Source organism: Accipiter gentilis, chromosome 13, assembly GCF_929443795.1.
Source record: "Accipiter gentilis chromosome 13, bAccGen1.1, whole genome shotgun sequence".
In the NCBI taxonomy this organism is placed as follows: Eukaryota; Metazoa; Chordata; class Aves; order Accipitriformes; family Accipitridae; genus Astur; species Astur gentilis.
This window is the reverse complement of record NC_064892.1, coordinates 27799519-27871607: the sequence shown is the minus strand read 5'-3', so window position 1 is coordinate 27871607 and position 72089 is coordinate 27799519. Positions and strand designations below refer to the sequence as shown.

The 72089-nt window shown below is 38.0% G+C and overlaps 1 long non-coding RNA gene across 1 annotated transcript; it reads right to left on the bottom strand.

Annotated features, from left to right (window-relative positions):
- Positions 1–26575: 26575 nt before the first annotated feature.
- Positions 26576–32923, bottom strand: LOC126045179 (uncharacterized). Its single transcript, XR_007507946.1, has 3 exons — positions 32806–32923; positions 29174–29375; positions 26576–26786 (listed from the first exon to the last, which is right to left on the bottom strand). It is a non-coding gene; the product is annotated as an uncharacterized LOC126045179 (long non-coding RNA).
- Between the last annotated feature and the right edge of the window lie 39166 nt (positions 32924–72089).

The following is a 72089-nucleotide window of genomic DNA, read 5'->3' as shown; positions in this document are numbered from 1 at the left end:
TTTAGAAAGATGATCTACAAACACAAAGAACAACTGCAGTCTAGTTGCATTTTCTGAGGACGAAAAAATGGAAGATGATAAATGAAGGCCATACAGACAGCTAAACTTAAAAGGGATTTAGATTTGATTTGTAAATAGGTTGTCACAGAGGGAATTAAATGTAATATTGACAAATACAAAGTAATAAAACGTTAGTGCTGTAAACCTCACTAAATTCTAGCGTAGAACTAATGGGATTAAACTCTAAGGGAATTTAAAAAAAGGAAACCTAACCAAGCAAACAAACAAACAAGCAAAACCCCCACAAACAGAATAAAACAAAATTTTTAAAAAACCAACACTTTTCTGGGCTGGATAAACAGAGGAGTATTTCATGTTTCCTAAGAGCTTATATTCAGTCTTTTTGTTGCACTAATAATAATACTAATACTTGAAATTTCTAAACAGCTTTCATCAAATGAAGTAACCTGCACAAATCCTCCAAGATTGGCCATTATAGGAATTCATATTTCAGAAGGCCACCTATTCCTTGAAAGAAAGAGGTGAAATATTAGGAGATGGTATGGGCACAACATTTTTGGTGGGGTTGGGGGTCATCATTTTGGCATTGCATGAATAAGTTCATATCTCTTTTGTAACTGATTCTCCTTTCTCCATTTCTGTTTGGCAATCACATTAGGTGTAAACGCCACCTCTTCACTGATCATTAACAGGATGAATAGCAGACAGTTTCATTGTACTCCTTCCTTTTTCCCTTCCTCACTAAACAATCTATTTTCCTTTCATTTAAAGGGGAAAAAGCTGAGCAAAGTATGAAAGCAGTTTTCTAAAAGAAGACCTTGCTGTTGGTAATGCCATGTTGCTCTTTGGCCTTCAAAAGCCCTTTCATTATGCTTCAAAACGTAACCTTCATACTAAGCAAAAAAGCAACTACATGAATATATACCCAATGAATTGTTTTTAAAGAGTTTGGTTTTGTTGTTTCTGTTTTTTAAAAAAAGCTTATGACCTCACATGGCACAAATTTACTCCTTTGGAAACAAGAAAACTTTCAAATTTATTCTTCAAATAAATGGTACCAACAGAGGGGAGAGGAGGTATTCACAATGTCTAACATTAAGCCTCTCCATTCAGAGCCTAAGCTCTTATTTAGTCCATACAGAGACATAGGCTCTTTTTAGGTGCTGTGAATTGCACTGTGAAAGAACTTGCATTCCTGATTCAGCAGTCTGTAATAGATGTTTCAAGTTAAACACTGTAAATGCACAGCACAGGGCATCTGACAGCTGAAGTTTCAATATTTTCATATGATCTGTGTTTTCTACAGGATTTCTAATGATTGCCAAATACTACAGCATTCCTGAGGGTTCAGGAACAAAAATCACCAGCTTATTCACAATACTGTTTGTATAAATTCTGAGCTCTTTTTAAATTTTTCCTTCCTGAAGGAAACAGCTTTGCTGGTTTAGGAAGCCTGACAGCAAAATGTGTCAGAAGCAGGAATATGGAGACACACTCTCCTAATCGGGATTGGAGTCACATACTCACTTTAAGACCCTGCTAGGCTTTGCAGTTAGGTGGGTATTAACTAGTAGTCACATGTTTATGCTCTTTAGTTTTTATAATATGCTTCCTTCTGTCATACTTAAGTTTTAAATAAAGATGTTTGTGCTTTGCAATGGCTGGCTGCTCCCTGAGAAACTGTTGTCTGCAGAGCCACAGACACCAAACCAAACTCAGGATTGCAAAGGAGTTTGCAGTAAATGTAAGGACTACGGTCTTGCAAGGACTACAGGCTAAAAACCTGATTTGCAGCAAAAGTAACACCATGACCTAGACCCTCCTAAAAGGTACCGTGAGGAGGTGTGGGACCTAAATAGGATGGTACTGAGGAATCCAAAAAAGTGTCAGCATGTTATTAGCTTGTGATCTGTGACAATGTTAATTGTCATTGATGGCTCATTCCCAAGGGAGAGAAGTTGTCCACAGGCAGAGATGATGGCAAGCTTGGCCCTAGGCCTTTTAACCTCTGTAGACCTGAACTATCTCTCCTACCTAACATAACGTCATGAAAAAACATCAACAACAACCCAGGAGTTGAAAGATTTGAAGGATTTTATGAACTATGTTTTGTTTTGTTTTGTTTTTTTCTTTTTTAACATCCCCCCTGCCAATGGAAGATTTAGAGAATAGGAACAGCAGGAACCTCTGAAGTTTAAGGCTGCCTCTTTGTAACTACCTTCGTATTTTACCCTTCATTCAACCCAGAGAAAAAGATCTTCTTCAGACTGGGTCTGGTTTGATCCCATGAACTGAAGAGCGTAGTAGGTGAGCATATCTCCAGGTTTAATTTTATCATTCATGTTCTGTAAGATGCTCAAATATGTGAACCAAACTTCATTGTGAACACAACATCAGTGCTTCACTTCAGAAATTAATCCATAATTCAAATGAAAATGTTAATGTTAATCTATGATTCTAAAAAAATACCACTCCTTACAGGACTTCGGAGCAGTGAAAAATGATACGTCTTTTCAGGTTCAAAATTTTCCCATCTCATTATGACCTTTGAAACGATAAGTGCCTTTTTGTTTTTTTTTTAATTCTGTCTTTCTCATCGAATAAGTAAAAGATAAAAAAAAAGATTTTAAACCCCTCAAAACCAGAATGTTTCAAGGTTCAGACACAACTTTTTATTTGTACTTTTGGGTTTTATTTTTACGTTTATAATTTTTTGACTTTTCATCTCTTTTTAGGGCAAGATATTTTTTGTTGTCACAATTTGTTGTTCCTTGTTTCAGTACCTCTCAGTGGCCAGAGAACTATTTCCTCTGCAGCTGTGATTAGGGGTTCACTTGTCATTATATTGTGGCACATTAGTATTACAATACTGTGCCGGTTAAGCTCCTTTCCCCAGGCTAGTATGTCATTTACATACAGAGGAGACATCAGCCTAAGATCCAGTTGCCTGAACACAGGTGTCTGTTTTAGTTGCCTGGATGCCAGCTGCTGCCTTCGAATGATGTTGGCCTCCCACATTTGGAAGGTCCCTTATCATCTTCAGCCATACCGATGTGTTGCATACTCTAGGGCACCTATATTGGCATGAGATCACAGATAGTGATGCCCATGTAGGCAGCTAAAAGCTGTCTCAGAACTAAAAAGAGGTATTGTATAAATGACAAACTCTTTAATATGTATCCACCGATTTTTCAGTGTTGCACAAGCTTCTTGGCGTGTTCTTGGCTGACAATGTGTTAATAGCTTCATCTAGAAACATAAGTGGTGGGAGTGGTAGGGGTAGGGAGAGAGAATCTGGGGCAATACAATAGACTTTTTGCCACGTACTCGATGTTAAGAGGCATGTTACTGTCTTCCCTTTTTGGAAATTAGCCAGGGAGATTTTGCTGTTATCTTTTACGGACACCCATTTGAAAAAAAAAAAAAAAAAGAAAAAAGAAATGAAAACAAGAAAAAGGAAAAAAAAAAAGAAAGAAGTTTCTTGGTTTTCTCTACATACAAAACTTTTCCTGCAGCTACAGGTTTAATTGCAGATTTCTCAATAGGCATTCAAGAGACAGAAAGAAGGAAATTAAATTAGAATTGATTCCTTACATATCGCTTTGACATACTTTCAGTTTTCAGAAAGTATCAAAGGTAAAGACAATGGATTGACTCTTGAAATATTTACCAATTAAGTTTTATTACCTCAAATGCAATAAATAATTTAGTTTCTGACTTTTTTTTCCAGAAAATTTTGAACATATCATTATTTTCTTCATTGAGGAAAAAAAAATCCAAACCAAAAAAAAACCATCAGCACAGGGTTTATCTATTAAGATAACCAATGTTTTTTTATGACTCCCCCACTCAGAAAAATACCTACTCTGAGAGGGGCGAAAACACAGCTAACAACAGTAACCACCATATTGGGATAGAGCATTTGTTTTATCCTTTTTCCTGATAGTCCAATGGGGGGGTCCTGTACGTGTCTGGGGTGTTTTGATGCATGGAGGAAGAAACAAGAACAAGTTCTAGACCACTTGCCACACAGATCATGATTTGGGCATGCCACTGGTAAAACAGACTCAACCTGGGGTATTTAATTTATTGACAATTAATGAAAAAAAAAACACCCAAAACCAAACTAACAGAAAGCAAACACTTCCCCCTTCCCTCCCCAAATCGGGTATTGTTATTGCACAGACTATGTTCAGTCCCTTTGGTGAGGTGATGGACAGTGCAGGAGTTTGGGGTCAGGGTGTAATGGTTTCTTTCTGCCATGCCTTGTCCTCATGCCTTTGTCTTTTCTTCCGCTGCTCCTTCCTTCTCACTTGGTTCCTCTACGCTGCTGTGGGTCCGTCCTGGGCTGCAGTCCTTCTGGGGAAGACCTGCTCTGGTGGGAGTCACCCATGGACCACAAGCTCTTTGGGGCTGTTGCCTGCTCTGCCACGGATCACCTCCTACTGCTCTGGCCTTTTTGTTCCTTTTTTTTTTTTTTTTTTTCCTCAGGGTTTTGCCCTTTCTTATCCATGCTTTCTGCCACCAGCTTTGCTGATGGACTCAGCTGTGGCCAGTGGTGGGTTTGTTGTGGAGTTGACTGGAACCTTCTGGAACTGGCTGGGTGCAGCACAGGGCAGCTGCTGGCCTTTTCTCACTGAGGCTACTCCTGCAGCCCCCTCCCGCTACCAAAACCTTGCCATTTATACCAAATACACGATACCACTAGTTTACAGTGAGTTTTGAGAGCAAACTCCCCACACCAAAATAGAAAACATTTCATTAGAAAGCTGCTCTAAGATCTGAAATACTGATGAAACAAGCTAATGAATTAACGTAGAACGAAGGCAACCTTAAACAGCGGATGCATTAAATGGAGGCACACATCAGTACAGGACTTAGAAAGAGGATATGAAACAGCATGTTAAAGCTAATGTTTCCAAAGCCTTTAAAGAACAGCAATGCCAGTTGAAAGGGACATGTCACCTGGAGTTCAGCCGGTGTCAATAGGGTTTGTTATAGCAGCGTGGTGTATCAAAGCTCTGAGTGCTCACACCAGCACACCGAACAAATCACGAGTGAACAGGCTGTTGTACAGGGAGACCGACAATGGAGGGATGAAAACGGTTAACCCTTCTGGTCACAAGGTCATGAACTACTACTTTTGCAAAGTTGCCAACAAAGAAGAGAGTTTGGATCAACTTTTAAGACAATTTTTTTTTTTTTTTCCTCCTGAAGTCACAGACAGCCTGCCTTGACGCTTCTCTGCAATTAAAAGGATTGTTTGTATTCTTTCCATGTTTCATGTCTTTGCAATCCAACCTCAGCCATTGTCAAGCCTTGGTTTCCTCTTACCAAAGATAATGAGGAAAAACTTACGAATTGCCACTGTATCGGGACCATTTAATTTACTTTCTGTCAGTTAGCATGCAACTTTCTGTCTTGAAATTTACATGTACCTTTTTTTCCAGGCATGCTATAAATCCGATATGCATGTCTACCTCAGTTTTAAGACACTCTATATTGTATCTAAAACTTGTCTTTCCCCCTGCAAAAGGAGTGCAGAAATCCAGACAAGCAACTTGTTTGGTTTGGTCTATCAATTGTGATTTGCAGTTTGATTTATACTGTATTTTCCTCTGTATTTCCCAGATAGGTTTCTCAGGGGTTATGTACACAAAAGGACAGCACTTGCACTGCTCAGATTTTAACTAGTCTTTAGATAAAATAATAGTGACTCAAAGAAAAATCTGTTCTGCAGTTGAACTTGGAACCCTTTGTGAGGATTCTCGTTTTCCCTTAGAATGTGGCAGGTAAAACTAAGCTTCAAAGAGTGCATTGCTTCTTGCTAGAAACAATCTAAAATTGGCAATATAAGCAAGAAAAGCCCAGGGTTAAACAATAAACCCTATTGACTGGAGAAACAACATTTAAGCCTTGCTCTTCTCCAAGTTCCCTGGAAAAACATACACACATTTGAAAAGTGGTTTAGAAGCTGCAACATTTACTTTGGGGCACAGAGACCCATCTGTATTTCTAGATTCAGCTCCAACAAATTAGCACCCTAATTTCATTCTTGGCTGAATGGGTGAGATTAATCTGATTGAAAGGGGGATTGGAATATAACTTTTTAACTCTCAATGTTTATACTGTAGTTGTCTATACACCAGTAACTTATGGTCAGTAAATTTTTAGTTAATGGAGGTAGTTAACAGTAGTAGTTAAAATTACTTAATAGGCACTTTTAGGGTGAAATTAATTTCATCCTAAATTAGACATCCCGAAATCAGTGAGATGACTCAGGGCTTAAAAAACTTCCCTTCCATTTGTGATAAAGGGGGGTTGCAAAGATATTTTCAGTATAGATTTCTATGTTTAGGTGGGATGAATGGTACCTGATGTGCATCTGAACAAATTAGAGGTTGGTAACTATTAACTCATAGATGAACAGCTTCAGTCAGTAAAGGAAAATAGAATTCTTATAGGATCATGGTTTATTTGACTGAATGCAGTAAAAAGGAAACCTTTCCTTCTCTCCCTGTGTTTTATTTGTATTATCCCTTCTTCTGTACCCTAGGAACTTGGGCCCTGAGAATCAGATAGTAAAAACACCCCAGTTTTGAATCCTGTCAGGATTTAGTCATTACTATAGTTGTCTCACTGGTCAGTCTTTACCTTTGTCAAAGTTGTAGTTAGTTTAAAAAAACAACCAAACAAACAAAAAAACCCCAACAACAACAACAAAAAGACTACCTAGAGATCACAGCAGCAGAAGAAAAAATATCAATGTAACTAATAAAAGGCAATCTATTTCCTAAAAGTTAAAAAAAAAAAAAATCCCAATTGTTTTATATCTTTTGGGCTGGCAAGACTTCTTGATGGATGTCTCTTAATCCATCTAAAATTACAGCAAATAGCACATCGCAAATGAGTGCTTTCACTGCATTCTCAGTGTGCACTGTACATAGGAAAATATATTTCTTTCCATACATCATTAATAAATGGATGCTGTAACTCAACAAAGCAAGTACCTTTTAAAAACTTAACGAGAGAAGAAATCATTGTACACATATGTATGCTTTGACATGTCTGGGGTAGAAACTGATGCCTGAAACTGTTAGAGGCTTTAGGACATGAAGCTTTTTCTTCTCCCTCAGGCAACGAAATTATTTATTAAAGTTTTAACAGCACATAAGGAAAAAAAAAGGAAGGTATATATTTGTTAGAATCACAGAGTCACAGGTTGGCTGAAGTTGGAAAACATTTTTCCTTAACCTGATCCTTCTCATCCAAGGGTAAATCTTTTGTACCACACTTTCCCAGCAGTTTTGTGGGCACGTTATGTCTAAAGGCCAGTCTTAATAATAAAGTCCAAGGCAAAAAAGGCACTGACTACTTTGGTCTTTTCTGTGTATTTTGTCATCAGGAGCCCTGCCTTATTCAGCAGCAGGCCCACAGTTCCCTTTGTCTTCCTTTAGTGGTTAACGTACCTGTAGAAGCCCTTCTTGTTGCCCTTCACATCCCTCAGCAGCTCCCAGGTGGGATTGACTGAAGAAAGGTGACAGTGTCAAAAGTTAAACTATACCTAATATGAACAGATATGTATATTTTTATGCTTTATATGAGATTTGTTTACTGTCTTATATGTTATGGGCTGTATTCTATTAAAACTAAGCTGTTATTTCTCGAGTCTCAGATATGCTTCTGGGGGTACTTATTCTCAGTTTTTGCAGTTTTACCACTTATAGTGCCTACTAAGTCAATTCTGGCAATATATCGCTAATGTATTACAGTTAATAAACTAGGCAACGTTGCCTAAATGGAAGTCATCCCATTAATTTCAAGTTTATAATAGTGTTTTATGTTAACCATAGATATCAAGCATTATATGAGCAACACCAAAATTGCTAGTCTTTTCATGTATTTTCCCTGGGCAGATCTCCTGCCATTAAAGTTATATGCGGATATGATGCTTGTCTATAAATTATATTCTTTATAGAATTGTTTACACCTTCCTTTATCCCTACTGTGCAATACATGGATGTTTTTAATGACTGACTGCACAAAGAGTAAGAATCTGCCATTAACACATTTGTAAGAAATATCAAAATAATAAGGAAAAAATTAAAGGAGTGTAATTTACGATACAGTTTTCATTTCCAAAAATGTACATAAAAAAAAAGAAGTGAGGCAAATCATATTAGAAATTAAGAAGAAAAAACACTCAACAAACAGGAAAGGAGGCAATGAAGGCATCTGAGTGACATCTGTGTAAAAAAAGATCTCAGAGTATGGAAAAAGAGATCTATACTTTTGGTTTCACCTCAAGTGTTTTCTTATTTTCCATACAAATGAAAGGCAGTTTTTAGACTTGGAAACTTGCCACTTCATATCCAAAAAAAAAAAAAAAAAGAAAAAAAAAGGCAAAAAGCTACTTTGCTGTGAAATAGAAAAATTTCACAATAAATCAAATTCACAAGTACTTGCTAAGCAAAAACTGGTAGTTTTTCACAGCAAAAGAGCTGAATTGATTTTGTGGTATCAAAACAAGCTATCTACACTTCCATACTTCAGCAAAGAAATAAAGTAAAATTACATTTCCACTGCTACAAGCTTGTAGTTTATATTTTTCATGCATGTTCTCTGGGTGAAGTTATAAGGGGGTAGTTGTTGAAGGAGGATTTGCGTATATAAGAAGTGGTCACAGAGGCAGAAATGACAAATAGCTAATTTACTCTTCATATATTTACTCATAGGGGTTTTACTTTTACAGGCTTTTCAGCTTTATTTAGTTTATCAACCAAAATTTACATTGATGGATGAAACAACCTTTATAATCCATGTAGCCACATATTTTACTGATATCGGTACTTTTTCTATGAATTGCCTGCACACCAGCAATCTCGTCGTGCACCACCGAAGTCGGCACCAAAACCAAAGCATAACAGGACACTGAAACTGCCTTCCTGTTGGTGAAGCATTTTCTCCCACAGCCTTTTTTCTGATATCTTCTCTATCTTAAATGTAAAGATATGTTTATATGACACAATACAGTGTCACGTAGAGGGAACCATATTGATGCAGAATAATTGAGGAACAGGTATATCAGCCAAAAAATGTGCCATCCCTCATATCAGTAGTGCTTCTAGCACCTCTGCTACGTTGCTGTGCTGCAATACATCAGGTAGACACATTCTCTGAGAGCTAATCCTCTCCACCCACCAAACCCTTTCCTAGTGTTCTCAATCGTATGGAATGGGCATGGTTTGTTTTATTAGTCCCAAAACATATTATCACACCGTTCTGTTAATTCTCAGCAGTCATCGCTGTTACTCGACTCCAACACTGCTGCATTAAGTACGTAGGTGATTTTCATGTGTGGCTTGCACACTTTTCCAGATATAATGAATTGAACTGATGAACAAGGCTACCAGTACTAATTTGTTCCTAGCAACAACTCCTGCAATATCAAGTTTGGAAACTACGCTCCCCCTTAGGGAAAAAAAGTAATAAAAATACACAATTGGTTTCTCAATTTTTTTTATTTGCTCAATGTTCTGTACCCAGGACAATTGTCCTACGTAAACCAGTGTGAAATAAGTTTTTAAGCTCATGAGGCTTAGTACCAAACTGAAATCCACCAAATATAACACCTTTTTTTCTGTTTGTTGGGTTGGGGTTTTTTTGGCAACACAAGGGCTCAGGACTAAATCCAGCAAGGCTTGGAGGTCCAAACTGACCCTTACCAGACATATTGGGGTATTGAAACATGACCACTCAAATGAAAGCTGGAAGAAACATGTAGCTGCAGCACTAACTTCTCTGACTAATTTTATTCTGCCTTCTGAAGACTGCTGCTCTCTGCGATAGTGAAAATCTAAGCTGCACATAAAGGATCTCCCAAACTCTCCCTGATTTAGAAACCTATAAACTATGTTTATGTGTCAACCTGTTCAGATCATGGTAAACTTTCTCTATACATGCTGGAGACAACTAGGTAGTGCTGGGAACTGTGGTTATTTCCTTCTAATCTAAACTTTTATCTGAGTTGCCTGAAGTTAGGCATGATGAAGCAAGATATAACTGCTTTCTTTTAATATGCAAAGCCAACAGAAATCTCATGCAGTTCATCGAAAGGAAATGGCAAATCCTGCACCTGGGGAGGATTAACCCCGAAGTACAGGTACACGCTGGTGGAAAGAAGATGGAGCCAGGCTCTTTGCATTGGAGCCCAGTGACGGGACCAGGGGCAATGGGCAGACACTGAAACACAGGAGTTTCCTCCTGGACATCAGGAAACACTTTTACTGTGAGGGTGACTGATCACAGGTTGCCCAGGGAGATTGTGGAGTTTCCATCTCTAGAGATATTCAGAAACTATCTGGACATGGTCCTGGGCAGCCTGCTGTAGGCAGCCCTGCTTGAAGCAGGGGGGCTGAACCAGATGACCTCCAGAGATCCCTTCCAACCTCAACCACTCTGTGATTCTGTGAATATTGAAATATCAGTTAGCTCCTCAACATTCCTACTAAGCTGGCTATCTAGCCCTGTAGACACCTAAAGCTCCTGCCTGTTGTCATTTGTACAACATCTTGAGTCTCAATAGTGTCCTACTTAGAGCCTTAACACTAGCAGGATTTTTAATCAAAATTCTTCTTTGAATTGGAATGGGCTGGAGCCAATGGAAGTGAGATAGATTATATGTACCCGGTAGTTCAGTTGTTATAGAATCATAGAATAATAGAATCATAGAATCATTTAGATTGGAAAACACCTTTAAGATTGAGTCCAACCATAAACCTAGCACTGCCAAGTCCACCACCAAACCATGACCCTAAGCACCACGTCTGCACGCCCTTTAAATACCTCCAGGGACGGTGACTCCACCACTTCCCTGGGCAGCCTGTGCCAATGTTTCATAACCCTTTCTGTGAAGAAATTTTTCCTAATATCACATCTAAACCTCCCCTGGTGCAACTTGAGGCCATTTCCTCAAGTCCTAACAATTCTTACTTGGGAGAAGAGACCAGCACCCACCTCCCTACCACCTCCTTTCGGGTACGTGTAGAGAGCGATCAGGTCTCCCCTCAGCCTCCTTTTCTCCAGGCTAAACAACCCCAGTTCCCTCAGCCGCTCTTCACAAGGCTTGTGCTCTAAGACTCTTCAGCTTCGTTGCCCTTCTCTGGACACGCTCCAGCACCTCCATGTCTTTCCGGTAGCGAGGGGCCCAAAACTGAACACAGGACTCGAGGTGCGGCCTCACCAGTGCCCAGTACAGGGGGACGATCACCTCCCTGCTCCTGCTGGCCACGCTATTTCTGATACAGGCCAGGATGCCGTTGGCCTTCTTGGCCACCTGGGCACACTGCCGGCTCATATCCAGCCGGCTGTTGAGCAACGCACCCAGGTCCTTTTCCACCGGGCAGCTTTCCAGCCCCTCTTCCCCAAGCCTGTAGCGCTGCATGGGGTTGCTGTGACCCAAGTGCAGGACCCAGCACTTGGCCTTGTTTAATATCATACAGTTTCCCTTGGGCAATCGATCCAGCCTGTCCAGACCCCTCTGTAGAGCCTTCCTACCCTCGAGCAGATCAACACTCCCACCCAACCTGGTGTCATCTGCAAACTTACTGAGGGCACACTTGATCCCCTCATCCAGATCATTGATAAAGATATTAAACAGAACATTCACCTGGGAGACAGCAGCACTACTTTCATATATACTTTTTTTTATGGTGTTTAAGCCCCATCTCAAGTCCCCAGGTTTCCTGAAATGGTATTTGGAAGCATTCTCTATGCATCTGTGAAACCCACTGGGAAACCACTGTCAGAAAGGTGTTCCGACATTCAGTATCTTTGGTGGATTTAGGCACTCATTTTTTTAAACACTAATTGACACAATTTTAAAGTTTTTGGCTCCATGATAACTTCATATTAGTTAAAGATTTTTGCATTTTTGCAGTTGAAGTCACAGGGTGATCCCACACACCCTGAAAACAGACCTGTCGTAGTGTACATTTATCCACTAGTCCCTGCATCATCATTCATCTATGTCCTGAACTACAAAATCATTGTATTTGTATAATAATTATTTGAATTATAGCAAAAGAGGGACAGGGATGAAATCATTCACAAAAAAAAAAAAAAAGCGTGCTTTCCTGATTAATATTTTCCTCATACCTCTTTGACCAGGTTCCTTCCTTTAATACTGCAGTTGATGTCTGTGAAACAAATTAATTGACACAGCAAAATTAAGTGCAGGATTAGGCACTCAGTTTCAGATAATAAGCATAGGTACCACACACCTGGCATTTTTTGTTCTTTTAGGTCTGCAGGGAGGTTGGGTAATTCAGTACCAATCTGGCTTTAATAATAATACTCCCCATAGTATACTTAAATAATGTTAAAGGCACAGTACAAACTGACAAAAGCAAAGCAATTCAAAGTTATGATGGATACTGCCTTTCACTTAGCCTATTGTGCACAGTTACAGGTATTGCAGAACAAATCATTCAGTGACCTGAGAGCCTCCCTGTAATGGCTAAGTATAATGGAACAAGTCAAGCCTGGAGTATTATCCTTCACACTGATTTTCCCCTTGCTTTTGTCAGTTTCTGTCATAATTTGGCTTTTAGCCTGTTAATTTCCTCCATTTACGAAATGTTCCCCATGGAAGTCCCTGTCTGCCATGGGGATATGCAATCTGAGACTTCTTAAAATATGTATTGTGTAATTACATATCGAGGTACCGCTAGAGCAGCAATTATTATTTTATATTTCAATGACTACTATATGCTACACCATTTTCCACTATGACTTGCTCTCCTGGATAATCACATTGTAAAGAAATCAGAAATGAGATTTTCCATATGTTTGAAGTTACCCAGTTAGTAATCATACAGTAACACTTGTCATAATCAATAATGTTTACCAGAATGTAAGTTAATTTTCTGAAATAAATGTCCAGTTACATTGATGAGATTGGCTGTTGACACTGATTGGCAGATAGAAGTGAGTCTTTCTGGCAGAATTGAAATGTAATAGTTATTGAAAAATGTGAGCAATAAAAAGCTACAGTTCTTTAAAATTTAATAAATACAAAGAAATCTATGTCTAAAACTGTGTTATCTTGTTTAGGTACCAAGGGGCTTTGAATGGAAACAAAATGGAAAAAGTGTATTGCTTATTTAGAAGGGAAAAAAAAAAAAAAAAAAAAAAAGGACAAAAAACCCCATGTTTTTTTTTTCCCCCCTGTAATATATACACTTTTCGTTCTATCCATCTGCTATGCCACCAGTTGCACTTAGTGCATATTGTATATGCAGTGCACATGAATATTAAGAAGGAACAGGTAAGAAAATGTATTAAGTGTTGTCAGTTAGTTATGGTAGGAGACAATCAGCTAACAGATTTGCAGAGACAGGCGGATCTTCTCAGGAGGATCAACGAGTTTAAGAGGAGCTGGGATGACACATGGTTGCTGTTAGCCTCAGCGGGAGTGACAGCGGAGGGGGAGGAGGGCTGGCTGTGCGCACAGCAGGTAGAGCTTGGGGCAACATGCCCGTTGTTTTTCTTCACGAGATGTTGATAGCCAGACTAAAGGAAAAAAAAAAAAAAAAAGGAAAAAAAAAGAGAGACCGCTGCACAAAATAGTTTTGTAGCCTAATTTTGTCCAAATCGCTGTGTAACACCATGAAAGTGTAAAATAAAAATCAGTAGGGGAAACGCTAAAAGCTATTTGCTTGCGATGATCTAAAAGAAAAGATCCTTTGCCAGACTTCGTAATTAACAGACCTTTTTCTCTGCGTAGGGCCCTTGCACCTCTTCTCTCCCTGGCTACGTGCCCTGACTGAGACCAGACCTACTTAATTTGTATGAGATAATTGAAATTACTTGTTTATTGGGTCCCTTTACAGCCTGCCCCACCTAATTCTTCCATTTCTTTTCCTGATCCACATAAAATAAAAGCACTTGCATGCCATGTTGACACTTGTCTGTAGTCCTTGCTTTGCAATAAAAATCCCATCAGTTAGCACATCTCCTTCATGATCACGCAGCCCTTCTTCACCCCTGAGGGAAAAAACCAGAAACAAAACCAAAATAATTCTGATCATTGCTTAGCAGCTCCAATAAAGCTTGAAAGATTTTAGCAACCATCTTACTCTGTCAGGAAACATACGGCTCTCCGGAACAAGGCTTTAAAAACACACTTTCTCTCATTTAGTTATCCGTGTCGCAGAGACTGGTGCTCCAGTTGTGATAATTTCTTTACTATATGGATGAAGAATTGCAACTTCATTCTCTGCCATGCTGCTACCTATTCAGATTCTATGTTGCTGGTCGCAATAACTCAGGTGTAGTTCAATCTTTTTCCTAAGGCTCCTAAGTTAGGGCAGTCAAACACCATTGCTAATGGAGAGGAACAGCAACTCTAGGAGATAATTCAAGTTTTAGATGCACTGAATTGTATTGCAGGGAAAAACTGCTCAGTTCAAATAGTTTAAACTAAATTAGGATCAAAGAAGTTTAGTGATTTATTACCGACATGTAATTAACCAACAATCAGTGAGGTATACATTCAGGATCAATATCAATAATACAACAGTTAAACCACAATGCTAGACACTTACAAAATGCTAATAAGCACCTACAAGTTTCTAAACACCCTTCCATAGCTGAACCTTAGAAAATTTTAATATTCCCCCCGAGTTCCCCTGCCCCCCAGCCAGAGCTCACCGGCACCCCTCGCCAGCAATGCAGGGTCCCCAGTTGCTCACACCCTACTGGAGATGTGAGCCCTCCAGTTCAGTGTGCGGAAGGAACCCCCCAAAGGTCCCCCGCACCCAGCAGTGGGGTGGCCCTGGGTGCTGGCCCCATCCTGACACCCCACTGCTGGGGGCAGGCTCTTCCCAGAGCCCCATCGTGAGGCTGCGCTGCCCTGTCGGGGCTGGGGTCACGTCCTTAACGGGACCATTTTTAGTGAAACACTCTCCAGACCGTTTTGTCTATGTTCAGTCTCCATACACACCACTTGTACTCACAATCTTATTTATATCTTATCCAGGTTATCTGGCAAGGGCGAGTGGGCAGGCACCCTCACAAAATGCCTGTGGAAGGGTCCCGTCTCTCTCGCTATTAATGTTTGAGAAAACACACAGCAACTGGACTCGGCCTGTTTTAGGCATCTGGGTGATATTTGCTGCAATCAGTGCTGACCAGTGTGCCTCATCATAGACCAGGGCTGTCACTCGCAGTAAGCTTGGCTGGAAAGGTGCCTACTTGTTTCAGGATCAAAACTGACTCATGAAGAGAAAACTGACATTTTGGTTCTGAAACTCTGAGCTACACAGCTGATGGTCCGCTATAATTCTAACGTCGCCATTTTATAAGAAAGCCAGTTTGAAACTGTTATGCAGTATTTTTTTTGTACCTGAAGAACCAAGTTTTTAGTGCTGGTTGGGTCCCTGATTCAAAGCTTCTAACTTTTGACTACATTGGGAAAGTCTGCTGAAAATGGAGTGTCTCCTCGACATGAAAACACACTGTTCCTGAATTGATGTCGCTGTCAGTCAAAGCAGTGCAAAGCCAGTGAGTGTTATGAAGCAATGTGCAACCTTTTCTCTTATACACATTCATATCAATATTGTGCAGGAATTTGTTGTTTCTCAGGAATATTGCAGAAAGTTTACTCTTTATCTGCAGAACTCCAAAAAAACTTTCTTATATAAACCATAACTGTAAAGCTGATTTACGTATCGCTTGGCAATATCTTCACAATCTCCCAGTCCAAACCTCAGTTTTCAAATCCTTTTTAATTTAGCAGATGAACATCAAATCCCTATGCAGGACACATCACAAGATCTTTGAACCCAACAAGAGTCATTAATAACTTTTAGAACAGGCTAAGGCCTTTCTTGGAGTGTAAACAGCTGATTCAGCATCTACTCTCAAAATGAAAAAAAAAACCCTGATGCCTTAAGATTCTTTTTTTTAATAAATTTCTTAATTGTTATACTGCTTGAAGTCTATGACAACACATTTTGATTAAAATTATGGGTAAAAAAGATTTTTTTTAAAATTTTTTTTAAGCAAACTAAGCATAAATTCACACCACAAGTATAAAAAATGGGTTTTGTCTTTCCTTTTCAAGAGGACGTTTGTTTAGAGTTGATATTCAGCAGAGCACCTTTATTTAACTATCTGATTAATTGAAATTTAACTTATTCCTTTAAGCTAAAGACTTTCTTTAGTATATAAAAATAAGAATATATTTAGGCATGTGTCAGTATTTATTAAATCACGATCATATGGACTAGCTCTTTAAATGTATTCTGCTAAACTGTTTTCATGATTAGGTCAGTGGTATAAAATGGTTTCTTAGTAGTGGTTGTCATTGTCATTGCTGGAAATGATCGCTCTTAAAAATTTTGAAAAGCCAATTTTAAACCTATCTTTATGCAAAAGCACACAATGTGAAGCTTAAAATCAGGATCGCACAGGACTAATGGTGCTTTACCATTGAAGTTGTCTGTTTATAATATATCAGAGACAATAATGTTTTTTTTGGAATTCAGATGTCCCTCTCAAAACCCAATAATATTAAATAACTCACACAATTTTTTGTCTTCTTAGCATCAGTTGTTTCAGTAACACTAGTATATGTCGTTCTGTCTATACCACATCTTTATAATCTTCCTTTTTCTTGCCCAAAAGCAGTCTTTGTAATGCAAATGGATTCCTGTATAAAATTAACCCCTGTACACGCACTGCTGCTTCATGTTCTCAAAGACATTTTGTCATTTCTCATATTGTCATTTACAGACAAGTTCAGCCATGTGAATATATCCTACCATATACTTTCTATTGCCAGTGTTTCTTAAAGAAAAACAAGTATGACGTTACCTACAGTAAGGAAGTCTTTTCTGTTGTAGCTGGCTGTCTTAGGAACAGCAGAACCCCTGATCTTTATTTTACAATTAATATTTTGCTTCACTAAAAAAAAAAAAAAAAAAAAAAAGAAAGAAATAATGCCAAGGACCACAATCCACAGAAAGTCCAATAGAGACTCCTATAGTTGTAATATTGACCTGAAACTATTCCCCAAAGAATGTTAAGAACTTTTTTAGTTCAGAAAAAAGAAATCTGGGGAAAGACTTAAGAAAAGAGTGTAGTACCATCTATTAAAACAGAAATAAAAATTTTATGAATGTTATATATATAGCATTTTTGTAATAACTGTTTCAGAAGCTCCCATTTTTGAGCTGGCAGAACAGACCCTACTGATTAATGATTTCATAACTAATTAAATGGATTAGGATAGAGTGCAGAAGTGACAGAGAGATCTTAAATGGGTAAGGTCTACTAGTTCATCCTCTTTCTGGTACAATATTATTTCAAAATATGTTATTCAGTCTTGTTTTAAATGATTTAAGCGATAAGAGCTGCCCTATTACACATTTGACACAACTTTATAACTGAGTACCTCTTGCACGGTTTTCAGAAAGTGCAGTTTTATTCTTTTTCCTTAATACTCTTTGCACCACTCTAAAAATGTCCCTTTTCTTATACTCTTTGAAGCAGTATTTTGCATACTGTTATCCTATCTTTAATGAAGAGTTTAATCTCACTCTTTCTTTCTAATTCTCCTGGTTCGGTTCAGTATTTACAGTTCCATGACTGTCAGTTCTCTGCCTTTCTATCTCCAAATGTCTCTGTTTACCTTTCCAATATACAAATACCAGTGATAACCTTTTTCTTCCTCACTATATCATACCACATTTTCTGTTAAATGAGTCCTCCCTTTCATCATTATCGTCAGTTTTAGGCCTACCTTGCTGCCTTTCATGTTTGTGATTTGAATCCTTACACTTAAAAGTCAAAAGGTCCTTCTACGCTGTACACTCTTCCTAGGGCCTTCTCACTATTTTTGCTGCTTGTTTGGGGGAAAAGAAAAGGAGCTCTTGGGCCTATCTTTGGGAATGTGAATAAACAAAGAATTAAAATAATCTGAGCCATCGTATGGCTGTTCTTTAATCACAGATTTGCAGTTATCGACAAGTTTTCCTAGGCCTTTGATACATATGCATACATAAGTGTATATGTGTGTGTGTGTGTGTCTGTGTATACATATATACACACACACATATTCAGGAACTCAGCTGGATTGGGGAAGTATTGGGAAATTGGATGGGCCTACGTGCTAAGTCTTATGCCTTTTGGATAATTAACCCCCCCTATTTTTATTAAGCAACTAAATCAAAACAAAATAAAACAAAAAAAAACAAACCCAAGAACTGAATTTAGAGACAAAGAATAAAAATCATTAGAGGACACATGAAAAAAAAACAAAAACAAAACAAAACAACAAAAACCCAACATACAAACAAAAACCAGAGACGGAAGGACCTCTTTTTTTACTCTCTAGCTCATTAATTCACTTATTCTCCTGGGAAGATAGAACTACAAACCTTCTTTTTACCTAATCTGAAACACAGACTGGACTGAAGTTTAACTTCTCTCTTAAATAAGGTGCTTTGATTTACATTACTGTATGTTCAGAAAAGTAGAACGCAGATGCTATATGCTTCTTCCCAGTCTGTGAAGGTGCTTAATCACCAGATGATTGAATCATTCTCTTTTTCACTCACTTGCATCTAAAATGCACGTGCCAGGTAAAATGACTTTAGCAAGAGCAAATTAACCAGTCCCAGAGGAGCGTAATTGCAGAATGATCTAGGTTTATTTGTGGCTCTCACCTGAAACGTTTGAATGTCTTGGTCTTGAACTATTTACATTTTTTAATATTTCAAGATTGCGTTCGTTTGTTTCTTTGTTTTCTATTTTCTTTTTCCACCTGAAGTGGTGCTAAGAATTAGCTAATAGTTCTGGCTTTTGTTGCATCTAAATTGCAAGCTAGGTAAGCTTCATTCTGCAGTAACTTTTGCATCCAGTTTAGCAGACAGACTAAGCCTCAAGGGTGGGCAAGGAGACCAATCAAGCACAGCCAAGAGAACTTCAGGCCAGATACGAAGATTTTGTTCCTTTTGACAATAACAAGACAAACCTTATAGAAGTAGCAATACAGTTCAAGATATCAGCATGATCAGCTCTTCATCCCTGATTCTAAAGAGAAGTGGTACTTTTGCAACTGAGTGAGGGTTGTTACAGTCTGACATGCCCAGTGCAGCAGTAACCTCACATATGCAAGTAGTTGTGGCTAATTTTAGTTACCTTCCACAAGGAGAAATCATGTGATCCCAATTGCAATGAATAACTTTCTGTTTTCTTTAATTTGAACATATCAATGGATATTTTCTTAAATAACCTGTTCATCACATAACCACCTACTCCCAGATAAGCTGGATATATTTTCTCAGATAACCTGTTATTCTTCAGATGCAGATTTACATTCTTTTAAGAAATTAGATCTTACTGATGTTTTTCCAAGTGTTGCTCAGGACAGTCTTAATGCATTCTTGGTCACACATGCATTCTTACTTTAGGTTAAGACTTTTCTGTGTCTCTGTCAAGTTGCATAACAATAATAAAGCACTATACATATTTATAACATCTTTCTAACTATTTGTTATTAACATCTTAATGCCTATGTAACTATAACAATGTTAAAGGTAGTTATCAATTTTGTTTCCTGAAAATTGTTTAATTCCTTTCAGCCTATAACACCCTTTCCATTCACCTACCCTTCACCCAAAAATCATCTTTCACTGATTCTGAATGTGTCTCACTTTGTTTTGGTCTCATACCCCTTTCTTTTATTTGCAAACCATACAGTTTGGTTTTCCTGTTTTGCTCTTTTCTTTCTCATTTTGTTATTACCTTTACTCCAGGTGACCTTTCAATAATGTCAGCACCAAAGCTTGGTATAATGTTTCTTGCAATCTTCTCGTCCTCTTCATGACATGTAAGAATAAGGTGCTTCCGTTATCCCATGGCCCTGCACAATACAACCTTTCTCCCTTTTCTCCTCTCTTTCTCCTTGTTTTCTTTGCTTGCTGATAATTACCTTGCACTTGGTCTGGCTGGGATGGAGTTAATTTTCCCTGTAGGACCCCTCACAGTGCTGTGCTCTGTATTGGTAGCTAGAAAGGTGTTGCTAACCCACCAGTGTTTTGGCCACTGCTGAGCAGTGCTGGCACAGCATCAAGGCTGTCTATCCCACATTCCCCCCTCACCAGCAGGATGGGGGTGGGCAAGATCTTGGGAGGGGACACAGCCAGGACAGCTGACCCAAACTGACCCAGGGGATATTCCAGACCATATCATGTCAGCTCAGCAATAAAAGCTGAGTAAAGGGAGGAGGAAGGGGGGGCATTCATTATTGATGTTTGTTTTCTGGAGCAATCATTACATGTACTGAAGCCCTGCTTCTCGGGAAGTGGCTGGACATCACCTGCTGATGGGAAGTAGCGAATAAATCTTTTGTTTTCCTTTGCTTTCACATGCGACCTTTGCTTTTGCTTTATTAAATTGTCCTTATGTTGACCCACGAGCCTTTTATTCTATTTTCTCTCCCCTGTCCAGCTGACGAAAGGAGCGATCGAGCGGCTTTGGTGGGCACCTGGCATCCAGCCAGGGTCAACCCATCACATAAGAAACCAAGATCAGAATGGTTTTCTTCGATTATCGTGATCGCACATCGAGTTTTATGGAGTTTTCTTTTAAATTTCACATTCAAACAAGTGATAAAAGCAGCCAATAAAAAAAGAACCTTGAATGTTAGAAGTGTGGCCTACATTATTTAGTACAGATTTCCCCCCCCCCCCCCTTATGTGTATTGTACTTTTGCTTGTATCACTTATTTAACAGTGCTTGTCAGCAGAATTGTAGGTATGATTCTTTTCTTGAACAGGATACATATTTTGCAGTTCTGGTGATAACTAAACATTCATTTTGTAGTAATGTATCTCCCTGAAAAACTGAAAATTATAGGCAGAAAAATAAGCATGTTTATGGTTAATCTTAGTTTAAAAATTTTAGGTAGAAATTTAGTATCTGATGAGTATTATGAGCAGAAGCAAAATGAATAGATGCAATGGTCTTTTGTATCTTGAATCACATAAACATGGCAAATAGAAAGGAGTACGTGTGGTCTCTGACAGATCTCTTAGTACAAAATAAACTCTTCTCAAAATGTACTTCAAGTGTGCATATAGTAGTGTATCAATAATAGTAAAAAAGGGTTGTAATTGTAAAAATGTAGAAAAGCAGATCAAAATTCTCTGTTTAGATGTTCAGGTACTTACACACTTCTCATCATAATTTCTGAAACCATTGTATGCAAACCAGATCTATGAGCGATGCCACAAATTATTTTTTATTACTTCAAAGATGACATGCAGATGTACTTCATAGATGGAGTAGCTTAACTAAAGACATGCATTACAGAATAAATAGAACCTGCACATGTGTCAATCCCAAATGAAGCCAAAAGCACTACTATGGGAGCCATGGATAAAACACAGAAATAGTAGTTCATGAATCCTAATCTTTGCGACAGAAAGATCACTGGCCAAAACAACTCAACACTTATGGTAAAAAGACAGGCAGTTAATTTGCAATGATGTGCCCTCCCAGTGGACAAGTGAGACTCCATGCACATTGTATAGGAGTTGTCAAATAGTCTCTGATTTGCACCATTTTTTAACTTTTTTGAGGAACCCTATAGAGTACCATGCAAAATAAGAAAAGTTTAATCTGAGTGATGAAAATAATCCAAACCACCCTTGTAATGTGGTGTTTCTCTGATCTGTGTCTAGCCAGAAGTTCAAGAAACAAATGTGTCTTGTTCTGGGAACCGATTCTGGGATGAGATGCTGAATTACTGATCATCAAGATGACACCAAACCATTACCCAATATGGTGCAATCCAGAGCCAAGAAAGATCGTATTCTGAAATTAGCATGGGTAATTAAGTAGTCTAGAGTGGCCAGCTGGCCAGATTTACTATGGGTGTTAGAGCTATGGCACATATGTAGCAGCTATTTGTCAAAGATGGCTGGTTTGGGTATCTCCTGGCCTCATGCAGGATGTAAGCACATAAACATTGAGCTCAGCCAAGGACACTATGTTAAAACTAGGAAGACTTCTTCACCTTAAGTAGTTACCCATACCAGTTCAGCGGCATATTTCCGGAAAAATTCTTCAGCTGAGTTTCCAAATTCCATAGGAAATGTATTGTAAGTGTTTAGCTACTTTGTCAAATGTCTGTCTCAGTGTTCTTAGCCATTAGCCAAAAGGGACCAGGCATACAAAGACAGCAAAGGCTGTATATAGAGAATTTTTAAGATTTTTAACACCAAGAAGACTGTTAGAATTAGTTAATCTGATTTATTTCATATAATACAGACCAGAGAAGCACACTTAGTGACTCTGTTGCTAACTTCTCTTTGAGGGTTTTTTTTAATAGTTTAATTTTGAAACTAAAAGCAATAGAGAAGTCACTGCTTTCCTAGGGAAGCTGTTCTGTTAAGATCTCTCTGAAATGACCTTTATATCTAGTCTAATTTACCTAACTTTGCCTTCAAACCACTGCATCTCATTATGCCTAATGCCACAAAGTTTCTCAATTAGGCATTTGTAGATTGTGATGCACTTATGTCCTTGAAGAAATTCAATACATGGAGCTTTTGCAGCTTCTCCGCATGAGGCATTTTCCCCAGCCTTCCTAATTCCAGTAATTATTTTCAAACACTTCTAAAATTGTCAACATCTTTTCTAAAGTCCAAACACCAGAACTTGTCATAGCAGTCAACTAATAGCTTCATTAATATCATATAGCAGTGCAGAAATCATCCTACTTTTCTCCTCGCATAGTGGGTGATGAAGTTTGATTTCTGAATTGCATCTGGGTAATCAAATTCTGTTGGTTATCTTTGGGAGCAGAACTGACTCAAGGTTTCTCACATGTGAAGTTAAAATGGAGGTTGTGGCACCTATGAGGATAAAAAAGGGAGGTACAAAGGGAGAAGCCAAACTGGAAATAAGGATTAGAGTGAAAACTTTAGGAGGATCATGTTAGCTGTAGCCGGTGACAACCGGGAAGGCAGGATTGTAGGTGGCAAATGCCATGGAAGTGTAAAGGTTACTTCTCAAATGTGGCATCGGTACCCCCTATTATATATTCTTCCTCCATTCTTCTTCTTGGAAGCAGCAGGGGAAGAAACCAACCTCACGTTCCAGTGCACAGGTAAAGGAGAAAGCAGACCTCTGCTGTTTTTCAGTCCGTGGAGATTGCAACTTGGATAAGCATCTAGCATCTAGTTGTTGGATCGGCTGAGACCCTACCAGTGTGATCTGATGTTTATTCCGACACAGTCTTTCACCCCTTCATGTTAAAAAGTAAAGCATTAAAATGTACCTCATTCTACTAAACAATACATCTTACCTTAATGTCTTTACCTAAATTACCTCTTTATTTATTTATTGCCCCTTTACCAATTCCGGTATTTTCAGTAATTTCATTTACTCTTCATTTATATTTTCTTCTAAACTACCAATATAGACCCTGAATAAACTTGGGCTGAGATAAATCCCTCTATGTAATCACAGGGAAATTCATCCATAGTGACTAATAATTTCTCATCTACAGTTTCTTATTGCAACCTGGTAGTAGAGACAATTACATGTACATTGAACATGGATATCTTCCTTTTATAATAGATCTTTTTTAAAACCAGAAAGTCACGTGATGTGAAGCCAAGTACCCTACAGAAATTTGAATATTTTATTCAGCAAACTGACCTCTATCAACTGAGCTTGTAATCCCCTAAAAACCACTACACACTTTGTATAACAAACTTATTTTCCATTAAACCTCACTGGCTGACAGTAGTTTTGAATGTTACTGACTCTTAATTATTTACTGATTGCATCCACGTCAGCTTTTTGATAACTGTGTGAGATTGATACCAACCTAGCTGTCCTTTAACTTCCTCTCATATAACCTATTAAAACATCAGTACAGCATTTCAGCTGTTTTCAAATCCTCTGTGAGTTTTCCATTGTTCCTGTTTGAAAACATCTATTTTAAACAGCTCACGGACGTTTCTGGATAATTCCTTGGATGTTCTTAGATTTGAGTGTTCTGGTTCTACATTGTAATAAATGCTTAACTTCATTACATTTTTAATACTGTTTGTAATAAAACTAATTATCAATATAAAATCTGATACCGATTCTTTTGTTTCATTCTGAGGGTTTTTTTTGTTGTTGTTATTGTTGTTCTTTTCCCCACTGATGCAGAACATAAACATTTATTAAATACTTCTGCCTCTTCTGCATCATGATACATAATTTTGGCATCTCTCTTTAGTATCAGTTGTAAAACTATCAGTAAATGTCACTAGATGTGGTTCTGATGTATATACATCAGAACAGAAGTACATATATTTCATACTTATTTCTTGTAGCCATATTTCTTCTCTGATACTTGTTTAGCTACCCTTGTCAACTGCCTGCATTCCTTAGCTATCATATTTTACACAATACTGCCTCATTTTTTAAAAATTTTATATATCTTTGTTCTTTAAAAATACAGCAACACAAAGATGCAACAAGCTGTCCTTTTAATTCAGATATTTTCAGTAAAACAAATATTTTGTGAGGAACAAACATGTGTTTGGGACACCTGACAAAGCATCTTAAACATGGTTCAATCATACATATATGTGTGTAGGTGTATTCGATGTAACTGCATATATGAATATACAAAAGAAAGAGAATTTGACTTGTTTTTCTTCATGCACAACTTCTCTTCCAGTTTTTGGATACTGCATTAAAAAAGTGCACCAGGGTTATACAGTACTTCTTAATATGTATTCTTTTTGCATAAGCACAAGAATTAGACATTATTCATTTAACCACCCTTCCTAAAAGTCCAAGCACTGTAGAAAATATGTTTCTGATCCAATAATCTAGAAGAAATAAATTATATGGAAAGAGTAAAAAATAAGTGTTTACAATAGGTGGAGACTGTTCATGTAAAGAAAAAAAAAACATGTACAAATATGGAAGAGGGAATAATACACAGCAAAACTGGTGAAATTCATTTGGGAATAGGCTATGGTTTGTTTGAACATTTTTTGATGTTCCAACATGAATTGCTTTTATTAAATATCAGCAGTCTCACTTAATAAAGAAGATAGGAACAAGTAAAAGAAACACTAGTGGCACAGGAATGTAGGGTCCCTGAACTCAATCCTATTTGCAGGTGAATTGTCTTGGTCTACCTGAATTGCCTAAATCACTGGGAGATAGTTTTAGGAATGAAACGAGAACTCAGCCTTTGCCGAGGTGATGATAAAACAGACTTGTAAATGTGCAATTTGGCTACTGCCTGTGTTATTCTTTGCTATTTTTTCCTGACTGAATGTGAAAGAGTCTTTCATATGGGTGAGAATGAAAATGGGAAGAGTAGGGAAAAAAAAAAAATAAAAAAATATCTGTTTTGCATTGTGTGTACAGTTCCCTGTTCAAAAGCTGCATTGATGCATTCACAGAATACAGAATTTTGTCTTATATTGTAACATGACACAAAATTAACAAATTTACATTAAAAATACTTACCTAATTTTCCTCTAATTCAGCATTAAAATTCAAATATTTATTTCCACGATTAATTCCTACAGTCCCTGTGGTGCTTACAATTCATCCTATCTCCTCAGAATAGTAAAGCAAAACAACTGAGGTGAAAATGATGCAGCACATTTAAAATCTCTATTTTTAATTTAAAAAATAACTCTAGGATATTAAAAACTGTAAATAAATGTGTTTTCACAACCATTCAAGTAGCTTAATGTAGGCAAAATTAAGGCTTGTTTGTAGTACAAAAATAGCCTTCTAGAACACAGTGCATCAGCAGCAGTTCACTCCAAATGTTGTAGATAATTAATCTAATTTTCCCTCTGCTTCATTTTGTGTTCTATTAGTTTTCTTATTCAAACTTTCAAGTCACAAATCTAATTTAAAGCCTCGTAACTGGTCTAATGTGGTAATGTGTTCCATCTGCGTGCAGTGTCTAGCAGTGAGTGATAGGGACAGAATACTAATTTGCCTCCCAGTGTGCACAATGCTCAATAAATAAATAATATGTTACCTGTGCTCACCATTACTTGACTACAGAAAGTGTCAAAAGCAACAGAAAAGATGGATGCAAGTTTAAGGCACGTAACGGAGAATGAACTGAAGCAAGGATGGGTAGAGGAGGCAGAAGAAAAGGGGGAGTCAGAGAGACAGACGAACAGTACAGTCTGCCACAGAATGGCAATTACTCTGTTAACATGGCTAACTTTTTATAGTTGCACAAGAAATGCATATTAGACTACATACTGATTAATGGTTAAATATTAAATATTTCTTTGTAACAGTTTTGCCTTCTGTGTGTTCTTTTATTTCTCTATAGAGAAATATAGAATTTCTTTGTGTTGTTTTACCTTCTGTTTGCTTAATTATCCACTTTCAGAAGCCTTCTTTTCTTTTTCTTTTTTTTTTTTTTTTTTTCCAACACGTTGATTTTCTTCCATTGGTTGGCCTTGCTTCCTAACTGTGTGTAGAGGGGGCTGCTTTATTTTAGGAGCTTTAGCTTTCATACAACAGAAAACTCCAGTTAAATAATTGTGTAAAGTTGCCGAGTTTCAGTCTGATCTGTACAGTCAGTCATCCAAGCTTGTGGAAACTCCACTGTGGTCAATGAAGTCACACTGGTGCAAAATTGGCATGTGGGAGATTAAATTCAGAGTGCTGGTATTATAGAGAAGTGTGCGGGTAAGTGTCTATGTAAAACAGAAAAAGAGAACGTGTGTTGGTTCTGTATAGTAAAAGAAAAGTCTGAGAATAAAGTAAAGGATGGCAAGATAATGTGGGGGGAAAAAGAAAAAAAAAATCCCATGAAACTGGCAGTGTGCTGGATTATTAAAATATTATTTTGTATAAAATGTCATTACAATTTTGTTTAAATTTAATGCAATTTACCAGACCATAAAGAACTCCTTAGAATAAATGGCTGGTTTCCAGGCACAGCTACTGTGCTGCTGATTACAATACATTCTGACATTTATGACAGTTTTATAATTCTTGTATTCTGTACCTAGCTGTGCTCTGAAGTGTCTCTACTTTGCTGAAGGCTTTCTCCTGGGAAATGGCACTAAAGTTTTGTGGACTGAAAGGACAATAAAACAGTTTGACAGAAAAACACTATTACTGTAGAATGCGAGCCTGTTGCTAATTTGTCTATAACTGTTAAAAATTAGGGTTCATTTTATAAATACAAATACCTATGTAAATTTATTGCCACAAAAAAAATGGCATCGACTTCACTAGATATTCTCACATGAGTAAACCTACCAATATGAGTAATGATTTGTCAGATCAACGCTTGGGCCCTTAAGAAAAATAGTACTATTGCAGGAGTAACCCCATTGATGGTTGACAAAGACTAAGATTCATAAGAAAGAGTAGGAAAAATGGCAGACCTAGATACAAGCAAAAGGACAGGTAAGAAGGAATAGGAAGGCAGGAAAGAAATCTTACTACACAGACTTTGACCTTTATGTAGGGCAGTACTCAAACCAGGATTTAATCATGTCTTCAAATGTTTCATGAAATTTTTATAACAAAAAAATTATTCACACAATTCAGAGGACGATTACTGTTTTCCCTTTAGAGAAAGCACAAGTTGAAGCACTTCTATATCTCTTTGGGTAGTACTGGTTTAATGCTGTCAATAAAAACATTAGAAGAAACTTTTAATTGAAAATGTTATGAAAATTGGCATAATAATAATCAAAAGCATTTTTTTCTTTTCCTTTAAAAGGACACTTATTATTGAAATAACACTTCAACTAAAAACTGTTGACCAGCTCTAAGAAAAATATTTTGTATATTTGTTTGCGTTTGCATATATGCACTTAGGGAGAGCTGCAAGCAGGCAGCTGAAGTTCTGGCTTAACCGTAAAACTTAAATCAAACATACTGTCCGTTGAGCAGCCAGAGAGCAGGAGGAAAACAGACTGAAAAACATTCAAGTGAGCTTAAAGGTGGTGCAGAGGGTTCTGCTTTGCAGGCAGCATGTTTATGCTTGCCAATATTTAGGGTAGAGAGCCAGAACTCCATTCATTCCCTGTAACGTTATAGCCTTGTCACCCTCTCCCTTCAACGTGAGGGAGGAAAGTCTTAACACCAATGACAAATTTACTCCATCTTCTGCTCTGCTGTGTTTACTGCAGAGGGTTATTAAAAAGGTACTCCTGGCAGCCCTTTGCCCCTGAACTGCCATGCTAATCAAACCATAGATTGTCCTGAAAAGGGTTTATTTCTAGAGTGCTGCTCCATTTCAGAGTGCTGGCTGAGAGAGATAAAGCAATCATCTTTAGTGCTGCAGAAAAACAGGTTTAAATTGTAATCACACAAGAACCCCTAAATTAAATGAGGTCAGTCTGGTCTGTACACAGATGGAAGGAAGACCTCCGTGGACCTCTAAAGTATTTAAGGAGATATTAGTAGTGAGTGATACAGTAGGTGACAGTTTTTCCCTGAATTAGTACTGCCCAGGTATCATGCTAGATGGAACCCTATTGCTAGAGATGTCATCTTTCAGATAAAACATAAAAACAAGGTCCCGAACAAAACTGGCCATTAAAAATTGTATGGTATTTCTCATAATGTTCTCTTGGCCAAATTTGAAGTAGGCAATTACATTCTGCTTGCCTTAATTAACCTGAAGTCTGTGAAATGCATGGTTTTCCTTCTCATCCTAACAGCTCTGTAATGCAGCTTTTCTCCATACTTAATGTTCATAGACTACTGTTTAAAAAAAAACAAAAACAAAAACAAAAAAACCCACCAGAAATAACTGCTGTATACAATTATTAAGAACATATAAAATAGCTAATAACTAAAAGGTATCAGCTTTATTACAGAGGAAAAAAAATTGTAAACAACAACAGAGCTTTCTATTTAAATATTTTTACTACTATTCAGCAAACAAGGTTTTGTTTTCAAATGCAGTATGAAAAAAATATTCCAGAAAATCTGAAACAGAGCTGTAATATTTCATATTTAAATATTTCAGGATAAAGCAATGGAGAAGTAAAGGCAATGGAAAATGGCAGTCAACTTCAGAGAGAAACAAATACTAAAATCTCCATGAATACCAACATACCTTGCTAGTAAGAGAAAGGTGAAGAGAAAGACATGTCTGCTTACAGTCCACAAGGAATTGGTTTGAAGAAGGTGAGATTAACAATTCAGATGTTGCTGGCCAACTCAAATTTATTCCAGACTGGAAATTTTTGTTTCCAAAGGGACACAGTCAAGCTCCTCGTGGCCCTTCTGAATCCTACAGTGTTAGTAGCTTGTTCAAACTGAAAAACAATTAGAAAATGAAGAGTTTTAGCTGATGGAGAAAAAAATAATGATCTTTTACATTACACTGGAATATTTAGCATCAAAAGTATTCTTGGTCAGTTTATAGCACATAATGTTAAAACCTGCTTATAACAGTACAAAAGGAAAGGATGGGATAGTACATCAAACTTTGATCTTACCAGGGGTTTTGTCCATTCTTAATTAAGTGGGCACATCCTTTTGCATTCAGTAGGAATTCTGTGTGTTTACCTATTAAGTGTCATTGTCTTGCTCAGTTGTAACCACGAGACACAGAGAACATAAGGAAAAATGTATTCCTTTATTCAATTATTGTACACACCCATGTGTAACTTTTATGGACAGTGTCCATTTTGAGTATGGTAGAATCTAATGGTAGCATCTAATTATAGGCATTAGCCACATTTAGGAACTTTAAGGAACTCACCCACAGATTCCTAATTAAACTCTTTATCAATGTTACTTGGATCATTCTTGGATCATTCAACTTTCTTCTCCTGTCCATGAACACTTCAATAAGCCTCAACTAAAAATCGAGCAGAATGGGCCCACTTCACCCTTTTGGGTCTGAAATGAAAACAGCTACGGGCTTCTGTTACAACAATCTTGGCCGATTCCCTTAGCAGTATTGCAAGACAGATTATGCACTTTAGGAAAACAAGAGGAAAGAAAAAAACCCAAATGAACAAAGAAGCAGAAAGGAATAGAGAAAACTTGCATTGAAACCCAATTGCTGAGGCAGCACTGAGGCACTCAGGGAAACGCTTCTGCTCAAAGGAAAATGTGCCGTGTAATTCCACCTCTCAGCTGCACTTAGTGAAGAATTTCCACACGAGCATCTGTGCTTGTCAGGCTTCTTTTTTGAACTGCTACCCACGGTTTCTGAGTTACCAGCTGATGAAGCACCTGTAAAATGTAGTGGTTGAATCATACATCCTTTTCTGTCTCCATTGTGGAATCCCACCACCACTTACCTCTTGCAACGCGGCACTGAAGATCCCACATAGCGTAATGGACACGAGTGAACAACCTGCTTGAGTCAGTTGTACAGCTGAAATGTCATCTGCTCTATTTATTGTTTAACCACACAACCTCTCCGCTGCCTTAATGATGCATAACCATCTATTAATGAAAACGCTTTTCAGAATTCATCCTAACAGTTTGTATTTTGGAAAGTTCATGGAGTTCTTATCACCTTATTTCTATTTCATGCTGGTGATACGGCACTTTCATCCTATTTGAGAAATTTTTGTGAAAGTAAAAATGTAAGAGGTTCCTGTTGCGGAGGAGTGTTTCACAACTTCAGTATGCTTGAATATATATTACACTTCCATAGGAAACCCCTGTGGGTGCAAAGCTCCCAGGGGCTTGAAGACAGAAAGAGCTGGAATTTCTCTGAAGTCTACTTAAGAAAATACTATTTTTCTAGGGAGAAGGAGAGGCATTTGTATTAAAGATCCAGGGGGTTGAAGCACTTGGGAATTAAATTACTATACCTACTGATTATAAAAAAAAAAAAGAAAAATTCACTTAGAAAAGAACTGAAGAACCACAAATGCATATCAGTTAGATTATTAGTAACACCAATCTGATCTTGTACTACTAGTTAAAAGGTAGCTTCAATGTTCATGTAGATTTAATTTCAGTGGTGTACCTGGGAGCACAAATAACCCTCAGCAAGAGATACAATCACTTCTTAATCCCAGTTCTCAGAAAATTACAGCTGAAAATATTTTTAAATAAACATCCAATGTTAAGATCAGTCCCATGCAAAATTAATGTGCTATCAAAGCCAGACTGTCTTTGTTTTCAGAGAACACAGAAAAGCCAGCTCGTGACAACTTTTGGTTGTTAAAAGCCCCATGATACTTTTATAAGAGGCAGAGTGTTAATTTTCAATTGTTTGTCCAAATCCAGCGTGGGTACTTATATTCCTTCTATTTAAAAATATCACAATTGTCCTTTTAATTGAGTACAGTATGATTTTCTTCTTGCCCTTAAAATCAAGATAGGCTATGTTTTTCAGCAGCTACCAGATTCTTAGGCATGTGATTCCATTTCACTTGCAGTCAGTTCATATCTTAAACTCAAATAATTCCATAACCTAAGGTGTTGGATGTAAACTTCAGTGCATATACATGAAGATACACTGTCTCCTCCATACATTTCCTCGGCTAACACCTAAGGAAAATATTAAACGGCATCCACAAAACAGTATTGAACTTTGTGAGCAAAATGATATCAGCAGGAATCTTTACATTGATTTCTGCTGACTTTGAATTAGGCCCTTTTGGAATAATAAGATAAAACATGATGACAAGAAACAAAGATAAAATTCTGACTCCACTGAAATTAGCAACAGTTTTGTGAGTGAATTCAATACAGCCTGCTTTTCATCCAAAGAGAGGATTTGTTTTACTTTGATTCACTTTAGGGAAGAAGGAGGAAAGGTAGTTAATAAGAAAAAGTGATGGTTTCTGCCATTATCAAGTACTGTTCATTTTGGCATTGGCAGAATGTGTGAAATCAAAGCAGGTACTATGTAAATATAGTTTTTAAAGCACAAAATAGTAAGTGACTATAATTTAAACTCTATTCTCTGGACAGTAGGAGAAAACAAAAAGTATTTTCAATCTACATCTCACAGGATTAACATTTAAATCAGGGGACAAGTTAAAGAGGAAATTGAAAATAACTACAATTCATCTCCACTAGAATAAATAAAAATTCCCTGAAAAGTTTATTTATGGCATTAAAGTTAATAAAAGGACATTTAATAAACAGACAGTGCAACAGATAACAACATAGTAATACAAAGAAATAACTTCTTAAATATCTTAAATGCTAACAGGGAAAAAACTAGATTAATGTAAAAGATTCCCCCTAAAGCATTTTATCAGTGTTTGCAATAGAAAAGTTTAATACAAGCAAAAACCTTAATGAAAATCTCATCTGACAACTGACCCCGGTCGAAAGAATGGTAACAACTGCAGGAGGGACTGAAGTATTAATTCATAGTTCATACAGTGTTATAAATCACAACAAAAGGACAGAGGAAACTATATGGATAAATGGAATGATAACATTTGATTCTATTTCCAAGTACCTTAAGGGCACTGAGAACAGATATGTTGTGCATTAGCTCATTTGTCTGCTTGTATATATGGTGTAGAAGGAAGCACACTGAACATACTGCATATATCTTAGTTAAAAAAAAATAGTATGGAAATATTCATTAAAAATAGCATTTACTGCATATATCTTAGTTAAAAAAAAATAGTATGGAAATATTCATTAAAAATAGCATTTATTAACAATGTAGCCCCGACATGAAAGAAAACAGACTGGAAAGAGCTCAGGGGGATTCTTGTTAAACAATGGAAAATTCTGTTGGACAAATGCCCTTACAGCCAATCTGTTACCCCGTTCCTTGGTGCGGGGCATGTCGGGGACACGGCAGGATCAAACACGAGAAGGAGGATGGACTAGAATCCGCAGAGCTCCATCGGTCGTTAGCAGCCAGAGGAATCCCTGTGGGAAACAGCCGAGGCAGCGCAGCCCTTGTGCTGTTTTGAGTCGTGCTCGGGGTCGGTTCAGCCCCAGCTGTACTGAGGACTGGGGGAGGATGGATGGGTACTCAGAGTTTGCCAGCAGCAGCTGGCACTTTAAAACACAGAAAGAAGTTCAAAATGGGAGTTAAAATACTGTCTGTCTTTCTCTGCCTCCCTCTATTGTAACATTATATAGATAATTTATATAATATATATGATAAAGTAACTTTTTTGCTATTAATCCCTTGCCCATGCACACATTTTCTTTCAAAAAGTTACTGAAAAAATTAGGATTTTCTGTAATGTCACAGGGTAGTTTATTACTCAGGTGAGGTAGTGTTACAAAGCAGTCACATAAAAATTGTTAATTTCATAGTGAACATGAACAAATGTCTAAATTTTCTATCTGAAATAGTGAGTAGGTTTAAAATGACAACTCTTTTACATTTAAATGTTGCATTCCTCCATGTAGTTAGTATGATTTACACTTACTTATTTATGTAGAGATGTGCTTATTATACTGATTGGATATTTACTGTTTTATTCTTCTTAGCACCGCACTCTAGTGCCTATAAAGCTGTGAGAATATGAACTAGGTTGCTCTTTTTTTTTTTTTTTTTTTTTTTTTTTTTTTTGTGCTCACAAATAATCAAGCCATTATTAACAATGCTCCACTTGTGGAATTTAAATAGTGTCAGAATTTGACTTGCAGATCTAAGGACGAATTTGCAAGGTTGACTGTCAGAATAGGTTTTTGTTTTTTTTTAAAAAACTTGTCAACAGAGTACACTTAAGACAGAGCTAATGAGAGACAACACACAGAGAATCCAATTATATATTTTTTACAGATTGCTTATTGGAGTATAAGTATGCTTTAATAGCATACACAAAGTCAAAGAGCCCACGTAAGAATAGTCAAGATAATTGAGGACAAATTTATTCAGAGGATGCAGAAATTAAGGCACAGATCCTTACCTTAGAAACTGCCACCTGGGAATTAATTTTAGACTAGCTAGGACACGGGGATTACAGATGGGTAAAGAGGAGTGGGTGACATCAGAACTTAAGAAAGGCCCTGGAAAGCAACGTGTCGGACTATGCAAAAATAAACCCAGGCTCTTAAAATACTTAATGAACTGAGGATTCTGGATTAAAAAAAAACCCTGTCAGAGCACATAGTCTTTCCCATGTACTTTGCATGTCTTCCTATGGCTGTCAAGACACAGGGCTCTTCTTTCAGTTTTATTACGGGTCATGTAAGACTGCAGAGACTGCAGAAAACAGCATTCGAGAGCTAGCTGTCCTTCTGGGAACTGGCATTTTTAACAGCTAACATTCCTCTCTTTAACAGGTGCGAAGGGTACTGTTACTCTCAATCTAATCACTTAATAGTTTAATACTTTTGTGAAGTTTGAGTCCCATCAGGCAAAGAAGTGTCTGGGTTCCAGTTGAGAGAAAATAATGCAAACTTTCCCCTCCAGTCTGGAATACTGCAGGACTCTCAAGCACAGATGTACCATTTTGTGCTCCCCATGTGGCTTTAGCTGTAAAATATCCATTTAAATCCTTTGTTCAGCCAGGATACCAGATATGCCCATATGTAGCAGCAAAGTTTCTGAGGTTTCGACAAGATTTCTAGGGAAAGCTACAATGTCTGTGGTCTCCCAGGCCCTAAACAGATTAAGCAGAGTAGAGATTTGTGGCTTTTCTTTTGTTTTACTTTGGATATATGGTAGGAGTTAGGTGATAGTTTGGATCTTGCCTGGAGAGTGTAGGACTCTGATGTGATAGGTATGTTACAAACACAGTATTGGTAAACCGTCCATCTCCCAAACCAAAGACACTGTAATTCAGAGATGTACTACAGAAGAGGAATACAAACAATGAGCTAGAGAAGTGAAAGAAAGGGGGATCTTTGGTCATCTTCATCAGCAGGCTTTTAAACAGAGGTCACAAAGATGATGAGCTTCAAAGGAACATAATGAAATAACCTTGAATACGTTTATATGAAGCTCTTCCTTGTGATGGGTTGACCTTGGCTGGATGTCAGGTGCCCACCAAAGCTGCTCTATCACTCCGCTCCTCAGCTGGACAGGGGAGAGAAAACAGAACGAAAGGTTCATGGGTCGAGATAACGTCAGGGAGAGATCATTCACTAATTATTGTCACGGGCAAAACAGACTCAACTTGGGGAAATCAGTTTAATTATTACTAATCAAATCAGAGTAGGATAATGAGAAATAAAAACAAATCTTAAAATACCTTCCCCCCCCCCCCCCCCTCCTTCCTTCCCGGCTTAACTCCTCTCCCAATTTTCTCTACCAGCAGCGCAGGGGGACGGGGAATGGGGGTTGGGGTCAGTTCCTCACACGTTGTCTCTGAGGCTTCTTCCTCCTCAGGGGGAGGAAGCCTCACTTGTCTCCTGATCCACCGTGGGGTCCCTCCCATGGGATACGGTTCTCCATGAACTTCTCTAATATGGGTCCTTCCCACGGGCTGCAGTCCTTCAGGCACAGCCTGCTCTAGTGTGGGTCCCCCGTGGGGTCACAAGAAAACCTGCTCCAGCGTGGGCTCCTCTCTCCACAGATCCACAGGTCCTGCCAGGAGCCTGCTCCAGCGCGGGCTCCCCATGGGTTCTCAGCCTCCTTCGGGCATCCCCCTGCTCCGGCGTGGGCTCCTCTCTCCCCGGGCTGCAGGTGGAGATCTGCTCCCCCGTGGACCTCCCTGGGCTGCAGGGACACAGCCTGCCTCACCGTGGTCTTCATCACCACGGGCTGAGGGGAATCTCTGCTCCGGCGCCTGGAGCACCTCCTGCCCTCCTGCTGCACCCACCTGGGGGTCTGAGGGGCTGGGGCTCTTACATGTTCTCACTCCTTCCTGCAGTTTTGCAACTGTTTTTTCCCCCTTTTTTAGACATGTTCTCCCAGGGGCACTACCACTGCCACTGATGGGCTCGGCCTTGGCCAGTGGTGGGTCCGTCTTGTGTCCGGCTGGCATTGGCTCTGTCGGACACAGGGGAAGCTTCCAGCAGCTTCTCACAGAAGCCACCCCTGAACCCCTCCCCCCCAAAAAACCCCTTGCCACGCAAACCCAATACACCCCCAAATATTCAGAAAGGCAGTATTTGAAAATTGAACTAATAGGGAAGGAAGGCTGACATAATGGATTGATGGCAGGAGGATGTGACTTTTTAAATGAGAAATGATGATCAAGTGAGGCTAAACAGAGCAGAACTTTGAAAGTAACAACAAATATTTCATGCTTGATGTAACAAGGAAAAGCAAGGAGTGGAAAAGGGATACAAAAAGAGGTGACGTTGCCAAAATAATATCACTGGGAAGGAGAATAATTCTGGATGGATATAAATAGGAATCAATTGTCAAGACAAATGAAAGTGAGGTATAAAAAGCTAGTTAAGTCGGAGCTGATAAAAATCTGGACAGGAATTTTAGCTGTTTGGTTGCATAGGAAAGTCAGATATTACTACAGAAAAATAGAGGCATAACCTGCAGAATCCAGAAAGCAGTGAAATCACATCCAGGTTGTGGGTTTGAGTGACAGGCTGGAGGCTGTGTTGTCCAAATTCAGGAAAGGAAGTAGAAGTTAGAGTTTTTGGAGGGGAAAGTAAGGGCTGTCTTGTAGGTATGAGCTTGAGTTGATAGATATTCATGAAGGGATGTCAGGCAGGCTGACCAATCTTTTTGTCTGGAATAGTAATAGAGAAGTTTTGGGAGTCATAAATACATGAAAGTTGATGGAATTTTTGATGGCATTCAAGCATCAGCACATATAGTAGTAGGTCATACAAGCTGTTCGTTATTTTTGTTATGTATATTTGAAAGGAAGCACCAAAATCACCTTTGGCATAAATGATAAATAATTAGAAAAAAAAAATATTCTGTACTGACTGGGATCACAGCAAATCTCCTGCTTCTGGAGGAAGCCTCATGCCACAGCTGGGTAATCAAAAACTTAGACAAGTCAGGGCCACAAGCCAGGAACTATAAACATTTTGAAAGCTGGACATGAATCTGCTATAGAGCTGGACATATCATCTGGCACATTCTAACTCCAAAATTTATTCACTGCATTTTCTTTTCATCTAGAGACATCTCCATTCACTTGGCTTTCAAAGTCCTCTCCTGGAATTAGATGCCTTAAATAAACAAGCATCAAAGGGCAATTCCAAGAGTGGTTAGTCTTTCTGTTTGGGACACGGGAGAACAAGTCTGAGTTGGGTGTCCAGGTTTTCTTTCTCTATGGAGAGTGTGGACATCCTGTGTTCAGTTCCCTTTTTTCCCTGAGATGCTCCAAATCCTTCTCCTTGTTTTCCAGAAAAGTGCACAGTTTCTAGGGAGCTACACAGGAGACTGTGCTGAACTTTTCCAGTAGAAGCAATTGCTGTCTGTGGAATAGTTCAATATTTGTTGGCTCTAACATGCTCAGGCAGGATTTTCTAGCTGACCACACTCATATAGAACATGGGGTGCTTCACTGGCACTGTAGAACAGCTTTTTTAGTTTCTCTTTTTTTTTTTTTTTTTTTTTTCCTACAGTTGTGTCTAATGCTTCTGGGTAAGGCTTATGATCTCAATATCTCAAAAGACAAATTGTGTGGCTACTATAAATTAATAATGTTTTTCTCCAGGACACATACACATAGATAAGTAAGGTAAGTTTTATGGAAGGGTTTTTTTTGCTTTGTTTTATTTTTACTGTTATTTTTGCTTTTTGATCACATGCAAGGGTTTTATATCAATGGTTCACTAAATCTGTAGAAGTTTGCACAACTAAAAGTTTTGCATAAGAACCTATTAAATATATAGGTTTGCATATGTAACATAGGTTTAACCTATGCAAAGAATATCTAGATAGGAATCTATGTCAGAAACCATCCATCAATGTACTTACTGTTGCTTATAATGGCAATAATGGAGACAGACATTTAGCATTTTTTTTTCCTTTTGTCTCCCTACCAAGTTCAGTGAATGAGCTTCAAATACATTTTTACTTATTCCATATATATGGTCCAGTACATAACACTCCTCCTTGCCGGGCAATCTCTCACCCTGGGCTGCTCCTCCCTCTCATTTGAGACATATGCATACAAACTGTGTCAAGTTGCTTCATCTTAACTTTTCAGAGTCGTGTCTTTTTATTTTTATCTTTTAAAACCTTATCACAACCTTATCAGCAAAAGTGATCTCCATTATTGTAAGTTCTTCTTTCCAGTTTCTCTAAGAATGAAACTGGAGCATCTATATCCATTTACCATTCAGCCCATATTACAGTACTATTCTCAGGAAGAAGGCTAACATGATGAAAAAAATATAAAACTTCTAAGAAAAAAAGTCACTCTTAAGAAGATTGTTCATTAGTAATGATAAAGGTCAACATAATGATTATTTGGTTGTTTTCAGTCTATGTATATATTTGTCTACTTCTGCTATTGCAGAGATGGTGGCTTTTTAATATCTATATCTTTCAAGTCTGCAGTGATCCTAGAGAAAATATACTTCAAGTTGTCAATATTTAAATTATAAGCAGTGTGCTTGGTTAATTGTTGCAGATGCCACAGCATGACAAGAGAGTCATAACCATTTGGTGGAAATGTCCAAAGGTCAAGCAGTTTTTGAAACAGTAGTACAGATCACACCTGAAAGAAACTCATTGAAGAATGCTCAGCTACTGGTTTCCTAAGTACTGGAATGCATAAGCAAAAGACAAAATTAATCACATGTACATTAATATTAGTATTATATATTTCAGCAATACCAAGGACAGCATGTCTAGTGTATGGATGAATAAACTTGGAGAACTAATAGAAACTGAGAGAGTGACATGTTTGTAAAATAATAAGGCCACAAGCTAAAGCGGTTTGCTGCTATTTATAAGATTTTCAGAATAAAAGCAATGAAGAATTGTTAGAAGTATCACTTCTAACATGGGCAGGGACACCTTCCACTAGCCCAGGTTGCTCCAAGCCCCATCCAACCTGGCCTTGAACACTGCCAGGGATGGGGCAGCCACAGCCTCTCTGGGCAACCTCTTCCAGTGCCTCACCACCTTCACAGTGAAGAATTTCTTCCTTATATCTAATCTAAATCTACCCTCTCTCAGTTTAAAACCATTACTCCTTGTCCTATCACTACATGCCCTTGTAAAAAGTCCCTCTCCAGCTTTCTCATAGGTCCCCTTTAGGTGCTGGCAGGCTGCTATAATGTGTCCCTGGAGCCTTCTCTTCTCCAGGCTGAACAACCCCAACTCTCTCAGCCTGTCCTCATAGGAGAGGGACTTCTGCCCTCTGATCATCTTCGTGGCCCTCCTCTGGACTTGCGTCAACGGGTCCATGTCCCTCTTGTGTTGGGGGACTCCAGAGCTGAACGCAGTACTGCAGGTGGGGTCTCACAAGCACAGAGTAGAAGGGGAGAATCACCTCCCTCGACCTGCTGGTCATGCTTCTTTTGATGCAGCCCAGGATAGAGTTGGCTCTCTGGGCTGTGAGCGCACATTGCTGGCTCATATTCAGTTTTTCATCCACTAATACCCCCAAGTCGTCCTCCTCAGAGCTGCTCCCAATCCACTCATCGCCCAGCCTGTATTTGTGCTTGGGATTGCCCTGACCCACGTGCAGGACCTTGCACTTGGCCTTGTTGAACTTCATGAGGTTCGCACAGACCCACCTGTCAAACCTGTGAAGGTCCCTCTGGATGACATCCCTTCACCACACAGCTTGGTGTCATTCTAAAGATTATCATAAACTCTGATAAATGGGCATGTGTTCCCTCAAATTACCTCAACGTACTGTTCAACACAGTGACCAGAAGATGTTTCTTCTCAATTAGAGACCTACTAATGGAGCCCTACTGCTAAATAGAAAAAAAGTAGCACAAGCAGATCAAGAGCCACAAGGTCAAGTGGCATTGACAGGTTCAGCCCGTGTTGCTGAGGGCCCTCTCTCCCTGTAGTAAGTATGTCTTGGACACAAATAACTGGGGCAATGTAAAATGGGAAAGACATAGGAGAACAGTTAAGTAAATATAGATATTTTAGGCTCCAGTGTTCTAGCTTATCTGAGTCAAGATGGATCTGAGATGGATTGTAACTACTGTACAATCATATTCCCAGAATATCGGATAAAAGTGGTTTAAACTGTGAAATCTATAATAATTATTTATAAAGTATGTATATGTTAGTAATCAATTACTTCAATGAATAGGCAACTATTGAAATTTAAAATGAAATTTAACTCTGATGTTTGCGGTTTCTGATGCAATGGAAACCAATTTTTTTTTCCCAGAAATTGAAGGTACAGGGTAGATGTACATTTTTACTTTAGAATTAACTTTGTTTAAAAATGTGTTTAAATAGACAAAGATTTAATTATTGCCACTTTTTTTAGAATATAGGGTTAAATTTATTTCAAAAATCCATGCTATCTGTAAGTCTTGAAACGTTTTAGTGAAGACATATGTTTTGCTTCAATGTTTTGACATAAAGATAGTAGCAAGTTAATTAATTACAACTTGCATATTTGTTGTGAGAAAGTTGTTCTGCTAAATTAAAAACCTAGGACCTTTATCATGTCAATCATAATAGGATTTCTGCACAGAAACAATTTAAAATATTAGGATCACTGACTATTAAAGTTTGTTTCTAGTACATTGTCTTTAAATGCCTCTACTATTTGTGATGTAGATGATGTAAAATAAGGGCCAGATTTATCAGCTGGGTTAGATCATGTCATTAAATTGCATCTAGATCAGTCTCTAAGCCTTCCTTGCTCCAGACTTTCCACCTTGTCTCTGGGGCCTTGGCTTTCCCAAGAACTGTGTTACTGGTGAAGGCTGGGACAAAGAAGTCTGTCAGTACCTCAGCCTGTTCCATACACTGTGTCATCAGGGCCCTTGCCCCACCCAATAGTGGGCCCCCATCTCCCCTTATATATACACTTATAGAAATACTTTATGTGCTAGAGAATCCTTTTTGTGCTTGACATCCCTTGCCAGATTCAGCTCCAACATTAATGTTTAACTTGGCTTTAATGGACTTCCTTTAATCAAATAAGTAATATTTTTAAGTTACTGGCACAGAAATTCTCTAAAGCTTTATGAAAAATGCATAGAGCAAAATCATCTAATATTGGGCAATAAAATTCCCTACCAGCTTCTATTCAGTCCTCAGCTGGTCAAAGCAACCGTTCCTGTCAATCATTCTATGTTTTGGGTGAAGAAGGTGCTGAAATGGCAACAGCTTCAGGATCTGGTCCCTACTGAATAATTTCAGTATTTGCAATATACGGAACTGCCCACTGATCTGCTTACAGGTGAAATTACAGGAAAGGAGCACCTGGTGGTCATGAGAAATATTTCAAAAGGTTATTTATCAGCTAAATCCAACCATAAATTTATATAAAGGTAAAAGAACAACGCATAGCCATGAGCAATGTTCTGTAGAAAATGACAGTGTTCAATTTCTACCTCAGGTCAATTTGCATTACACTTAGCCTGAGGAAAAGAGAATGGCATAGGAAATTAGTGGTGGATGCTGAATATGATCCTGTCATCAAAACTCTTTTGGTTGGAAAGACACAGCACCTCTTACTCTGTATAGTGTTGGTGATATGTACATTCTATTGGATACTGCAACTGGTATAATTTCACATGTATAATCCTAGTAGGAATCACAATTTGTTTTTCTACGTTACACATTGAAATGGGCAGTAGAGTCTGTTGTCAATTTTTTTGTTGTATTTAATGAGCATCTTTACGTTTAAACTAATTATCTTTTTCAACCTCTCTTCTGAAGTAGCCCTGAAGCTCAATTTTAAGCATATGCTGAAGTTCCTTTGATTCCAATGACCTCTGCATCACTCTAAATACACTTAATGCAGCAGAAATTATCTACCTTTCTTTTCTCTGCTGATGGCATAAAATTTGCATTTTTTGTAATGTTCATATTCTGTTTTTTGCATATTCTCATTAGTGTTCTTATTAGTGGATTTGCTGATGTAATTCTATTAATTTTGTACAGGCAATGCAAGGTACTGTTACAGATTTACAGGAGATTAGGGATCCAATTCTGCTAAATCCTGGAGACCCAGAAGGGATAAATCTTACAAGAGAGGGTGAGGGGTATATTTTAACTAATATTTCCTAACATAGCATGTACTAAATACAAAATAAGCATCATCACCCTCTAACATCTAGAAATCTTGTGTATTTTCTCAATCTTGCTTTTACAAAAAACTTAGAAGTTGTCCTTTGCAATTTATTTTCTTTTAAGACAATTGGATTTGGGATCTGGTCATAAGAAGTGAACCATGAAGTCTCTCTGCATTGCCTGAGTCAGCTTGTAAAATTCAACGTGTTAATTGTTCTAGGCAAGTATTTTATATACATACAAATATTTATTTATTTATTATTTTGTGGGGAGGAGATAAAATTATAATTAGTATTTCATTTCTCCAGAATCATGGTAACTGTAACCACATACAACTGGAAAAGTTTCTGATTAGGAAGTTCATTTAAGATATATTATTTGTCTTTCTAACAGTCCAAAAAAAAAAAAAAAGTGTTATGTCCATGCTGAAAGTAAAAAAGTAGAACATTATTGGGTTTATTTCTAAAAAGAAGAAAAATAAAATCTCACCTTCCTTATAAGTACATGTTATTTAATGTACAGAAGAAGAACATGAATTTTGGCAGTACAAGATTTAATCTACTATTAATACAAAACAGTAAGACTTCCCCAAAAGTCAGTGAGGTTTATGCAGTTAGTAATTCAGTTCTAAGATGTTTGCATTTTTTTGTAAGTGTTTTTACTTCTTTCAATTCCTGAGGTCCTCTGTTGTAGTCATGAGGTTGCAATGGCTGTATAGTGGAACAGCCTCTCAACATTTTTAGACTGTAGCTGGATCCAGTCTGAGAATTGGTCTTCTTGTATCTGTGAAAGTTTGTGTGTATGAGAAGAAAAGATAAAAAATATGAGCAAAGCACTAAAACTCTGTATAAAATGTACTGAAGTTGAAGAAAGGTGTAGCTGTGAGTCAGGCCGTCTCCAACTGCCCTACAGACATGAAATAAATCCCTCGTCTGTGAGGATAGTTACTTTGTCCATCAAGACTATCATCAGACAAAAGTCCTATCTATAACTATATCATTGATTCTTCTTTATATAGTACTGATATCACACTTACCATCATAAGGTTAGCAAAAGTGGATGGGAATCTCATTTAAGGCATTTTCATTTGAGATAGCAATCCTGCTTGCTCTTTTGGAGATTAATAGGTGCTTTAAGGACAGAATCTACTTCCTCAAATAGATATCTAAAGTAGGTCGGATGAATCATACGCTCTGTGTGCCTATTTCCCTTTGTTGTCTATAAATCCTCAGATGATTAGTGTAGTTAAAAAGGAAATGTATCTCATTCAGCACATCTATATTGGCATAACAAATGCTTGGCTATGTAATACCTGAACTATGTAGGGAGCTGCCAGGGGAACTCTTCCTAAACCACGGCAGCAAAGACCCTGCCTCAGAAGGGAAAGAGGTTGAACAGTTATTCCATACTCACACTGTTACTGTACCTTTCTGCTCTGAACTGATATTGTAAAACTGACAAGGTTCTGCCTACATGAGCTTCAATCCTGAAGAAACTGAGTTATCTGTTATAGAGTCATAGAAAAGCGTTGTGAAAGAACTTGTGAGATGGCATCTTAGTCTGCTTCTTCTAGCCTAATGAACGCTTAACATGACTACTATATTACTGACATATTTATTTAGCCTGCTTTAAAAATTATCCTATTGTCCCTATTCATGAGAGAACATAGTTTTCCCAAGAAGCCAGTGTCCTGGTTTCAGCTGGGATAGAGTTAACTGTCTTCCTAGTAGCTGGTACAGTGCTGTGTTTTGAGTTCAGCATGAGAAGAATGTTGATAACACACTGATGTTTTCAGTTGTTGCTCAGTAGTGTTCAGACTACAGTCAAGGATTTTTCAGCTTCTCATGGCCAGCCAGGGCACAAGAAGTTGGCACAGGACACAGCCAGGGCACCTGATCCAAACTGGCCAACGGTGTATTCCATACCATGTGATGTCCCATCTAGTTTTAGGAACTGGGAAGGGGGGGGGGGGGCAGGGAATCACCGCTCGGGGACTGGCAGGGTGTCGGTCGGCGGGTGGTGAGCTATTGCCCTGCGCATCATTTGTACATTCCAATCCTTTTATTACTACTGTTGTCATTTTATTAGTGTTATCATTATCATTATAGTTTCTTCTTTTCTGTTCTATTAAACCGTTCTTATCTCAACCCAGGAGTTTTACTTCTTTTCCCAATTTCCTCCCCCATCCCACTGGATGGGGGAGAGTGAGTGAGCGGCTGCGTGGTGCTTAGTTGCTGGCTGGGGTTAAACCACAACAGCCAGCTGTCCCTGTGCTTTACTATATCCTTATCAATAGAAATATGTTTGTCTTGTTAACACGTTAAGCCCTTTGCTTTTGGCTCTAATCTTAAAGGATAGGACCTGGACAATAGTTTATCCTCTTCCTCCCTGCAACAAATTTCACATGTGTTTGAAGACTCCTCTCAGTATTTTTTCTCAAGTTTAGTCCCAGTACTTTTAATCTTTTCTTCTAGGTGATGGTTCTCAAACCTCTAATCAACAAGAAATTTCAAGAAACCAATGAAGAAAGAAATTTCTCCCGTAGTCATATTGAACAGTGCAGCAATGAAGTCTCCTTTACCTGGGACGACACAAGTAAAAGGATCTGTATCTCAGGAAAAAAATCAGGTGAAATTTCTCCTCTCTTCTTGAAGAAGTTTCTTGCCTAAGATGGAAGGGGAAAAAGAAGTTGTGTGAAAGTTCCAAGTACATCTTCTGCCAGTCATGGGTAAATCTAAACAGTTTATAGAAAAATTGTGCTGGTCTGACAAAAAAGTAAAAGATCATCTTGAAGAAATCTTTGACTTATTGGTATTTTCAGCTCCTAGATGAGAATCATTGTTTATAAGCACAATTAACAGAAAAAAAAAATTTACACTCTGATTTTACTCAGGTGCTGTCAGTGTTTAAAAGTAAGAATTTTGATAGATGGATGGCAAGCTCCTCTCTTATCTTTTCTTTTTTGTTGTTGTTGGTGGTGGTTGGTTGGTTTTCATTTCTTTTCTCAGTGATGTATAGTCCCCAGGTGTGATGGATTGGCCCCGGCTGGAGGCCAGGTGCCCACTAAAGCCATTCTATCGCTCCCCCCTCCTCAGCGGGACAGGGGACAGAAAACAGAACGGAAGGTTTGTGGGCAGAGATAACGCCAGGGAGACATCACTCACCAATTACTGTCATGGGCAAAACAGACTCAACTTGGGGAAAAAAGAAGAAAAGAAATTGCAACTTTGGAGAAGTGCTGTCCCACCCTCCATGGGACTTTCTCCTTTAGCCACATTGTCCTGTTCACAAAACTCCAGCGTTTTTACAGAGGCCGTTTTCTCCACCAAAGTTCTTTAATGAAGGTTTGAGACATTGACTATAATTTGTCAGACCATCACAACTGGCCTAGATGATATTTGAAGGTCCCTTCCAACCCAAGCCATTCTATGATTCTATTAAAATGTCCTTCCTCTCAAAGGATACCTTCATCGTATACAGAAATTTAATCAATCTTCTGTGAAATGTCCAAGACATGCATTGACAGAAACTCTTCAGGATCTCTCCTAGTACTTCTCTATCTTTACCATTAAAAAGTTTGTCACAATGTTTTCCTTGCTGTACTGAAGTCTGATACTTTTTTTTAATTGTCTACCCTCAACCTGTAAAACAGATCATTCCATTTCTCTTTGTAACAGTCTTTTATGGACTTATGACAGACTTATGAAGTCTGTCACCTTATTCCTCTCAAAAATAACAGTAGTTATGATGAGGATGGTACATAAGCTTTTTGGTAGTTTTGAATATATCTCCTGTACCAGAGATTTGAGCATTTAGTAAACTTGGGCATTTGAAGTAAAACTGACCAGTGAACCCCTACAATGGAAGAAGGCATAGAGGAGATTGGCACAGGTGATGTGTTCATGAAGCTCAGGGAATAAAACAGGGAGTGACAACAGTTGTTTTAAGGATGACGGAAAGCAACTCAACGGAAAGAGGACCAAAGGTTGGCCTATGTTTTAGCTGAATGGATTTATCAGCTGTGTGGATCAACTGGTTGTGTAAATGTCCTTCCCTCAATTAATCTAAAAAAGTGTCAATATCTTCCCGAACTAGCCTGACCAGCCAACATAGGGCAAGTATGTATGTGGCTTAGCGCAACAAAAAGTATAAAAAGTGAGCAACCAACAAAATGATCTTTGAAGCGGGCAATAGGACTGAGCTGGCTTCAACCCATGTATTCCTTCCAGGCAATTGAGGGCACCCAGTGTGGTGATGGGAAGTATACAGAATGTGGAAATGGGAATCAAATTTATATTGTGATCCAACTGTATATTGCAATTGCTATATCATGCTTTCATTGTGATTTCAGTATGTTGCCGTATCATTCTGTTAAATCAAAATCCTATGTAACATCAAGTATCTTCAAATAAGTAAATTTGGTATTAAAATATTAAACTCTTTGCATGTGGAGTATCTGTGTGATGGGTTGACCTTGGCTGGCTGCCAGGGTATTCTCACACTCCCCCTCCTCAGAAGGACAAGGGGAAAAAATAAGACAAAAAACTTGTCAAGATAAAGGCAATTTAAGGGAAAAAGAGCAAAGGTCACATGCAGAAGCAAAGAAAAAAAATTGTTATTCTCCACTTCCCATCAGCAGGTGATGTCCAGCCACTTCCTGAGAAGCAGAGCCTCAAGTTGCATGACAGTTGCTTTGGAACATAAATCACTTAATAGCTAATTTCGCCCTTCCCCTCCGCTTCTATTACCTTTTATTGTTCAGTATGACATCATATGGTATGGAATCCCTTTGGTCTGTTTGGATCAGCTGTCCCTGCTGTGTCTCCTCCCAACCTCTTTCCTCTTGCCCATCATCAGCTTGCTGACATTTGGGAGGGTGTGGGAGAGGGCATGTTGTGGGTTGGATAGACAGCCCTGATGTTGTGGGAGCACTGCTCAGCAGTAGCCAAAACACTGGTGGGTTATGAACACTGTTCTAACTACAAATACAAAGCACAGCATGATATGGGCTGCTGCGAGGAAAGTTAACTCCATCTCAACCAGATTTAGTACAGTCTAAAAGAACTTGGTCAGAGAGTATTGGACCGTGACACATACAAACCAGAGAATTAAAAGATATTTTGTATTGTTACTTTACTAATGAGATTTAATTATGTCTAATGGACAGAATTTAAGTATGATGTTATTTAACATCAAATGTCTCTAAATCCACAGCAGGGGTTTCTCATTAAGCCAGCCATTGATTGGACTTAAGGATTAGTTTTCAGTCATTCTCTTCTAATTCATCTTTCTTTGTTCTAATTGTCAGATTATGATAGAACACATTTGAAGTTATATGTGGAGGAGGCTTCTGAGTTTATGTTAGGAGTGATATAGGTATTCAGAAAAATAATACCCTCATGAGTCAGAAGGTGCCAGAATTTACTGGAAATGAGTCCTGGATCAGATCAGATAGTTAGCTAAAATGAGAAATACAAGATTTGCAGCAGAAAAGGGTAGAAAAAGATCTGTGAGCATTAGAACATAAAATTGATAACATGTTGCGCGTTACAAGGTTTGCAAGAAGTGTTCTGCTTACATCAGAATCACTTGCCAGCTTTTTGCAAGAGGCAACTTGGCTGGTAAATAAGAAGAAAATATAATGAAGAAAAGGATCAACAGGCAAAGAGAGGAGGTGAATACAAGTGAGTGCTAACTGAAACTATTAAATAATAGGCAAAGAAAATATAAGAAAATGCAGAAGACTGATGATGACTAAATGCAATGAGAGAATTAAAAAAAAAAAGAACAGAGAAAAAGAAAAGAAAATTTACAAGTGGAAAAATGAGGAGATAAAAATATAATTAGAAGATCCAAAGACCTAAGATACAAAGAAGAAAAAAAAAAATGCTGAAAGGGGTAACTAGAGAAAGAAAGGAAACACTAAAAGTAACTATGGATGTGAAAGAAACTAACAGCAAGGTGAGGATGATGAATAAGTAAGAGACTGAGAGATCTTGAGAGCTGCTTATAATTCATGATGCAATTGTCTCAAAAGAAATGTCATTTAAAGGATTTTTTTATGTTTTGTCATAGTATTTGTGTTGATTCTCCCAAGCTAATGAGGAATAGCCTGGGTACTAGAATGTTGAATCAGAGGACACATTTAACTCAGAAGATTTCAAGAAGAAAATATGGCACACTATTTCTCTCTTAGGTCCAGGGTGCTGATGGGTGAAAGGAAAGCAATGAAGCCAAAAAATCCCTTGGTCACTTTTCCTATCAATAGTTTCCTTCCTCTTCTTTTATACTGGAGATATAATCCAATGCTTAAAAAAAAAAAGAAAAGGAAGTTTATTTTTCATTAAAAATATAATCATAAATATTATCCTGTATTATTCAAGTTATTACTTGTTATTCCACATTCTTGTTGAGCTGCTGAACATTTGTGAAAATGTTCTCAATTCCAAGTTTCACAAACATTAGCACGAGTGAATATTTGTTTTAAAAATCTACCAGAGTGCATAAATTATTTACTATTCATTATTCACTATTCAACATTTGTTATTCATTATTCATTCATATACTACAGCGATGAGCTGCTCCATTATAAGAATGTAAATGGATTGATGCTATAGCTTAAATAGTTTCAGTCCGTCAATTAGATAGACAAAGCAATATCATGATGATGTAGATGACTAATCACACATCATGAATATTGAACAGTGAATAGTCTAAATTAACATTTTGGAAACAACCTGTAGACCAGAAGTTGTTTGTCCAAACTATTTGTCCAATACTTACAAACAACCAGGCATCAGGATTGGCTTCTGAATGATTCATGAACAGAAAACAAGGCTAAAGGCCTATTTCAAAGCCCTTTAAAATCAATGGAAAGATGCCCACTGGCTTCAAATAACTTTTGGTAAGTTCTCCAAATGTGCAATTGATATTATTTACAGTAAGTATTCCAGCCACACAGTGCCTCATCATACATGGTTAATAAGAATTTTGTGCTTTAGGGGGAAAAGTTAAAAGATGTAGTCATATTTCCTCCCAAAGATATCATTTAGCAAAACTCTGGCACAGCATCTTTTTCCTTACACCTTTCCTGTCCATCTATACTAAAAAAAAAAAAGGGGAAAAAAAAAAAGGAAAAAGAAAGCTGTGCTACAATGAAGGAAAAAAAATACTCTGCCTTTTTAAAATCAAAGAGAAGACAAACCATTTTTGCCTGTGTAACACTGAAAATAAAAATGTGGCATTTTAAAAGAGCGTGTAACACCTGTGCATTCATCTTGATCCGCGGGATTGACTATGGCTAGTTTAGTCTGGGTGCAATTTGCATAGTCGACAGTGAAAGTAGTTCACTGGTTTTGATCTTTCCATACTCTGAGACAAACATGTCAATTATAGTTTGTTTTCTTGAAACCAAAACTGTGGTGCTTTGCATTGTTTAGTACAGTAAACACTGAAAGAATCTGATGTTTGTTCTGAAGAGCTTATGATCTAATTGATCTTCACATGAGGAAAATGAAAAGGTCTTGCACTGAAGCTTATGAACTCCTACACTGATTAGAGTCCAATTCAAGATCTATGATGAAAGCTTTCCTTTTGATCTGTACACCAAAAAGATTATTCAGCAGCAGAGTGATATCTAAGAGACTAAGTGTTTTTGCTAAACTGTGTCAACAACTTTTCTTTAAAGCTTAGAGAAAATGCAATAGTGGATAGGATTCATCCTCAAGCACCAGTAACAGCTCTGGATGTTTTGTATATTGTCTATTTAAAGCACAGAGCAGCAAAAAAGCACAAGTTAATAGAAACTGCCAAAAGATTTAAAACAATACTTGAGAACTTAAGTACCTGACAATCTTTTGATGACCTCCCATTTTTTAAATAAATAACCATGTAGTACTTCATACAGTTAACATAAATCATACCATTACCAAGAAACAAGGTTGGTTTTTTTTTCACTTTTGCTTCCATCTTTTTCAAAACTTGGTGATTCATGAAGCAGTTCTTGAATTTCATTAAGATGATCATGCATTGCTTAGGAGCTGCCCTCATTGAATAAAAATGACCTATTTTCGTAGAAATGAACTTAATTTACCAAGCTCATGATTTTCTTGTGAAATCAGAAGAAGTTACTATTGGAAAGCAAACTCCTGCAGTGAATTTCAAAGCTTTTGTTCAGATTTCCTTTTTAAGTTGATCACACCATTAGGGCTCATCAGAACTGGTTTCCAAGTTACTCTTTATATACGATTTTCCATCATGTGGGAATCAGTAATAATCATCAATGGAAATACAATGCAAAGCTCTATTTTTTTCTAATACTTCTTGAAACTTCAGAGCACAGCTTTGCAAATATTTTGGATTGATCTAAAATTAAAAAGACAGTCAAGGTCATTCAACCAAAAGACAGGCAGGGAGCAGGTCAGTGAAAGAACAATACTGGTTTGATGAGTTCACAAGACAGTTTTGATACTTCTTCACTCTCTCAAATATCCACTGATTTTTGCTCGGTACTTTGCTGAGAAAGCAGGACCAATGGTATGAAGTAAAATTAGTATACAGCCAAGTTCCTTTAACAGGATGCTTATTTTAGATCGACGTTTAATTCGTAAGGCTAGAGCAGACACTGTATTCTGCTGTAAAACTGATCCTCGGGGAAAATATATCTTTGCCTTGAGGGTGAAAAGGTGAGAGGATGCCTTAGAAATAACAGTGGGAGTCATAGACTACAGGCTATACAGTTTTGAAGAGTGAGGGTCTATTAACGGGCTAGAATATGGCGGGCTCGCGTTGCAGTCTATATAAGACTTCAAAGGAAGCAAAAGCTGCTTGTGTGGGAATAGCAAAAGAATGTATTTAATTTCAAGACAAGCCCTTATATAGGAATGAAATACTCCAGTTGCCTTATTTGCCCACTTTAATCATTAGCGTAAAAAAGATGTTTGATGAAATGCATAGAACTAGTCATACCAGAATATTTCAGTAAATTCACCTGTGCTTTTTCATATATAAACAACTTCAAATTCTCTCTCAAGTTATAAGGAATGATAAACTGCAGTCAGTGATGTATTTTATCAGAGGATGAAAAAATAAGCCTCATTTGGAAACTTCAGGGTGAAAAAGCTATTGTTTTTGAGACTGGAATGTCCTTTGAGATGTTTTTCTTGTGTAACTGATAGGTATGTAAAAGCATCGAATCATGGTTTTATTAATTTTATTGATTTGCTTGTTGACTTAGGAATATAAGAGTTTAATTTATGACCTTGCTACATGGGGGACAGGAACTGAGACAGTAGGAAGAATCTTACAAAACAGCAAGATACCTGGAATTCATCCTGAAATATTAATTATACATCTGGCAGTACAAAAAGCCTGATTCATAGCCCATTGAAAAAAATTAATTATGTATCTGGCAGACTCCAAAATCCACTGAAGCCAAAGGAAGTCTTAGGAGTCTTTGACTCCATTGGGCTCTGGATCAAACTGCAGGAGGATGAGCAGAATTAGACAGAGAGGAGCGGATCACCAGCCCTGCTGGGAGCAGAGCAAACTCAGATCAAGGCGATAAAAGCAGCAGGTGGCAGTGTATAAACACCCTCAGGCCCTCAGAAATGTGTCTCTAACACAGGATGGAAGGGGTGGGGGTCTGCCTCCCGCTGAATATGTAAGTGACCTATGTATTTTCTTTCTTTGTAAACCTCGGCGAAAGATGGTTAAGGATTTGGAAACAAATAGCTTCCCTGGGAAAGTATAAAGGTACAAAACCTCACTTTAGCTGCTGGGGTATGATCACACCTAAGGTTCAGCAGGAGTTTCCCCAACCATGTCCCCTCCAGAACTCTCATCAGGGCTCTCTCTCCCTAGGGCTCCTGGCAGTAAAGAGGCAGTCTAGCCTAATTTGGATGACGACGGCTAAAAGCCGAGTGTCTTTCCTATTACAGGAGGGTCTGATTATTGAGCAGCTCGTACCAGACTGGAGAATGCCTTTTTGCAGAGACCTCTCGGTGTCTTCGAGCCACCCGAGCTGTGGTAGCCTGTTCGCCTGTTGTTAAAACACATTTTGAAGGCTAAACTTTAGATCTGCTGGACACTCTAAGGGGATGATGTGGAGGATAGAATTAGAAATGTCTTGAGCCAAAAGAAAACAAGAGAATGAAGATGGGTGCAAACACAACCAAGTTTTTTCTGTGCTTTCCTGCTTGTGCACTGCTTGCACATAATTCTCCTTTACTAAATGATGAGTAAAGAAGCTCTTTGCCCTGTGCCTCTGAAAGTCAAATAGAAATTTATTTTTTTTTAATACTGTTTTAACTGAAGTGAAGCACAGTATACCTTTTCTCTGAGGTGTTTGCAGAACAAGGAAAGTACTGAAAACTTGAATACCGTTTCATTCAATGGCTCCCACTGCCATGTATAAAGACTCTTTTCCATTTGGTTTTTTTCAGTGTGTGCATCTGTATATAAACAAGGAAAATAGACATACCAACATATAGTCATTTTTTACATCTACACTCTGAGAAAGGACAGTTATAAAACCCTAAAATATACATGTGGAAGTATAGGAGAACAAGACTAAATTAACAGCCAAAACAAACCATAAATATCCCTGATCTCACAGTGTACTGGTACTGGCTGGAAAAGAGTTAATCTTCTTCATAGTAGTTTGTATGAGGTTTTCTTTCAGATTTGTGCTGACGTCATGCTCAGCATATAAAGCTGGGGGTAGGAGAAGGAAGGGGGGATGTTGGGAGTGATGGCGTTTGTCTTCCCAAGTCATCTTTAGGCGTGCTGGAGCCCTGCTGTCCTGGAGATGCTGAACGTCTGCCTGCCTGTGGGAAGTGGGGAATGGATTCCTGGTTTTGCTTTGCTTGTGTGCCCGGCTTTTGCTATCCCTCTTAAACTGTCTTTATCTCAGCCCACAAGTTTTCTCACTTTCACCCATTTAATTCTCTCCCCCATCCCAGCAAGGGGGGAGTGAGCGAGTGGCTGTGTGGGGCTGAGCTGCCTGTGGGAGTTAAACCATGACACAAAGCTAGTGCAGAAAGTAGAAGTAAATTAAATTGATATAGTAAAATTCAATATGTCTCTGTGCCTTCCATATCCATGGAAGAAGAATGGGTCACAACTTTACCCAGGCCAAGCGTGGTCCTGGCAACCCTCTCACCTTTTTATACTAAAGCAGCAGCAGAAATGAAGGGAAAACATTAATTCTCAGAAATGAGAGGGATGGAGCCTGGATTGCTCGGTACCCACTTCAGCAGCAAAAGCTTACAAGATGTCCTTTTAATTTCATGGTAGAGAACAGACGTTTCTTACAATGTTATACACACAGAACTGTGAAATAAAAAAAAAAAAAAATAAAAAAAAAAAGAAAGAAAGGAAAAAACCAGTTGGAAGGTTCATCCCAATGACTATGAAAATAAGAAGCTTCCAGGAAGATTTGTAACAAACAAATTGATGGAGATCAGCCATGACTCTAACAAGACTGGGAAATTACTAACAGGGGAAGTCTATATTAATTACCACTCAGGGTATATATTTATATTTAGGGTATATATTTCCTATACGATTGTATGCCAAGTCTGATTACAGGAAGTATTACAAATGTGCAAATGAAAACTTTTTTTGTTGAATAAAACTTGCGTTAGAAATTTATAAAAATAGGAAAAAATCATATTTGGAGAAGAAAAATGTGGTGATATTGTGAGGTTTTTAAAATATGTAACTTTCATGTTTATATTTTTTTTCCCCTGGAATGTATGGAGGTGATACTTATACATCAGTTATCATAAATACTTCAGTTTTATAATGTTACTTGTTTAAAAATAAATACATATGCATTGTCGGATGGCTTATAGTCTTGATTCAAATACTATAAAACAGACTCAGATTTCTGAAATTTTCAAAAATATGTTTTGAGCAGTTTTACTTACTGCTTATATAACAGGAGACTGTGATAGACCCTTATTTTCATTAAATATTATTTATCAGTGACATAACTGCATTTACACAAATGAAACTGAATTACATCAGAATTGAACTAATACAATGATAATGCTTTTTACCTGCACCTAAAAACTACAACTGTTCAATTTCTCTGAGGCTGAAATTAAACATAAAGTGAGGAAAGTTTTTGGAAGGCTCTTAGCTGAATCAACAGTATTAAAAGCATAAAGGTCCTCAAGTTCTGCTTTAGATCTCCCCCCAAACTAACCCTTGAAATTTTCCATATGAGAACAATGTGTAATGTGTGCATAAGGGGCATTGGACAGTGCAACTATGAAATGGCTTTTCTTTACATATCTGTCTCATTAACTTTTACATTTTCTGAAATAGATCATGACCTTGCTGTGCTCAGTACTACTTATCCTGCTATAGGATGACTTCTATGTATTTTGTATAAAATATATTTTTAAAAAATCTGAGTGCAAAACCAAGGGTTCTGACTGCTCTTGGAAACATAGCAAAGTTTAAAATCTAAGGATTTTATGTTAAAATGCTATGTTCAAATTATCTATGAATTATATCACCTCGTTATTCACTATATTTTATGACTGTTGCTTCATTTTTCATTATGTGTTATGAATTAACACGGAAAAATAGAAATAGCTGAATACCAAGAGAAATACAAAATCTATTAAAGAACTAACTTAGAAACATGAATCTGTTAAATATTGGAAAGTTACGAGATCTAATTTAGCAAATGCCAAAACCAGTATTAAAACCGTATTGGTTTCCATCACTTCCATGTATTGGTTCACTCTGAGGATTGTAAATATAAATGTAAATGCTGTGCTAATGATTTTAAATAAAGCTAAAATCAAAGAAGAAATCACTGGAATAACTTACACTAACCAAACAAGAAATTATAACAAATAACACCATGTCAATGCTCCAGTTCTGTAATGATTTTAAATTAGAAAAGCAACATTTACAGAACAGGTTGCTCATTTAACATTTTTAGGATCTGTCAATAAGATCACTTTTGGTGTGAAACAGCCTATTTATTTTGATTAAAGGAAAATCTCTCAATGAAAATACTCTTGAGCAAATACCAGGAGGGGTTCTTGACTTGTTCAGTGCCTAGAGCATTCCTGCATACCACAAGGGTTTGAGAAAGAAGCAAATAGTGCTTGAGGATCTGAAAAAATGTCAATGCTGTTTGTAGATAGCCTGTTGAGGTTACTAAAGAATATTGTTCCAACAAAAGGTAGGAAGCTAGAGATCTGATTAACTCCTTGGCTGCACTGTTTGTGGGTATTTACAATTTGCCACTTGATGGACGGTAAGAGCGTTCTCTCTTACTGAAATAAACTTTCCAATGAATCATTTATACTGAGTAAAGCAGTTATCAAATAATGCTTAACAAAGAATAGGCGGTTGCCAGGGTTTTCTTTTGTTTTCCTTCTGTGAAAAACAGATAAGTCTATGAAGGGCACTGTGCACAAGTCAGTTTCTTCCACTCTGATGTGCGCATTGTGTCTTTGGAGACACGGCAAGAGAAATCTAATTCATATCAGTGATATGATGACTACAGCAATACAGTCCAACCCGTACTACTCTACTAAGTATAAATGTGTTACGCATGCTATTCTCATTTGCTTTGGCTGCTACAAAGACTCTAAACTGACCTTGCAAGGAGGTAAGGTATCATCTGGGTGAGGATCCCTTCAGGGGCAATGAAGGCATAAAGTACTTTGTTTGGTTACTTCTACTCTAGAACTTAAAAAAACCATAAAATCTTACATAAAAAAATAAATGACATCAAGTAAAATACAAAGAACCATAGCATAATATTACTTAGATGCATTGGAAGATTACAGTACAAGCAGAATATGGTTGTAAAGGTCACATGCTTTTTTTGCAGAAAATCATGAATATACCAATACCAAGGTCTTCTTTCTGAATAAAAAGTGTTTATTTTGTTTGGGATATTTTTGTGTTTTGTTTTGGTTTTTTTTTTTTTTTTCAGTTGCAAGCCAAACACTTCAGTTTGGAAACATGAAAATAACAAAATATTTATTTATTTCTATATAATATAGATAAAATAGTTTTAATTTGTCCACTAGGTATAACCTGAAGAGAAAATAGGCATTTAAGGTAACCAAATTATAGACCCAAGTCATGGTAACACTTGAGAAGATCCAACTTTATGCAAGCCCAGAAGGGAAGCAGGAAGTCCTCATCATGATGCAAGTATATGACCTACAATTTCTTGTCTTTTTAGGACACTTGAAATAATTGAGTTGAAAGTAACTCTTTCTGTTCATACTGTTTAAAGGATAGATTGATTAATAACACTAACATATCTTATAACCTCTGCTTTAAACAACTTGAATTCTTATTTATTTCAACTATCTTCAATCAATGCTTGCACGTTGACTGCCCAGTAAAAGGAATAAGCTAGCCTGCAGATCAAGTTGAATACTGTCGTTATTTACACTGAGATCTTGATAACTCTCTTTTTGGATTGTGGTCACACAAGTTTCCAATAAAGGTTCATTTGCCATTGTAAAACAATTATCTTTGATTACACAGAATTTGTTCCAGTCAGCAAGATCTTTTCAACAATTTGCAATAAAATGGTCAGAAAAATAATTCACAAGAGTGAAGACAAGTTGATGTGCATGCTGGAAGCAGATTATATCAGTATTATTTTCCTAACATTAGGACACAAAGAACAAGGCAAATAATCTTAGAGAGACCATCCCTAGTTGGCTAGATTTTCAAGAGATAAGCCAACATCTAAGTTTTCTCTGCCACAGTGTAAAACACTAAAAGGGCTTGAGAGCTGATGGTACCTACAATCTGACATACCAGACGTGTTAGCTGGGCTTTTACTTCCCTGTCACACCAAAGTACTCATGGGTAAAAATGCAACTACATTATATCTGCTGTGGACAATTGTATTTTACTAACACACATTTTTGCAGAAACTTTCTGTTTGTACTTGTCAAAGAATCTGTTCTGAGTGTATCTGGTAATCAAGCTCTGGAAATAAAAGCATCTAATTTATCTGACCAGTCACACATGAGACAAATTGAATTGCAACGTTTGCCAATAATTCAAAGTGTAAACAACATGAATATCAGCCATGTGTTCCATAAATCTAAGGAAAATTTAAATCATATCTAAATATAATGACAACATACATTTCAGTGTTATAAGCAATTTATTTAAAGTATACACATGATGTGAATATACTGAATATACTGAACATATGGTTCTGAATATTTTCATTGTAAGTATATTATCAGAATAAATTTTTAAAGATTTAAACATTGATTTGCTGTGCATGAATCACTTGTATCTATACAGTATTATGTAATAAAAAGTATCTCTGGTCATACACTGGCTATAGGTCCCACATGTCAATGTTCTCAATGCACACGTGCTAAGAGCTCCATATAATTAAGGTGTTCCTCGGTTTCCTCAGAAGAAGTCTATACACTGTCGTACAGTTACCTTTATACTCCTAAATACTGCATCTTTTGATCTTCCTCTGCTACTTCAATTTTCTAGTGCTCTTGTTTTGCTCAGAAATACCTACATCAGTAGAAACATACCCAATTTCAGAAATGCATTTGTATATAATATTCTTCTCCACTAGCTAAGAAGATGCCTGACTTGCCTAGCCCATCTACTTTTTCTTATTTCTGCTTCAATGTTTGTCGTACTATTCCCACCACATCTTCTCACCTCACAGCTCACATTTTTTTATAGTCCAAAATAGGCCTTATTGTAGTTCTGTCACTTATTGTTAAAGAGATTATGCAAATGCCTCTCTGGCCCTATATGAAGCTTCACTTTCTTCAAAGCAGTATGACAGATGTGGTTATGGCAGGCAGCCATACCTTTAAGCCAAAGTAGTAATTGTTCCTGCCTGAACTGATTGGCCTTTTACCTGTATTGTCTTTTCACAGGTTTTTAGAAGGGAGTTGGCGCCAGGTCTTAAGCAGGAGGGCAAATGAGCACCCGCAGCAGATGAAGATGAGTATCATCTATGGATTTAACTCTGTAAGCAGGCAAGAACTGGAATCAGGGAACAGGTGGCTAGAAAAGTTGATGATAAAATAAAGAAATACATTAGAAGAAAAATATGACAATTTATCTTCAATTTAAAAAATACATTCATTTTCACTTCCAATGGTTTACTTCCAATGCTATATTATTGATACTTTTTTTCCTTTCCAGACTGTTATATTAACATAGTTATACATCATTTTACATGTATAAATGCTCAAATCCCAGTATCAAGTCCCTCAAGGAAATTAAGTTTAGCAATATAGCAAATTTACCAAATACATAAAGAATCAAAAAGTGTTAGTAGTGACACAGCATAATTACTGTCTTTAATTTGAGCTAGCTGGGTGTTCTCCCACCTATGTATGATTTTTATGAAGGTGCAGTAACCTCGTGGCTACCACTCTGCGGCTGTGTGTGTTTGCATACTTCGGTCTTTCACCACCGCTCATTTAAGACGCTTTCTGCTTGGGAACCGCTATCAAGTTCTGCACAGAGCTTTACATCTGACGTGATAATATCTTGCCTCTATGTTATGGTCAGTTAAAATCCGTCTGTCTTGCTCTTATTTCCTACCCACCTTAGTCAAATGTAAGTCTTCCTCTTTTTTGTTAGTACACACTCTGTTTTGCATAGCTTGTCTGGTCTTCAGAGGAGCTAGCACTGGGCTGCATTTCCACGCTACACCTGCACTAGAACTGTAGCGTGAAAGGTCCCATAGTGAGTGAATCTCAGGATTTCTTACTGAAGTGTAGGTTTTAGTTTTAATATTTGTATGACTTTGGTAGAAAGAAGTTCTGTTTAAATATACACTGCAGCTTAGTTCATGATCTCTTAGTTTTCAAGTAAGTTTGTTTATCATTTTTCTGTATGAATTCGACTATCCAGAATAAAAAGTATCCAACCCCCGTAATCTGAGAGTGTCAATACTATTGTTTTCCATTTTATTTCAGTGGCACAGATAAATGCAGAGCAGATTTATTTGTGTAGGCAATAGAAGAGATTTATCTCCTGCATTGGATCTACGTGTCGATGCAAGACCCCAAATGAGGTAAAAGACTCAAACTCTGTAGAAAGATAAGAAAGAATATTCTCTCCCTTAAAGAGAGTGCCAGGGGACAAGACTGTTTAAAATAGGCAAAAAGAGTTAGAGAAATGAAGTATTTTTTTATAACTAACAGAAATGGAACTAAACTCATAACTGAGACTCAAATTTTTCTGAAAATTTTAACGTAAACGACTTGCTCCAGATCACGTACAGCATTTCTGGCACAGCTAAACCCAGATTTCCTGCGAACCCTCAGTAGGAGAATTCCTCTAATTTAAAAACATCCTGATTTATCTTCTGAAAATCCAGCTGCTAAGAAACCACTTCTTAACATCCTTCTGAAAAATCCAGCGGAAGATCTTACTTGCTCTGTTTTGCATCTACGTATTTCACAGATGAGTGCAAAATCGTTTTCCTTAGCCCATGTAATACACTGCATTTCTTTCTAGACAGTAGCCTCTGCCAGTGAATATTATCAGTCCTGAGTTCATTACTACATTTCACTCCTGTGGACTGAACTCCATGAGCCACTTTTCAGCTCATAAGCTTCTTCTCTCCAAATCCTTTTCAATGTGTTAGCTCTGTTATTCGACATGTGACACAGCTGCAGAAATTTTAAGGCAGCTTTAGTCATGGACATGTTTAAAATGTTATCCTATCGAAAATCATCATCTGTAAAGTAAGAAAATCAAAATGATCTTAACATGGAAACAGGGAAACATTTTCTACCTGACATAAGATTTGCGATATCCTCGTTTTGCGTATTTAATGAAAGAGTAAGATATGATTTATCTCTAGTCACTGTTAATAACTGCAGTCTTAAAGTTGTTTATACATTAAAAAAAAACCAACAACAACATTAAATAAACTCTCATTCATCTCTTTATGGTTGTTGGGAAAATAAGGATAAGAGACAGATAGAGGCAATTCTGCCTGTAATGAAAATTTTTTGTTTGGTTGTTTTCTTGTTGTGTTAGTTATCTTTGTGGGTTTTTTTTAAAGAAATAGAAAAAGCAAGTTAAAGCACTATATGACAACTTTTCTTGTCATGTAGGAGGGGATTCATATCACAAAAAGCTCAGGTAAATAATCTCAACTAGTTTTCCATTCTTTATAATTACTGAAGAGAAAGGTAACTCTGGAGGACAATTTTTCCTAAATACTTTGCCCTGAGGGTTTGTTATCAGCAGAAGCTGAGAGCAACCTAGATTTCCACTGGAAATTATGATCCTGCACTTTTTGTACGCCACCCTTTGGCCCATCTTTTTTTCCTCTCTCCTGGGTTTTTGATGTAACACTTGCTGACCTGTGGAATGAATTGAACAATTTGGTGATCTCATTGCACATGTGTATTTCTCCCTGCCACCTTCCTGTTTCCACAAGACTACAGCCCAGTATTAAGGAAACAGTAGAAAACATGGCAAAGGCTGGATAGAGAGTGGAAAAAAAAAAAAAAAAAAAAAAAAAAATCACTGTCAGGAACAGCCTGATCTTAAATCAACCAAATTAACAAAATCAATTAATTAAGCAACTATGCCATAAAATTTTAAGCCAGCCTGACTGAGGGCTTCTGCCAAAAAGTGGGCGGTCTTACCCTTACCTCTGGCTCCAGAATCAGTTCTCACTGCTCCAGGGAAGAGGCTCAGCCTAAAGGTAACTCAGCAGAACAGTGATTAGTTTTCAAGCTGCTCAGTCAAACTGGCTGCATAAATCCTTCTGCTGGCACAAGAATGAGAAACCCACAGGGAAAGGTGGGAAGAGCTGGAAGAACCCCTTTCAGGAGCAGCTTGTTCTTCGGTTCAAGTCAAGTGATACTGGAACTTAGCTTAAAGTGTCTCTGCTGGAGTCGAAGTATGCTCCAGAAAAGACTCATTAACACTCTCCAGAAGAGACATACTATACAACTTGTTTAGATTACTGTTAAATATGCAAAGTGTGGTGAGATTAATTTCAGCCTTCAGCCATTCCCACTGAATTCAGTGACTCAGGCACCTCTATCCAAGGTTGCAGATGTTGGTCTAGTTCTTAATATTAGCAACGTGAGATCCAAATGGGATTATTCATGTCCTGAAGTTAATACGGGCATAAGTTCTGACAGGACTGCACCCTTCTGAGATCAATTTGTTCAGGGGTTTTTTTTTGAAAATAAGGTATGAGCTGTAAGCTTCTTAGAGGGGGTATTATTGATGCTGCGATATTCCCAGTGGAATTCACTGGTTTCTTTGCTTAAACAAAGTGACCCAGCTGCAATGAGCAGCTTAATCAATTATCTGGATACAAACAGATGACCTTGTACTTTTTTTCTCTGTCTTTCAGGAATGTATTAAATCTGCTCTTACACAGACAATTTAATATCTACCTGAGGGTTTTTTTGGTTTGGTTTTTTGGGGTTTTTTTCCCCCCCTTTTTCTTTGCTCTATTCCATTCTAGAGCTTCAACAGAACACTGCAGATGTCAAACCAAAACCTAAATCCTTATGGATGATGTAAAATAATTCAGCGATATCAGAAAATGATTCAGATTTGGGAATTATAAAAAACAACGTTGAGGTGCAGTGCATTTTTGTAACTTCTAAACTAAGAGGTCAGCATGCAAAGAAAATTTTTTACTTAAGAGACTTGGGAGATACTGTGTGTTCACTGTGTTGTGAAAAAAAGTAAACTGTATAAATGCAATGATGATAGGACAGATCTTTGTACATGTTATGGTACTTTCTAAGAGCTTTTTCCACATACATTGAATACTCTTCCATTGTCTACGGTTAAAGTGGGGTTGCAGACCAAGCAATTAATACTCATGTCAGTGTTTCGTATTTTTAAGGCTACAGTAATGAATATTTTTAAATAGGCTTATGTGGCTGGAAAAAACTTGGAACAAGTTAGTAATTATTTTCTAAATTTCAGGTTTTCATCAGAACTTTGTAACGGTTTGAGAATGTGGTGGGTTTACATGTGTGACAGCAAAGCCTCCGCCCAGCCACTCGCTCACTCCTCCCAAAGGGATGGAGAAGAGAATCGGAAGGGCAAAAGCAAGAAATCTTGTGGATCAGGATAAACTGAAAAAGAAAGAAACAAGTGATGCAAAAGCATTCACTCACCACCAGCAGACTGATGCCCAGCTGGTCTCTAAGCAACAGATACTTTAGAAAAACTCCCCTCCTAGTTTTATTGCTGAGCATGATGTTATACAGTATGGAATATCCCTTTGGTCAGTTGGGATCAGCTGTTCCTTCTCACAACAGGAATTGGCACAAACCTCCCTCAGCAAACCGCGTAACCCGCCGTGAGCACACGTAGAGCAGTTCAGGGAGTAAGGCGAGCCCTCCCGTCGGGTCAGGAGGTTCAGAGCGGACCCCCTTGCTTTCTGGACTCCCTCTCAGAGAGGAGCCCGGGGTCGGCTGGATCCGCTCCTGGTCCCAGACCCGGTCAGCGGTTTGTGTCTGGAGGGATGAGGTGGAGGGGTTAGAGGGGAAAGGAGGAGACAAGAGGGAGGTCTCCCCAGCCCCGGGCCCAGCGTGGCTCCAGCTCGTGTAGCCCCGTTCCCCACTTTTTTTCCCTGTCCATCCCGCCCCTCCGGGCTTTCTGCCTCCCGTCCCTCTCGCTCCGTTGGGCGCCGTTGGGGGCCGGTGGTGGCGAAGGGTCCCTGGGGCGGCCGTGAGCCCCTTCCTCACATCAGCCTTGGGTGACCTCTGGCCGGACGGCGGGAGCTGCCCCGCTCCGCGTAGACCAACCCGAACCGCGCACGGCACAGCACGGGACGGCACGGCACAGCACGGGACGGCACGGCCGGTCATGGCACGGCAGGTCATGGCCTCCGCGCCCTGTCGCTGGTGTCAGGTGCTGATGGATCGGCTCCTCACCTGCGGTTCCTCGTTATGCGGAGTTCGTCCTTCTGCAGAACGTGCCCCACCGCAGTCTGTGAGACGTGAATTCCTTCAGTGTCTTACAATCCCGAACGGAATACATCATTTTAAAGTGACAAAAATTACCTAGACTTTTTGCCTTTGCAAGGATATAAGACCAATATTAATATAGTTCCTTTATATTTAGTGTACATAAATATGCATCTTCGGAGAGAAAATTGTATGGATCTATGGTTAGCATCTCCAAAAACTTTATAATCTGGCCACTCTTAGATAGCTGTCTCATGAAATACATTGCTCTCTGAAGGTATCTATTTCTCTCCAATGTGTGTAAAGGGAGCCTGTGGCAAGGTAAGGTATCTATAAGTTAGTTTTTATGTTATCCGAATCCCATTTTATGTATGCGTAGGGCTTCAAAAGCAACAAAAGGACAAGTCAGGGAGGAAAAAAGTTTACTGCTGCTTGCAGCTGGGCCTTGAATTAGAAAAGCTTGTTCCTGTGCGTTTCAGCCCCCGGCGCAGCTACCAGCACTCCATCCCATCACTGTGGAGATGATCATTTAGTGCTGTCACCACAAATAACTTCAGTTTCGCAAGCATGGGGGATGATCTCCTCTCCTACGCATTTTGCTACTTTGAACTGCTTTCAACATCCCTGGTTATGGATGAAACAATTAAAAAAAAAAAAAAAAGTTCCCCTTCTGGAAGCACGGGTTTTCAAACTACGGCCTTGACAACTGGATGTATCACTAGGAATGAAATGGCCAATGCTTCTAGGCCCCGTGAATGGGCGACAGCAATCTGCTCCTTCTGCTAATCTCAGAAAACACATACGTACTCTGATAACTGAAGCAATTTACTCATCTCATTTGGGACTTGAACACTCAGCAGTAAACAAATGGCAATACTTATTAACAATCATGATTTACCACGATTTTGGCTGAGAAAGTATCATTAAAGAGAGGAACATAGTTTGGTCTCTGTTTCCTTAAATTAACAGCCATTTGCTACGAATTTCTATATAGACCTCATTAGCTTCTCTGCTGAGGTAGTTACTCCTTTCAGCAAAGTGTTATATTTCCATAGGTAGATCCTGAAGCGAGATGGGAAGCATCAAGACGATCTACACCGGTAAGCAAAATAAGCAGATTACACAGGTGGAGGGCAAGTATAATTGATTCGGAAAAGTCGACTACAAAAATGAATTAACCACATTATATTTTATATATCATACACGACACACTGGCCCTTCTCATCATCCGATCAATGTGTACTGCAATAGTAGTGTGTGAGACTCATTAGACTGCCAGGTTTCTTAAGGACTGCTTTGTGATGTGACAATAAGAAGTCATAACAATTTGGGATTCAGAAGTGAGACCTCAGGACAGTAAGAGGCTAAGCCATCTTTCTGTCTGCTCTTTTGTTTTGGACTTACCTTGTGCCAAACATAAGCCTGATCAGAAAATCTCTCTGTGCTCAGAATTGGATTAAAGATTTATCTCTTTGCATATTTTTTTTACTGCCAGGAAGAGTTCAGTATGGGCAGGCAGGGACTGAAGAAGAAAAGAATAGGGAAGAGAAACAAGCAGTGACAGAAGGAGAGAGAAAGAGATGAAAAGAATTTTAACAAACATTTCAATTTCATTTAAAAGGAAACATAAGAAATATATTATTCTTTGTGTAGCAGCACAGGTAATTTTACCTGTGTGGGGTATCACAATGGTGGGTATGTCATTTACTGTTACATTGGTTACATGAAAATGTGTATGCTGTTTTTTTGGTAGAAGTTTATATTTCTCACATCAAAGTGATGAGATTCCCTTTGTATTTTCTTTTTATTTTTATCCCAGTATGAGACTGCATTAAACTATCTAGTCCCTTTTGATTTTCTGAAGTGTATTTTGAACTTCTGCTTCAAATTGTATTCTGATTTCACAAAATGATTGTTAGTTTAATTTGAATTTTCTTTCTTTTTTTCAGCATTTATACTAAACTTACAGGATTACTGGGGATTTGACCCAGGGAGAAATATGCACTTCCACCATGTAATTGGGATCATTTCAGAGACATATCTCAGCGAACCCAATAGCTCAGGTGGGACCAGACTTTGATACACACACTCATTTTACAGTTCCACTTTATTTTACAAGGAGTCCAGTAGAAGTGAATGGATGTGATTGTGATACATTTTTCTTTGTGTGCTGAATAATAAATTACTCTGTCAGTTTTATATGCCTGGCTCCCAGAATAAGATAATTCAGAGTTTCATGGAAACCTGCTTGAGTGAAAATTAAATACGTCATTTCGCTGTCCTGCTCTTCATTGATCTGGAAAACAACTAGTTGCTGTCCTCTCAGTAGCTATCCTTTATGCATTTGAAACTGGTATTATAGTCTAAACCAGCCTTCAGTTTTCTAGATCAAACAATTCCAGTTTCTTTAATCTTTTTTTTTATAGATCTCGTTTTATAAGCAGATAAGATTTGTCTTTTTCCTCAGTATCTAAGCATCCTATAAGTTTGTGCAGTTTCTCTAATTGCTTCAAGTTTGTTGTGTTTGTTTTTTTTTTTTTTAAAGGGCTCCAAAACAAGATGAAATGATAGTCTTAAAAGGTTTACCTTCCATATATCCTAGAGATGCAATTCAGAGCACCTATGCTTTCTTTTCTTTATCATATAAGGAAGGAAAATAGTTTCTGAGAGCAATGGATACTCTTTAAGAATGAGACTTTATGGAGATTACAAATAATTCTCAGGTTTCGTTTTAAGGATTTATTATTGTTAAGGAGAGATGAAATATTCGGCTTCCTTGTTTACAGCCATTTCCTTAATATACTTCAAAATGAGATTCGGGTTTTTTTTTATTAACCTCATGTTTTTATTCAGGCTCAGCTTGATTCATCTGTATCTCCATTTTAGATTTCCACATTTGATTTCCTTTTAATGTGGTATTTCTCCTACTTTTATATTGAATTTACTCTTATCAGTTTCAGCCCATTTCTCCAATTGATCATGATCATTCTAAGTTCTAATCTTATTCCTCATATATTTTATACTCCTGCCAAGACTGGTGACAGCCCACATATTTAAGTGGGTTTTTCTGTTTCACCATACAAGACATTAATGTAAATAATAAATAGTATTTTTTTCCAAGACATTTTCATTGGATATGCAGTGTAATGCAGTGCTAGATAGACATACTGCTATTAGGTTTGAGTAAATTACGTTCAAAATCAGAACAGGTGTATCTGTAAAGCAAGTAATCAACCCTGGAGAGGCTGCATTCCTGAGAATGCCTTTAAATAGTATTGCATTAACTTAGCTATCTGTAACAAAGCACTGCATTATGGAGTAGAGGTATGCCCTGGGAGACCTCACTTGAAATATTTTTCCAGTTTGTAAAGATAGCTATTCATGAAGAGGGTGATTTTTTTAATATTTATGTATTTATTTATTTCTACTGGCTGTGCATCCACTTTACAATCATTACATCTAGAACACATTTCTCTGGTTTGCTTGTAAGTTTATGTCAACATCCTTTACTAAATAAAGATTCCTGTGGATTCTATCAACTCTACCCCATCCTTCTCACCTCTCAAAAAATGAAACTGAGATAGTCCCACGTAGTTTGCTCTTGACAAATCTGTAATTGCTGATTCTTCTTTCACTGTTGTATTCTTTGCTCTTCCACACTTTGCTTAATAATTGGCTAGCAGCACCTTTCTCTATGTTGTTTTTATGTTCCTTAGTATCGATTTTCACAGGTTCCTCTTTTCCCCTTTATTGAATGCTGGTTTAACTGAGGAGTATCATTCACTAGTTCTCTAATACTTAAATCAAACCTCCTCACTTCTCAAAGATTATAAGTAGCAGCTGAGAGATAACAATGAGAAGTCCTGTAATTGTTCTAGTATAAATTTCTTCAAGCCCTGCAGTCTTAAATATTTCTAGCTTTATCTAGATACTCTTTAAACCATTCTGTCTCTCTCCATTCTTGCCTATGTCTGTAGCTACATGTTGTTAATTTTAGTTGTGTTGAACCTCTGGCCACAATCAACCTTTTTTGTGAAGTTTCAGAGAGAGAAAAAAAAAAGGGGGAGCGGGGAGCATTTCTGCCTCTTATGTATTATCTGTTATATCTGCTATAATTCAACCAGCATTAGGTTTAGGACACTGCAGAAAGATGCGCTACGCCTCATAGTGCCCTGAGAGGCACTAGTTCAATACTGACCAAGTGAGGAAATGGCTATACTACTTTTAAAGTTGGGAATAAAATTTGCTTGAGATCAATGGGAAGCTTTACAGTGACTTCAGCAGAGTTTGAAACAAGAATTTAGGACAAGGTACCGGACCCATCTTTAAGTACAAAATGTATATCAAAATTCCAGCTTCCAATCCACTTCCAACCTTGGAAGCATCAATTATTGCTGGTTTCGAAATTTTCCATGGCTAAGTCTACTGAATGTCCCAATGAGCCTTTCTTTACCACCTCCTCTCCTTTATACACACATTTCTCCCAATCTGAAACAAGGAGGCAGTGGAAATAGCAGCGACAGGAATAGGAACCAAACTTGCAGTCTCAAGGGTGTGCCGGAGAGTCATGCTGCTACTGAAGGAAGGCCACACAAGGAAGACAGTTGGGCACGATGGCAACATGACAGCAGCCACTGTCAATTCCCAGAAATAAGGATGTAGGGATAATGCAACTTCTGCAAAGTGTGGCATCTTAATCCCATCAGCAGTGCTTTCAAAGCAGCAGCAACAACAGCGCGACTCTGTGTTGGGCCGTGGGAGGCTGGATAAGAGCTAATGTTTGGATTCTAAGATAAGGAATATTGATCAGACTGTTCTTCCTATCTTTTCCAAGATACCTTGTACACTAGATGGAATCGTCCTGAGGGCAAGGGCCAGACCCAGACCAGGAAACCAATCAGTTAATCCAAACTGATCCATAATATGGTTACTGTGGCCTTCTGATGTCTGATGGGGCTTTGGATCTGCTTTGACAAAAAGAAACAATGAGTTTATACTAGGTAGGAGTGTAGATATGTATGTATACAGAATGACTGTAGATATATGAAACAGCAATGGAAACTCTTTTCTGTCTTGGTGGAAAAAAATATTTCATATTCTCTTAATTTTGAAAGAAATTAGATGCAGAATTCCAGGAATACCGAGCTTTATATGTAAAATGCAGGAAATTGTGTGTGCAAGTAGCACATACATTCCTTAAGGAAAATTAAGTACTAGTAAGCCGTGCATTGTGAGGGAGCATTCTAATGTACTGAGTTCAGCTTTCTTTACTGTTAATTGCTAGAATGATCTCTGATAAGCTTTTGGCCCAAGTAAAAGTTTACTCTCCTAAACAATTTCTGTGCATACTTCATGTGTTAGCACAGAGATCACTTCTAACAGGTATTTTAGATGTGACCACTATGTTTGCAGATCAGGGAATGCAATAGTAAGGATGTGGGTTATTCTGTGCTGGTTGGCATTAATGTCAGGAACGTTTATGGGCATTGTTTCTTCCAGTACTGTAAGTGTTGACCTACAGCTCCATTAATAGAGAGACAAAGCTTCGTCCAGCATCACATCTCAAAACTTTGTCTTAGCTCAACTAATTTCCCTTATTTGTTCTCTCCAGTCTTTTTGTTCTATGTAGAAATCTAAACTGTTCCATTTTTCAGTGAGTCTACTAATGTTAATAGGCTTTTGAAACAATAAGAACCAGAAAAACAACAGAAGAAAATGTAATTCTTAATTTTCAGGTTCCAAAATGCAAAGATTAGGCTGCATTGTGGGGTCGGGGGTGGTGCTGGGGGGAATAACAGCAAAAAAACCCCACTCTCAGCAAGTCTATGAAGAACTCCAAGGAACAGATTCATCCCAGATTCTTTCCAAGTTTCTTTTCCCTTCCTATCCCTTCCTTTCTCCTTACAGTTGATTTTCAGCTTAACCCTTTGGCTGCTGTTTTTACTGTAGCTTCAGAGCTGAACAAAACATGACAATTCCCTTTATAATTGTTATAACACACACTTTTAGACAGTTACTATGCCAAGCACATGACACAATAATGTAGATTTTTTTCTATTCTTATACTTGCTATTATGGAAACTGGTGAAGCAAGGAAAACATTCAGAATATGAGGGGAGTAATACCTATTGCATGTAATCTTTTATTTTATATAGTAGTAGTAGATTATCTTTAGAGAGGGAACCACATAACTATCTCTATATCATTGATAGGAAATACCAATATAGCCTACACAGAGTGAGATATACCATTTCTGGCAATTTTATTATCACATGGTCTTACAAGCAGTAAGGTAGGCATAGAAACTAATGGAAGAGAGGCAGTAGTGTTGGAAATGTATTATATGTGAAGATAAAATGGGTCTTTGTATCAAAATCAAAGATATTTTTAATGCCTGGGGAAAATGCAGTAGAAGAAATCCAAACTCTCATTTGGGCCTGGTTTCTATGAGTGCATCTAGCCAAAGATGCCCATACAAAGAAATACATCTATATTTTTCTCTAGCTCTTGATGGGGCGAAGCATAATCTAAGAAGCCACAGTTTACTCTCTGACCATGCAGCAGAATGATGAATAAGAAGAATGTAACAGAACGTGCTTCAGCATATTCCAGGTCTGTCATGAAAATGAACTGTTGGGAGGTAAGTATTGGTTGAAATAAGCTTCTGAAACAGTCAGTTCTGCAGGGTCTGTGAGGCAAGCTGACAGGGAGAATTGCATGCCTCAGGGAGCACTGACAAAATTCCTACAAGATGGACAACACCCGGAGTGGCAAACCGGGGTGAAACTGCATCAATACCCAAATGTAAAAGGAGAAAGCTGGGGGTGATAAGGAAAGCAAAGGTAAGAAAACCTAAAGGTAGCAATTGAAAAAGTTAACACATATGAAGCAAAATAAAATCATCCAATAAATGTCAGACTGTGTGAACCAGATGTCAGAAATAAAATATAACTCAATAACTGAAAAATATATTTTAACACAGATGGCTTTATGCTGCAAGAATCAATTCAGCGGTGTGTGGGTATGGGCTTTTGGTTTACCTTATCAGATACAAGTATCATCTTCAGAGAGGATGGTTTTATTGTAATAATAAATATAAATAACTAATATAATTAAAGAGTAACTCCATTGAAAACAACCTATTTACATCAGTATAGTATAACTACCCATGAGAATACAATCAGAGTTCTGCATCTACATTGGGGTTTGGATTCTGAGTCACACAGAACAACAGCATGCAAGGGCTTAATGCCAGCTTTCGGTTGAGGCTTATATGTACTAGTTAGCCTATTTAATATGGTTTCACTGAGTTATACACAGAGGAAAGAAGTAATTTCAAAACCAGAAACTGTGTTTAAGACCCTAGTCTTTTGGCAATATCTTTGCAGATATACTTCTGTGTGCATATGTATCCCTAATGACTACTGGATGATTCTTATGGGGGTTTAGGTTAAATATATATGCGGATCTCATTTCAGAACAGAGGTGTTTGTATGCAAAATCATACGGTATTTTAAAATCATTTCTCCTTTCTATCCTTAGGGGAAAAAAGACAATAATGATAAGAAAATGGTTGATAACATTGATTTAGAAGAAATAGTAGACTGCACGCTACAACAAGTAAAAGTTATCCACATGTATCCCCAGTAGGAAGCTGGCTGAGCATGGACACTTAACTTTCCTCTTACCTACTCAGTTGGGAATGTAATACATAGATGAAACAATATAAAAAAGTTGTCAGTTCTTGCTCTTTCCATCCTGTAGTTAAATAGAAAGCTTTATTCGCCCCTTTGTGTCTAGAACCCTACATACATCATGAATTAATAACAAACAAAGAAAGAATTCAAGCAACATACTGGCCTAGAATGTGCATCACAGCAACCACTTCATGAAAGTAGACAGACGTATCAGGATTGCACCACCTCCTCTTTCCAGCTCCGTCCCCCAGTGTGCAGACACAGCACACTCTGCTTTCCAAAACCAAAAAGCTTCTTTTTGGAACGGACAGAATGCTTTCCTTTCACAAGGCATGGAATCACATACAGCAATAATTTGGGCTAGAAGCTTCATTTGGTCAACACTACTGCAGTCCAGCAAGTTTGATTCCAGGACCCCTAAAACATTGCTTATAAATGGGTGTCAAACCCTAACCTCGAGTATCTCTACCAAGACCAATTCCATATCACCCCCTGCAACTCTGTCTTTTCCCTGACTATTAGGATAGCTTTTAAGTTTTTCCTAATACTTAATCCAAAATTCTCTTCTGCAACTGGAGCCCATTACTCCTCTTTCTGTGCTTACTGGCTAAGGGGAGTAATTGGTCCCTGTCTTCCTTAAAACACAGCTTTTCAGATTCAAGGACAATTATATGCCTTTTCAGTCTTCTTTGGCTGTGGAATGAACATGCCCAGCCTTTTCTCAAATGTCTTCTTTTTTCAAACCTTTTATTATTTCTTTGTCTCTCCCCTGAACTCTCTCCAATTATCTTTCTCTCTTTCTCTCTCTTTTTTTTTGGTTATAACTGCTGCCCAAAACTGCATGTAGAATTCCAGCTTAGTCCAGTCTAGCATGCAGTACAGCATAACCATTTCTTCTCCTTTATTTTTATATGATACTTCTTTTAAGAGGACTTGAAAAGGGTGGGGGAAAAGTGATGCTAGTTCTCTAACTTCTACCTTTTAGAGATATAAGGAAAAGAGAATATTCATGTGTATTGGGTTGACATGCCCAGGTGTTGGTAGGGGGGGGCTGCAGGGGTGGCCTCTGTGAGAAGGCACAGCTGGTTCCAGGAGGAGAAGGAGGTTCTCCAGGTGCTGGAGCAGATATTCGTTGCAGCCTGTTGAAGAGACCACAGTGGAGGATTGGAAAGGAGTATGAGGAGGGAGGAGCAGCAAAAAGAAACCTCTGCGTACTGACTGTAACTGCCCCCCCCCCCCACCTCATCCTCCTGCCCCACTTGGGGTGGCGAGAGGAGTCTGAAGTGAACAAATGAAGTTGAGCCTGGGAAAGAAGAGACAGAA